At 39.6% G+C, this 72,089-nt stretch overlaps 5 protein-coding genes across 9 annotated transcripts in view; all 5 read right to left on the reverse strand.

The window, feature by feature from the left end:
- Positions 1-20,549: 20,549 nt before the first annotated feature.
- LOC113352823 (benzyl alcohol O-benzoyltransferase-like) lies at positions 20,550-21,897 on the reverse strand. Its single transcript, XM_026596591.1, has 2 exons — positions 21,439-21,897; positions 20,550-21,347 (listed from the first exon to the last, which is right to left on the reverse strand). Exons 1-2 carry the CDS (start codon positions 21,895-21,897, stop codon positions 20,550-20,552), a joined length of 1,257 nt encoding a protein of 418 aa, XP_026452376.1.
- A 449-nt stretch (positions 21,898-22,346) lies between these two features.
- Positions 22,347-29,420, reverse strand: LOC113350465 (serine/threonine-protein kinase tricorner-like). Its single transcript, XM_026594600.1, has 13 exons — positions 29,090-29,420; positions 27,989-28,163; positions 27,668-27,751; positions 26,770-27,011; positions 26,386-26,629; positions 25,342-25,421; positions 24,300-24,384; positions 24,027-24,158; positions 23,824-23,937; positions 23,483-23,527; positions 23,232-23,304; positions 23,026-23,079; positions 22,347-22,920 (listed from the first exon to the last, which is right to left on the reverse strand). The coding sequence occupies exons 1-13, from the start codon at positions 29,299-29,301 to the stop codon at positions 22,832-22,834; spliced, it is 1,629 nt and encodes a 542-aa protein (XP_026450385.1). The 5' UTR covers positions 29,302-29,420; the 3' UTR covers positions 22,347-22,831.
- Positions 29,421-41,809: 12,389 nt separating this feature from the next.
- On the reverse strand, positions 41,810-42,623 carry LOC113352824 (indole-3-acetic acid-amido synthetase GH3.6-like). The gene is made up of 2 exons (XM_026596592.1): positions 42,269-42,623; positions 41,810-42,186 (listed from the first exon to the last, which is right to left on the reverse strand). Exons 1-2 carry the CDS (start codon positions 42,621-42,623, stop codon positions 41,810-41,812), a joined length of 732 nt encoding a protein of 243 aa, XP_026452377.1.
- On the reverse strand, positions 42,623-43,567 carry LOC113352825 (indole-3-acetic acid-amido synthetase GH3.5-like). Its single transcript, XM_026596593.1, has one exon. It carries the CDS (start codon positions 43,565-43,567, stop codon positions 42,623-42,625), a length of 945 nt encoding a protein of 314 aa, XP_026452378.1.
- A 26,374-nt stretch (positions 43,568-69,941) lies between these two features.
- The window catches only part of LOC113350466 (receptor-like kinase TMK4), a 5,327-nt gene continuing 3,179 nt past the window's right edge, over positions 69,942-72,089 (reverse strand). For all 5 annotated transcript variants that reach the window (XM_026594604.1, XM_026594605.1, XM_026594601.1 and 2 more), the window contains one exon: positions 69,942-71,726. In XM_026594604.1, coding sequence (XP_026450389.1) covers positions 70,581-71,726 — 1,146 coding nt within the window. In that variant the 3' untranslated portion in view covers positions 69,942-70,580. The remainder of the gene's footprint in view (positions 71,727-72,089) is intronic.

Consider the following 72,089-nt stretch of genomic DNA (forward strand, 5'->3'; position numbering starts at 1 on the left):
GATGAGGCTATACATGTATTGGTAGATCGTGCGCGTGCAAGTTTCTTATCACTATGTGAATTGTGCTAGAATCAGGGTGCCTAAATATCTAGACTAAGACTCCTAATAATTACATATTTGCACAAGAGTCAACATTTCAAGGTAAATGAGCTCCATTTTTATGATTTTTTAATTTTTTAATTTTTTATTTTCAATTTTTCAATTTTTTCAAAAAGAATTCAAAAAGAAGGAGTTCTTGTTTTCAACTATGGCATATTATCAAAGTATCTACTTTTCACCCCCAAACCTAAACTAAACATTGTCCTCAATGTTTCAAAATATTAACAAAATTATAATACAACATATGAAGAGGATCATGCTGAGTAGAGAAAAAAATGAGAGAGAATACCCGATTTCGGCGAAAGCAAGATTAGAACTCCGTTATTCAAGGCAAGAATCCAACATATGTCAGCCGAGATCATATTGGATTAGCAAAATATATACAAAAGGAACAAAAGGGTTTTAAGAAATTTTATCTACTGGATTATATACAAAAAATTCACCATACACTAACAATCTAAAGAGTTGAGGATCAACCCAAAAGAAAAAGTGTAGATATTTCAACAGCTTCACACAATAATAATATGATAGGCATGCAAGTGAAGCTGTGAAACAAAATGAGCTACCCCCAAACCTTGATTTTTCAACAGATAAAATTTTGGATACAAAATCTCGCAGTTTTGGGGGTTCATCATGTACAAGGTCTAACTCAAAGTGAACTGTGCTAGGGACGGGCAAACATGCTAATTCCAACTGTGACTCCTCAAAGATATTATACTTAGATGCAAAATAGTCCAAAAGGACTTGGGAAGCACACAGTTCCAAACCTAGATTAGGTACTCTCAGAAAAGTCGGTTTGACAATATGGGTACAAACCAAATCTAGGTTGGGTGGAAGGCCATCAGATTGTGACTTATATAGGACGATAGGCACATCATTACTAATCACATCAACATCTCCTAAGTCTTCTACACGTGTCACAACATGCTCACAATCATCAAACAAATTGGCAAGATCACAATCAGAGTCATCAACATCATCAACAAATTTATTCTCATGCATCGGCAAATCAGGAGAAATATCACAATGTGACCTAGGAAGAGAATCAGACACATCAAATATATTTTCATGCATATTAGCATTAGTGTCTACAGAAGATTCAACTATTCCTATGTCATGCTCATCTTCGCAGAATAATTGTACGAATCCCATGTCAATATCAAAATCATATGAATTACAATGAGTATTAGAAAAAACAACATTCATGAAGGTCGAGGGCGAGAAGCCATATGTTATTGAACCAACAGGTTCCACAACTAACATATCATCATAATCATCATAATCATCATCATGGTAGCATGCATATCGGTCCTCATTAAAAGTGGTGGTGTCATTAGTCGATTCATGTTCCTCTAAATTAGGTTCATATTCAACATCATTTACATGAATGGGACTAGACACTTCATTAGGGACAACATACATTTCCTCATGAATTTCCTCCTTTTGTAGGTGAAGCAAAATCTGATCTAAATATGCCTGAATTCGTGATGTAGATCTATCGAAGTTTTGCTCACTGAGTCTGAAAGCTTCTGTGGTGGAGTCTAAATTCATGGGAGTACAAAATTCTTCATGTTCAAATTGTGGTGATTGGTACATGTGTGCATGGTCATTAGGGTTTATAAAAGATTGATCGCAACCCTCAAAGGATTGATTATGGTCCCAATGACTACCATTCTCACAATTTATGGGTATTTCATACCTTGGATTTTCTCTAGATTGCCTAAAATTAGATGTGACAGATTCCTCATGTGATTGCATTTCTAAAGCTGCGATTCGAGCTTCTAATTGATCCACAAGAGATGATTGTGTGAGTGAGTGATGTTTTTCAAATAGTGATTGTAGTAGTGGTGGTAAAAAGGGGTCTTTTCAGACTTGTGAAGAAAACAATTTTTTTTAGATTTAAATTAAACACACAAATAAATAAAATAGTTCAAACCTTTAGAGAAAAACACCAAGACTTGGATTCCACCATTGACCCATTATTTGGTAAATTCTAATAATTAATATTCATGCAATTTTTCTTTTAGAGTGATTCTAATATTATGCCTTTTGTAAATTTTTGAAGTAATAAATGTAAACACCGAGCATGAAACATCAAGAGTCTTAAACTAAGCATGCTCCATCAAAATGAATCACAATTATTCAATAAAAATCAATTTTTCAATTAAAATTCCATGCAAATAATCATGTAATAATATTGCAAATAAATAATAAAGTTAGAATTATACCATAAATAAGGACCAATGGCTTCCTCCGTCGCCTTGGCTAATGGGTTTAGCTCCTCATCCCAAAAACACACTCACAAGATAAATTCATGGGTAAAATAGGTGTTCTTATTGATGAATATAAGATGAAAAAGAAGTTTGCAACGCTGTATAAATGTTACAGCGTCACTGTTACAAAGTGGAAGGGTCTTAAAAACAACGATAGTAGCACTAACTGCTGTAAAACAACGACAGTTGGTTTTGAAATAAGACTGCTGAAGAACGACGGACTCTGCGAGTCTGTTCTTCGTGTTCTTCAGGTTCTTCAATGGCAGCAGCAGCAGCAGCACCAATTCTCTGTAACTTCCTCTACTCGTCTCTAAACTCCTCCTAACTCTCTCCTAATGGTTTCTAAACTTTTCTATGACTTGAAACCACTCTTATATAGCCCTCAAATCCCAAATAACTCGTATAAATTCCGACTTTTTCTTCTCTGCGCTGTTGAGAGAATAATCCCTTCTGTTGAGCTTTTTCACGTGTTGTTAGCTATAAAATAGCTACCAAACTCTTCCCTAGACTTGAATAAGACCGTGTACATGTTAATCCATCGTCAAATTCCTCCAGAAATCTCTCAAAAATCTTTGAAAGTGCACAACAGGACACGTCTCTCTGTTTTAACTTTGATTGCTTCTCCCGGATATTCTAGCCCAATTAAGCCCATGAAATCATCCATACTAGAATTTTATATCCATATCACGTCCAGCCCAATCAATTTCCGGTGTTTAATCTCCCTAAAACAGCTCCAACAATCGGATCAAAAATCAACAGCGAAATGCATGGCCTTTCCCGCCAAAACCAGTATTTGAAATTTGAAGAAGACCTCCCCCTATCCAGTTCTGGTGTCCCTTTAACAGATGCCTGGAAATGGGTCACCCCTTAGTAATTAGGTTGCCCCTTATCCAATGTGAGAGTCCGTATAGTAGTTTTCTCCCACGAGCGCAAAAACCATTTTTTAGCCAATTTCGCCGTAAAAGCTTATTTCTCCAAAAACACCTACAAATAAATAAAATAACCAAATAAGTATAGAATCGAGCACTAACACTATATACAATTGAGATATATTAGACACATAAATGCGTCTATCAAATACCCCCAAACTTATTATTTGCTAGTCCCGAGCAAATCAAAACTACAAAATAAAATCCTAACTCACTGTCGCAGGCATCGTCGATTGCATTTAGCATATGCAATAAGCCTTTAAACCCCTAGGTGGCCCTAGTGGCCGATTTATAGTCTCGGGAGGGCTTACCAGAGATATACCCACAAAACCTGTACTCCAGACCTTAGCTATCTACGCAGAACCTTGGAAGGCACTAAAGAATCTCCTTGGTTGGCATACTTACTGACTACAGGAAGAAGTACCCTGATGCGAAATTCCAATTGTTGTACACGAGTTTGCACTCAAGCATACTAAAATTCATATAAAGTGACAGAGCTCTACTCAGATAGTTGCACTATGGACATCATATTCGGAGTCAAAACTAATCACATGGATAGATCAAGAAGATGGATATAGAAAACATAGATGGTTTTGATGTTTACTAAGTGAACGACGTTTCCCATATATGTCTGAAGGCCTCCGCCAAAATGAATCTATCCTAATGGATTGAGATACTAGTCTGACTAATATCAACACATTGGCATATACAAGGGTACCAGTGGTCGATAACCTAACTCTAGGTCAACACAACTGGCATATACAAGGGTACCAGTGGTCGACTTTATTGAATTTATTCCTTTTGGTCAAATGGTCTGGTCTCAATTTCTTTTTTTTTTTTTTTTTTTTTTTTTTTTTTTTTTTTTTTTTTTTTTTTTTTTTTTTTTTTTTTTTTTTTTTTTTTTTTTTTTTTTTTTTTTTTTTTTTTTTTTTTTTTTTTTTTTTTTTTTTTTTTTTGAAGGTATCTCAATCACTCTAATTCACCCTAGCATTGGTAACAACTTGAATCGTGGGCCCCACCTATTACTTAGAGAAACATAGTTTAAAAACAAAATAAAATAAAAATAGAAGTGAAAAGGACTCAACGAGATATGGTGAAACTATCATGTTATTTCTAACACCTGAGCTCTGTGCTTTTATGAATAGACTCTTTAGATGTTTCCATCTAATCAGATTGGTTCCTCAAACTCCTACAATCAAAATGCTTCCATCCACTTAGATTAGTTAGTGCAATCCTAAATAGGCATAAATTTCTAGGCTCTGGAGTTTATTTATTGCAACTAAAAGCTAACAAAAAGTTTCTTCCCCACCCCCAAACTTAAATCTAACATTGTCCTCAATGTTTCTCATGAAAGAACAGTACCAAGAATATAAGTAACATGAGGAAATAGTAAAGAGAGAGTTCAGAAAGATATTACCTGAGTGAAGTGAAACCAAAAATTGAATGCAAAAATTATACAACATACAAATCGCCTCGATGGTCAATCAAGGGTAAACAGGGTCCTCCAGAGGGACCTCCTCAACATCACCTGTAGGAAAAGGCTCTAAAAAGGGCTTCAATCGCTGACCGTTAACCTTTGAAGAACTACTACCATCCAGTGTCTCGATCTCAACAGCTCCATGAGGAAAAACAGTACGGACCACAAAAGGACCGGTCCACCGAGAGCGCAGTTTCCCGGGGAATAGATGCAAACGTGTGTCATACAGAAGAACTTTTTGACCTGGAGAAAATGACTTCCGTAATATGTTTCTATCATGCACAAGTTTCATTTTGTTCTTATACTCCTTCGCACTATCGTAAGCATCTATACGAATCTCGTCCAACTCATTGAGCTGGAGTTTCATATGGGCTCCTGCCTTATCAAGTGAAAAATTTAGCTGCTTAACAGCCCAATAAGCTCTGTGTTCTAACTCAACAGGTAAGTGACATGCCTTGCCATAAACAAGCCGATAAGGCGACATTCCAATGGGGGTCTTAAATGCAGTACGGTAAGCCCATAAGGCATCAGTAAGCCTAGACGACCAGTCTTTCCGATTAGGATTAACTGTTTTCTCTAATATACGTTTTATCTCCCTATTGCAAACCTCTACCTGACCACTAGTCTGTGGATGATACGGGGTAGATACCTTATGTGTAATACCATATTTCTTCATCAGAAGTCTAAAAGTCCCATTACAAAAGTGCGACCCTCCATCACTAATTATAGCTCGCGGTGTACCAAAACGTGTAAGTATATTATTTTTCAAGAACTCAATCACAACCCTATGGTCATTGGTTTTACATGCAACCGCCTCAATCCACTTAGAGACATAGTCTACGGCGACAAGGATGTATAGGTTACCAAAAGAATTAGGAAACGGACCCATAAAGTCAATACCCCACACATCAAAGATCTCAACAATTAAAATAGGGTTCAAGGGCATCATGTTCCTACGGGAAATGGTTCCTAATTTCTGGCATCGTTCACAAGTAGCGCAGTAACTGTGGGAGTCTTTAAACAACGAAGGCCAATAAAATCCACACTGCAATATCTTAGCAGCAGTTTTCTTAGCACTAAAGTGACCCCCACAAGCATGATCATGACAAAAGGAAATAATACTGGACTGGTCACTCTCAGGTATACATCTCCTAATAATTTGGTCTGGGCAATACTTAAACAAATAAGGATCATCCCAAAAGAAGTGCTTAACCTCAGCTAAAAATCTAGAACGATCTTGTTTACCCCAATGTTGGGGCATTCGACCAGTAACAAGATAGTTCACTATATTCGCATACCAAGGTAAGTGGGTAACAAAGAACAATTGTTCATCAGGAAAGTTATCCCTTATAGGAAGGGAATCATCTGGGGAACTAACAACTAGCCTAGACAAGTGATCTGCTACAACATTTTCGGCACCCTTTTTGTCTCTAATGTCTGGAGAAAACTCTTGCAACAACAGAATCCACCTAATCAATCTAGGTTTAGTATCCTTCTTAGACAAAAGATATTTTAAAGCAGCATGATCAGTATATATGACGATCTTAGAACCTAAGAGATAGGGTCTAAACTTGTCTAAGGCAAACACAATGGCTAATAGTTCCTTCTCGGTAGTGGTATAGTTCAACTGGGCATCATTCAGAGTTTTGCTAGCATAGTAAATCACATGAAGTAACTTATTTTCTCGCTGTCCTAGCACAACACCAATAGCATAATCTGAAGCATCACACATGATCTCAAATGGTAGGTTCCAGTTGGGTGCCTGGACTATGGGGGCGGTAGTAAGTAATGACTTGAGCTTCTCAAAAGACTCTAAACAAGCATCATCAAAAACAAACTTAACATCTTTTGCAAGCAAATTGCAAAGAGGTCTAGACATCAAGCTAAAATCCTTAATGAAACGACGATAAAAACCAGCATGTCCTAAGAATGACCTAATATCTCTTACGGTTTTTGGGACCGGTAAAGTTTTAATAAGGTCAACTTTGGCTCTATCCACTTCTATACCCTTTGAAGATACAATATGCCCTAGAACAATTCCTGAACGAACCATAAAGTGACATTTCTCCCAATTAAGCACTAAATTCTTTTCCTTACACCTAGTCAAAACTAATGACAAATGATGCAAGCATTCATCGAAAGACGAACCAAACACTGAAAAATCATCCATAAAGACCTCCAAAAACCGTTCTACCATGTCAGAAAATATACTCATCATGCAACGTTGAAAAGTCGCAGGGGCATTACATAGCCCGAAAGGCATGCGTCTATACGCAAAGGTACCAAAGGGACAGGTAAAAGTGGTTTTCTCCTGGTCTTCTGGGGAAATAACGATCTGATTATATCCAGAGTAGCCATCTAAAAAGCAATAGTGACTATGTCCAGCTAATCTCTCTAGCATCTGGTCAATGAAGGGAAGGGGAAAGTGGTCCTTCATAGTGACCTTGTTCAATTTCCTATAGTCAATACAAACACGCCAACCCGTGGTCATTCGGGTCGGGATTAACTCATTGTTATTATTCTGGACTACAGTAATACCAGATTTCTTGGGAACAACCTGAACGGGGCTGACCCACTTACTGTCTGAAATAGGGTAGATAATTCCTGCATCTAATAGCTTAAGAACCTCAGTTCGAACTACTTCTTTCATATTGGGGTTTAGTCGACGTTGCATCTCCCTAGAAGGTTTGGTGTCTTCCTCTAAATAGATCTGATGCATACAAACAGTAGGACTTATACCCTTAATGTCTGCTATGGTCCACCCTAAAGCTTCTTTGTTGTTTTGAATGACGGTTACTAGCCTACTTTCCTGATCTATATCCAAGTCGGAAGAAACAATCACAGGTAAAGTCTCAGACGGGCCTAAAAACACATACTTCAGGGTATCTGGCAATGGTTTTAGGTCCAACTTAGGAGGCTCTTCTAAAGAAGGAACTAGGGTAGACTTAGAAACCGGTAGTGGTTCGAACTTAGGTTTCCATCCATTACTAGTATCTAACAAAGGGGTTGAATCTAACAAAGCATTCACCTCATTAATTACATTATCATCATCAAAATCAATCCCAAAGTGAGCTAGGCATTTTTCTAATGGATCTTCTAACAAAGTGTTTGGTAATGACTCCTCGACTAGTGTTCCTATCATGTTCACCTCTTCTACATTCGAGTCATCTAGTTCAGAGGGTAGCTTACTAATATTAAAAATATTCAGCTCAATAGTCATATTACCAAAAGACAAATTCATAATACCATTTCGACAGTTAATGATCGCATTGGATGTAGCTAAAAACGGGCGACCTAAAATCACTGGTATTTGGTTCTCTGGGTCAGGGACAGGTTGGGTATCTAGGATAACAAAATCCACTGGATAAATAAACTTGTCAACCTCTATGAGAACATCCTCGATCACACCACAAGGAACTTTAACGGACCTATCAGCTAACTGAAGTGTTATCTGGGTAGGTTTCATCTCACCAAGTCCTAGCTTAAGGTACACATGATATGGAAGTAAATTTACACTGGCTCCTAAGTCAAGCAAAGCTTTCTCAACACGGTACTTACCTATTGTACAAGCAATGGTAGGGGACCCTGGGTCTTTATACTTAGGAGTAGTGGTATTCTGAATAATAGAACTCACATGACTAGCTATGAAGGCTTTCTTCTGCACACTGAGCTTACGCTTTCGCGTACACAAGTCCTTAAGGAACTTGGCATAAGAGGGAATCTGCCTAATTGCATCTAATAATGGAAGGTTGATATTAACCTGCTTAAAAACCTCCAATATATCATTAAAGTTGGACTCCCTCTTAGTCGGAACTAGCAACTGTGGGAATGGGGCTCTGGGAACAAAGCCGGGCTCAACAGGACCCTCATTGGTCTCCTTGGATACTCTATCAGTCTCCTCATTTTCTGGCTCAGCAGGGTGAACTACAGCATGTTCACTATCAGGCATGGCAACCTTGTTGTCAACTTTCTTTCCACTCCTAAGGGTTGTGACAACATTCACATGATTGTACGATTTCTCTCCTTTTGGGTTGGGATCAGTACGACTATGGAACCTTCCATCTTCTCTCTCACTTATGAACTTAGCTATTTGTCCTACTTGAAGTTCTAATTTGGCAAGACTCTGGGAATTATTCTTCAATTCTTGCCTAGTTTCCTGTTGAAAGCTCATGTGGTTCTTTGTTAGCATTTCATGGTTATTTTCTAACATAGTGAGAGTATCCTCTAAGGTAGAGATCTTTTTCTCGGAAGTGTTCTGAAACTGGGTTTGACCTGAAGAGTTCTTAAAACCAAAACCTGGGGGAGGCTGAGAATTGCTAGACTGGCCTTGACTCTGGCCTTTAGACCAAGAGAAATTAGGATGGTTTCTCCAACCAGGGTTGTAGGTTTCTGAGTATGGGTCAAACTTCTGGCGGTTCTCAAACTTAGCATTGTTATAGACAACATGGGCTTGCTCTTCACTAACCTGACCTTCCCAAAATGAATTATCGGGCTCTATTCCACAACTAGAGACTTGAGAGGCTCTATTAGGTTCAACAAGGGACCTATTTTTAGTCTGACCCATTTCTAAAGCTTCTAACCTTCTGGATAAAGCAGCAAACTTAGCATCTGACGCAAAACTCGTATCTACCATATTGGTGCTACTTCTATTGACCAAGAGTCTTTTAGGGGGTTCAACACAAGATTCCCACTGTTGGGATTTTTCAGCGATAGCTCCTAAGAAGGCAAAAGCATCATCAGCATTTTTACTAGTGAACTCACCAGCGCACATAGACTCAACCATGGCTTTGGTCGAATAGTCTAAACCATCATAAATAATCTGTACAAGTTTCATATTATCAAATCCATGGTGAGGACACTGAGATAGGAGATCATTGAATCGCTCTAAAAACCTATAAAGAGACTCTCCCTCTTGTTGCACACTAGCACTAATTTTCTGCCTAACAGCTGCAGTTTTATGCTTAGGGTAGAATTTCATATAAAAGGCAGCGATAAGTTCCTGCCATGTTTCTATGGATTCAGACGGTAGGTTGTTAAGCCAGGTCTTGGCTTTGTCTCTCAAAGAAAAGGGAAACATCTTAAGTTTCAAGACTTCATCGGTAAGGTCCTTTATCCTAATTGTCCCACAGATTTCCTCAAAGTCCCTAATATGAAAATAAGGGTTCTCATCATCTTTTCCTAAGAATATAGGGATCATCTGAAGAATACTAGGTTTTATCTCGAAATTAGCCGTAGTGGCTGGCAATTTAATGCATGAAGCTCGGTTGGTCCTAGTTGGGAACATGTAATCTTTCAAAGTTGCCATCGTTGGCACAACTGGAGTACTAGGGGTACTTTTGTCACTCAGAGATAAATTCTCAAAACTGAAGTTTCCAAAAACAGGGCTCTCCAAAGAAGAGTCTTCGAGCTCCCTGCTTAAATCAGAAGAACTACTAGGTTTTTCGCTAATCAATCGACCTAGAGTATCTCTTTTCCAAGCCCTATTAACAAAATCGGGCATACACTAAAAAGAATTCAAAAAGAAATAAAAATCCTAAAAGGAAGGGTCTAGCAATCACACAACAGGCTGACTCGACTTTACCACAGCAAACCTAAAGATTTCTAGCAAACAACAAGCATGATGGCTCCACTTAGATTGTTTCTAGACCAGCTTCTAATCCTTCGAAAGGGAATTCGTTACAATTTGAGCAAACCCCTCTGGAATCAATCCGAGTTAAAACAAGTTGAATCGAGGCGAGGGAAGCTCAGTGGAGCTTTGATACCCAAAACCTCACCGATCCAATGCGGCGCAGTCACGCATTCAACTCGCAGTAACCGTCAAGAACTTCAAGGTGTGCTTAAAAGAGTAACCAATATTTTTCGAATGATTGTCCTGTTAAGCTCGATACCCTATAGGTCTCTTTCTAGTCCAAATTTTAGGCTTAGGTTCGCTTTAGGTTTCGTTTTCCTAAGGCGGGCAAGAAGGGAGCGGTGATGAAATCCGAACCCTTATCTTATATGGTCCAGTCCTTGCCCTTTACTAGGAATTTAAAAACAGTCCATATTCAAGTTCTCAGCATATATTCACCTTAAGGAGTCCAGTAACCCGCTTGCAGGAGATTCGCGGGTGTTTAGAATTTTACCTCCCGTACCAGACGGGCGAAGAACCGCTGAAGTCGACTCGGGCCACGACTCCTATGCCGTGTGCGAACCCGAGGGGCCGAGACGATATCGTAATCGTCGTCCTTCCCTGCAAACAGTTTATATTTAAGGGTACCCTTCCGTAGGGTTAAAAAATAAAAATAAAAATGTCCCAAAATTAATGTCCAAAGTCCATAAAAAAAAATACAAAAGAAAAGAAAGTCTAATAAAAAAAAATTACAAAAAAAATGTCTCTCTTTTTTTTTCTCTTTTTATCAAAATAAATAAATAAAATTCTTTTTCTTTCGCTCCTTTAGCTTTGCTTTTCGCTCCCAAACTTTAAGTAAATCACCACAAGCTTTGGAAAAATTGTCTTTCACTCCAATCTTCAAAAATCTGCAAGGAAACAAAAAAACCAAAAACGTAAAGAAGAACAAAGAATAATAAAAATCTAAAAAAAAATGCTAACTAAACACAGGTCCGCGTCGGCGGCGCCAAAAATTTGATATTTTTCAAATAGTGATTGTAGTAGTGGTGGTAAAAAGGGGTCTTTTCAGACTTGTGAAGAAAACAATTTTTTTTAGATTTAAATTAAACACACAAATAAATAAAATAGTTCAAACCTTTAGAGAAAAACACCAAGACTTGGATTCCACCATTGACCCATTATTTGGTAAATTCTAATAATTAATATTCATGCAATTTTTCTTTTAGAGTGATTCTAATATTATGCCTTTTGTAAATTTTTGAAGTAATAAATGTAAACACCGAGCATGAAACATCAAGAGTCTTAAACTAAGCATGCTCCATCAAAATGAATCACAATTATTCAATAAAAATCAATTTTTCAATTAAAATTCCATGCAAATAATCATGTAATAATATTGCAAATAAATAATAAAGTTAGAATTATACCATAAATAAGGACCAATGGCTTCCTCCGTCGCCTTGGCTAATGGGTTTAGCTCCTCATCCCAAAAACACACTCACAAGATAAATTCATGGCTAAAATAGGTGTTCTTATTGATGAATATAAGATGAAAAAGAAGTTTGCAACGCTGTATAAATGTTACAGCGTCACTGTTACAAAGTGGAAGGGTCTTAAAAACAACGATAGTAGCACTAACTGCTGTAAAACAACGACAGTTGGTTTTGAAATAAGACTGCTGAAGAACGACGGACTCGGCGAGTCTGTTCTTCGTGTTCTTCAGGTTCTTCAATGGCAGCAGCAGCAGCAGCACCAATTCTCTGTAACTTCCTCTACTCGTCTCTAAACTCCTCCTAACTCTCTCCTAATGGTTTCTAAACTTTTCTATGACTTGAAACCACTCTTATATAGCCCTCAAATCCCAAATAACTCGTATAAATTCCGACTTTTTCTTCTCTGCGCTGTTGAGAGAATAATCCCTTCTGTTGAGCTTTTTCACGTGTTGTTAGCTATAAAATAGCTACCAAACTCTTCCCTAGACTTGAATAAGACCGTGTACATGTTAATCCATCGTCAAATTCCTCCAGAAATCTCTCAAAAATCTTTGAAAGTGCACAACAGGACACGTCTCTCTGTTTTAACTTTGATTGCTTCTCCCGGATATTCTAGCCCAATTAAGCCCATGAAATCATCCATACTAGAATTTTATATCCATATCACGTCCAGCCCAATCAATTTCCGGTGTTTAATCTCCCTAAAACAGCTCCAACAATCGGATCAAAAATCAACAGCGAAATGCATGGCCTTTCCCGCCAAAACCAGTATTTGAAATTTGAAGAAGACCTCCCCCTATCCAGTTCTGGTGTCCCTTTAACAGATGCCTGGAAATGGGTCACCCCTTAGTAATTAGGTTGCCCCTTATCCAATGTGAGAGTCCGTATAGTAGTTTTCTCCCACGAGCGCAAAAACCATTTTTTAGCCAATTTCGCCGTAAAAGCTTATTTCTCCAAAAACACCTACAAATAAATAAAATAACCAAATAAGTATAGAATCGAGCACTGACACTATATACAATTGAGATATATTAGACACATAAATGCGTCTATCAGTGAGGTATTAGCAAAATGTTCATTTTCACGTTGTGGCGAATGATGCATGTGTGAATAGTCATTAGGGTTCATGTATTGAGGCTCGGGACTTTGAAAATGTCCATAATAATTCCTATGACTATTGACATCATGGTCTATGGGAGGTTCATAACGTGAAGTATGTCCACACGCAAGTTCTCTAAGGGATTTGTTGTATTCCCCAACTGTAGACCAAGATCTAGACATGATTGGGCTCAAAAGCTAAGTAACTATGTTACAAAGCCCAAAATTTGGTTTTTATGGGTAACATTTGGTTTTGTCGGGTTTGGAAAAGAAATTTGGTTTTTAATGGGTTTTAGAAAAATTTTGGTTTTTTAAAGGGAGCAAAGCCCACATTGATGGAGGATGCACGGCCCAGCTCAGAAGTTTGGACGAAGCCCAACTAACGAGTTGAAATCAGAGACGAGGTCCAGCTGCGAGTTTTTTTTTTTTTATTGTTGGGCTCTCAGTTAGCCAAAGATCGAGGCCCTAGCTGTTGGGTTTGGGAGTTGTTTTAAAACTTTGAATTTTGTAGGCCCATTGTTGGTGAAGCCCAAAATTTGTTTTTAAAACTAAGCACAGCCTTGTTTTTGAAATTTAGTTTTGGCCCATTTTTGTCTTGGCAGGTTCAGTTAAACTTGTTTAGGTTGTTTGTTGGGTTTTTGAAGCCCAAAATTTTGATAGAGACAATCTCACAGTTAAGCTCAAATACAAACCCAAAAGTTAACTTAAATTACAAGCCCAACAAAAAAAAATGGAAAAAATTATTACAATCCCACAAATTAAAAATGGAAGCCCACAGGTTGGGTTCTCTTAATGGGTTTAGGCTTACCTTTGAAGCACAGCCCAGCTGTTCAGTTTGGTTGCAAAAGCCCAGTTGGGCTTTGGATCATCCTAAGCTTTGGCTTCAACACTCAAGGCCCAGTTGGGCTTTGGTCTTTCTTCTTTGGCTTGTGTAGCCCAGTTGTGTTTTGGTCTAGCTACAGCAGCAGCAGACAACAACACCAGATCAACTCAGCAACAGCAACAGGCTTGGCCTGGCAGGAAACAACAGCAGCACCAGGCAGCACAGGTAGGCTTCAGGCAGCAGTTCTGGCACCAGCAGCAGCAATCAAGGCTCAGCAGCAGGAGCAGATCAGCAGCAATCAAGGGGCAGCCTCAGCAGCAAGAGGCCCTCAGGCACAGCAGCAGCTTCACCAGCACTTGCCTTGGCAGCAGCAGCAGCAGACAACAAGGAAGAAAAGCAAGGAAAAAAAAGATAAGCACAACCCAAGCTGGGAGCACTGAACAACAGAAAAAAAAAGAGTAAGATGAAAGGAATACACTAAATGCAAAATGCTTACACTAAGATGATTACACTAAATGCAAAAACTCCAACTACACGACACCAAGTCCCCGGCAGCGGCGCCAAAAACTTGGTAGGCTTCTAAAAGGTCCTACAAATTATAACCGCAAGTGCACGGTGTCGAAAGTGGCAAATGTGCAAGTACGGGTCGAACCACAGAGACTTGGGTGTGTATTTAAGTGAAGAAACAAGTGACAGTAAACCAAATAAGCAGTGAATGACAGTGGCAAAGGAACAAAGAAAAAGCAGTGTCAATGAATAAGAAAAACTTAACCAAAACAGAACATGGGAGAGAAATTGTGGATGGGAATGAAGTGTATGGAGATGGATGAGAATTCTCTTTCACCTAGCTAGTTTGCATAGGTCAGGTCTTTGTCATATGGCTAGTTAACCACCTAAAGTCCTAGGATTAACCCCTAGCATTGCCTATCTGATTAAAGCATAGGCAATCACAGGTCATTTAGGTTCCTAGGTTTCTAACTAATATGGTTTGTTCATCCCTTAGATTATTACTAACTCCTAGCATTAATGGTCTGTTTAAAGCACCATTAATCACAAGCCAGTGAACCCTTGGAATGTCACTAACCTAAGTGTTTTGAGCTCAACAGGGACTAACCCAAATGGCTAACCAACATGGTTCAATGGTCTTCTCACCCTAGTGGTGAATTAGAACATGTTGCAGTTAGGAGTCTTCATGGTTGTCAAGCATTAAGACTCAAAATAAGAGCATGTGAGTTAAACAGGGGAATTACAGGATCATGTGTAGAAACAATACAAACATGCTAATTAACACAAACATAACATGAACAATACATTCACATGATGAAACTGATATTTAATTGAAGAAACTAACATTTAAACAAAACCTAAGAACCAAACAGTGAAGCATAAATTGAAATTGGAAAACAAAGAAATCTAAAACTAAACCTAATTGACACACTGGCTAGTCCAGGTATGAGTTCTAATCCTCCCACACATCCCCTATTTATACATGCAACATCAAAATATCAAAATCCCCAAAAATTAGGGTTTCACCTAAATCGAAATTAAATCATACCTACTCTCTGAAATTTGATTTTGATTTCGACCCATCCCTCTTGTGCGTCTCCTACATCTCCTGTTGCTTTCAATTTGCGTCTTTAGCTTAACCTAGTTTACCATTTGTACACGCCTAGGGTTTCATAGAGCCGTGTAAAAATGGAAAAGTAGACAGCTAAGAGAAGGGGTATGTGATGATGGGTGTGGAGAGGTGTACGTGGTGATTATGGTGGTGGTTGAGGAGTTGGTGGCGGACATGGGTGTAGCAGGTGGAGGAGCAGGTGGTGGAGGTTGCTGTGAAGAAGAAAGGAGAATAGAGGAAATCGAGTGAGATAAAAGTGTGATCGGTTAGGGTAGATAGGGTTTGGTGTTCCAGTGTTGATCGGACGCATCAGATTTCGATATTCGGCGAGTGATAGGCGTTGGATCGATCCATCTGAAATGCATCCAACGATAAGATGGAACATAGCTTTCAGCAACCGTCGGATGAAGAGATACAACGAAACTAACGGCGTGAGATGGAGTTAGGTGCTGTAGTGTTGGTCAGGAATTTCAGACTTTGATGTACTGGCAATGCTGCGACCGTAGGATGCTGAGATGATCCAATCTAACGGCTAGAAAGGGAAAACGGGTATGGATTTTGGGTGAGGGTTTTGGGCCTTGGGTATGCCAAGCCCATATCTTCTTTAAGAACAATTCTTCCTCTTCAAGCCCACTTCTAGCCTTTTGGTCTTTTGCACAACATTCTTCGCGGCTTCCTTGTGTAATTCCTCCCGGCTTTTCACCGCTTTTCTGCTCTTTTCCGCTCCGCTATTCATCCAAACTTTATTTATTACCTAAAAAATGCAAAATTAATTAATAAAAATATTTATTCTTGAAAACAAAGAAAATACAGAATATGGGATAAAATGTAGAATTAATGCACAAAAGATGAGTTAAATGCCAAGAAAAATATATAGAAATATGCACTTTTTAGCACTCATCAGTTAGTAATCCAAGCTTCTCAGCTAACTGAGTGTAAGTGTTTCAGATTCGCGAGGTTTGCTAGCTTTATCTATTGTAACCATATTTCCAAGCCTTCATCTAAAGGCAGAGAACCAAATAGGCTTATCTTTGAAAGGTAGATTCATATCAAAAGTCAACACTTAGTTTAAAGGAACTCTTAGCTAGATTTCGTAAAGGATGTTAGCTAATTAAAGAATCAATTGCGTAGAGCCTTGCAAGGTTCAAGGATGTCGGGAGCACAAATGTGGTTGAATTTCTTAAAGCGTTAATTCGATTTCAACTACATTCCATTCTGAAGTATGATAGTAGATTAATGTCTGTAGCGGGTTAATACATTTTGGTGTTTAAGATGGACGAGGTCCCGAGGTTTTTCTGCAACTGCAGTTTTTTTCGTTAAAAAAACTTCTGGTGTCTTGTGTTTTTCCTTTTCCGCATTATATTGTTTTATCTTTATAATAGAAATATTACGAGTACTACGCATTCAATCTAGGTAGTTTAAGTCCTTATTAATTATGATCAATAACGAGACTTGTTCTTGTTGAATTCATATATTGAAAGATAGATAACATATTTTGTACTTGGAAAATTCGGATCCTAATGATTTGGATACGACTAGATTGATCTTGTATATTGGTTTTTGAGATTGTCCAAGAAATCTTCCACACAATCAGGTTCACGGACTTTGTTGTCTAGACATTTTGATTGTGGAAGAGATGAGAAAAAAACTCTACATACATATTTTTCAAAGATATTTAATTTAGATCTAGTTGCAATTGTATTAGGTTTTGTTCATACAGGTTGCTGAACGAAAAAGGTTGTGGTGTACTTGGCACCCTCTCATTTTCACCACCTGTCATATTTCCTTCTACCAACCCACTAAACCCTTTCCCATTTGAAAATATACTCCAAAGAAAAACTTGACGCTTATTTCGAAGAGATAAAGAAGCTAGGAAGCTTAGGAAACCAGAAAAAGACCCACCAATTCAACCAAAGTAATGAAGATCATCATGTGAATGGGCACCGCTAATTGGAACCAAAAATGGAAAACCACCATAACCCGATGAACCACAAATACTCAAAAGAAACAATAATGTTGTTGTTGGAGACATAATGATGCTCATAACTGAGAAAATGCTTTCGATAATAATTTCCCGGCTGGAAAGCTCGTCCACTACAACTAAGATACATCTATCCTAAATCTCTCTTCCCTTATAATTCTCACTCACATTTCCTATGTGATCACCAATATTTATAACCTCACATTAAATATACATCTCATCATGCTTTCTAGAAATTACTTGAAATACCATGAGACCTTTTCTAGAAGACCTATCTTCAAGTATCCCGTTGTCTCTTACTTTTGGTAATTTTTCACTTCTCTATCCTAGAATTTCCAAGGTCTAGGAACAAAAGGTACCAAGATTTATCACGATTATGGTAATTGGATCTCAAATGCTAAAAATGTTGCCAGCTGCTTCACATATTACAACCCAGACATCATAAACCTTACACCTACTACCATCTTCCAATACAACAATAACATCTTTAACAAAATTTCAGACATGTAGGAAATCAATAGTCTACTCTCTTTAGCATGGTTGGTGATAAAGCTCCTGGCTCTGATGGCTAACCGGGATACTGTTAGGGAGGACATTGTTAGATTGGTACAAAAAAAAAAAAATCTTCTGGACACATGTTCAAGTAAATGAACTCTATTTTTATATCCCTCATACTCAAAACTAACAAACCCTCATCCCCAAGCCACTTCAGGTCAATAATCCTCTGCAACACCACCTAAAAAATCATTTCCAAACTCATATCCCATAAAATGAAACCTTTCTTAAACAAAATCATATCTCCCTATCAATATGCCTTCACTCCTGGCAGATAAATTTCTGATAGTATTTTTATTGCTCATGTAAACAATACTGTCAGAAATGGTCCTCTTAACCTCCACATATTGCATCTACGACATGAACTGACTAAACTCTCAAAACAAACTTGCAAGGACCTCAACAAGATTCAGAGAGACTTTTTCTGGGGCAAAAACATTGACAACACAAGATTTACTACCCAAAATCATGGGCTTCATTTTTGCAAGCCAAAAGACCTGGGAGGCCTAGGTTTTATGAATATGGAACATTTCAACAATGTCATGATCACTAAAATTGGCTGGTGCCTGGAAAAAGACAAGGAATCTCTTTGGTACCAACTAATGGATGCAAAGTAGTTATTAGGAAGAAATGTCATCAACATGGATATTAACCCCAAGGTTTGAGACTCTTTGATCCGGAAAGGCATTTTGGAGGGAATAAGCAACATTTAGGAACATACAAGATGGAGAGTCAAAAATGGCAAAATAATTATCAAATAGGAAAACATTTGGATGACTGACAACAACAACCCTCTGACCAAGCCTGGATACTTCCCAGATAACCTCCTCTGGTAGATCACCTCTTTATGGAAAATGGAGAATGGGATATACCTAAAATATACTCTTGGTTCAACCCCGTTCGAGCCAACGTTGTCCCGGACACTGACTATCACCTGGGGAGGAAGATCAGATTCAATGGAAGCTAACAGATATTGAAAACTTCTCTGTAAAATCACTTTACATAGAAAATATTATCAAGATTTATCGTAATGATATTCAACACATGAATTGGGATGTCATCTGGAAAATGGACATTGCTCCTGTCATTCAAATCTTTCTATGGAAATGTGCTCATGGCATACTTCTCGCAAATGAAAAGACTGGTTATATCCTGCACTATATTGATCTTATTTGCAAGCTATGCAACAATGGGGAGGAAACCATGACCCATCTCTTTATAAGTTGTTTGGATGCCACCTCTGTCTGGCATATGCTGTCTGGACCAAACCTTGAAGAATTTGATTCAAACTCAAATTTCATGGATTGGTTCAACTCCATTTGTTTCTAGCAACACTAATTCTAATTACAGTGTATATACATGTTACTGCTTGCTGGTATATTTGAAAAGCTAGGTGTGACTAAATTTTCAATCACACACAGCTAAATTCCAAGCATACCTCTCTGAGCATTAAACAACACACATGCTCTCATAACAGAGTACAACATTTGCAGGATAATATTCTCAACAATACCCTCTACAATGTGGAGGAAAATATTGATCTCCAAATTCCAAGAGGAAACTTTGGACTATCATAAAAATCTATACCCTACAAGACCTTAGGTCACTTGCTTGCTATACTGTTCTAACAGTTACGGATTTTACAGGAAACATCATTGTGAATAGAGGACATCTTGTGCACAATGTAGAATTCAGTGGCGGAACTACTTAGTGACTTGGGCTGGCTTAAGCCAGCTCAAAGTCCAGAAAAACTCGTTTTTTTTTACCATGGTTTTAAGTTCGGCAAAAAAAATCATGCCTAAAGCATAGGCCTAAGCCACCCCACAAATCCAATTAATGTTCAAGTCACCCTCAGCTTTATTTTCCAGCTCCGCCACTGAGAGAATTGGGAACAACAAGTGGAGATGATCTAGTTTTCAATTGGACCAAAAAAATGCAACACATTAACGTTGAAAATCCATATTGAAACCATGAAGATTTTTATTCGTTCAACTATGTTATATGACAATGTTGTCTATGGGATATTTCATTTCAGTTACCATGAAAGAAGTAGAAGGGAAAATGACGAAAAAGAAAGAAATTATAACAACATCGTTTCTTTTGTTTTAGTTGATCTTATGACTACACACAGAACTCATAATTTAGACACTTTTAATTTGGTGTTGGCTTGTAAAATCTTTTGTCAAGGGAGTAGTGGCACTCTTGACGCCACTAGCTCTTGCATGTAGTCCACTTATACATATATATTACTTACATTGGTCGATTCACATGCATGAACTTTTTTTATTTTTTTTGGGCTAAACCTCTTTATAGGAAAATGCATGCTATTTCTCCCACCCTGGTGCTACTGTCGAGATCCGAACTCTGGCACTTTACCATTAGACTACAGTATAACCAAGCTATGAAATTTTGTAGTCATTATCCAAGGAGCCAGTTGTGTTCATTCCTTCTACAAGGAAGATTTTCTATGAAACGATGTCGACGAATTCTTGGGATTCTCTGGCTGAATAGCCTGAACAGATGTCGTCTTATTCCTAATGCTCTCCATCTCAGACAAAAACTTGTTCATGGCGGGACTTGGCAAAAAAACTGGTACTAAACAACCTTTGTCTCCCATGTTATCCGTATAGGATAAAAAGGGCTTGACATCCAATAATTCAAAGTCGGATGAACGCGTATTGCTGGCTCGGCGTACACTACTTCTCCGCACCCAAAATCAACCTCATCAGCATTCTGCATGCGTCTCATATTAGAAACAAAATAGGTCTGCACCATAGAAATGATAGGTCGCCCTTTTACTGATATTAGATCCGATGTTGCTCTAATGTACTCTTCATTTTTCGCTTTCAGCACCAACTCCAATGCAAAACTCAAAGGATTTTGAATCAACTTCTCAGTTGGCGACACCGCCACAGGATATGCAACTGTGTTCCTATAGAATCTTGTTGGTAATGTGGAGTGAAATTTCCCACGTGTACTAACGGCAATAACCACACGGACTTCTTCCTTGGGATCGTACCCAACTGCAATTGTTCGACATCTCCATAACCAAGCAGTGAGCAACTCAAAGGTGGTGCATACTTGGAGATGAGGAGGTACTTGTTTCCTTAGAGCTGTCAATTCTTTAGCGCTAAAAAAGAAGGAATGATGAACCATGTCATCAAGGGATGAAAGTTTTTCTTTATAATTTGATATAACATCATATTCTCGATGTGCAAACATGATGTGTGGTGGGACTTGAGCATTGAGTAAGATGGAGAGAATAGATGGAGAGACTTCGCCTCGAGCAATTTCAGCTAGAGCTTTCACGAACTGTTGTAAGCCTTGAGCGTCACAAATAGTATGGTTATGTTTAAGGCCAAAGATGAACCCTCCACACGTAAGACGAGTCACCTGCGACCATTCAGAATGTATGTTAGTTGTTAGGCGAGAAATTTACTTTACCATCGGACAGTTTTTATGTTAACTTGTCAAACCATATCACCTGTACAAACAACAAAGGGCAACTAAAAATATCTCCAGAATTAGATGGGGTGTAAAGAAGTTGTTCCAAACAAGGAAATGGAGGTTTTAGGAAATCACCACCCAATTGTTCGAGACTAACATCCGCATCAGCCTCAACAAACAATACACCTTGACCAGTGCATTCAACAATTAGCTTACCTCCGGGAACATCTCTAAGCCTACCAGCAAATGGGTAGTAAAAAACAAGTGTATCCCCTAATGCCTTCTTCATGACACCCACTATATCATATGGCTTGCAAGTACTAGCCTTACAAAAGTCTTTTTTGCGATAAAAAATAATTGTGGGGACATGAAAACGAAGACCTTTCCGATCATCAATGTCAGACAAGTATTTGAATTCATTAGGTGTGGGTTTAGCTGGAACGATTAGTTCAGGTTCTCGTCTTTGTACAGTGAACACAAGAGACGAGAAAGCCATGCTCTGATGACTAGAACCAGGGAATTAGTTGTTGAGTTGAAGAAGAGGAAATTGAAAAGGACAGAAATACGGTTTTGAGTTGGTTGCTCGATGCATTCTTATCAAGGTGGGCATACCTACCCAGTGAACATGAAAATCATCCAAGTGTAAGTTCACTTGTTTTCTGATGATCAGGTGTAACTTTACAAGCCAGATTAGGTTAGGCTGGATTATTCCCAGAACAAGAAGTTGGCCCAGAATGGCTTCGTGCATGGAAAGATCCTTTAATGCAGAACAAGATGCAGGATTTGTTTTTAGGTCTGGTTATTATGCCACAGCCTGGGTGTTCTGCAATGCATGAAGGGAATTTCACACATGCCAGCAACAGCAAGTGTGCCGTTGGTTGTTCAGAAAAGAAAAACCTCAGACTGTATAATCAATGTCGCAATAATGAAAAAATGAAGCAGATATCCAGAGAAAAACCAATTTACTTGCGCACTAACAGTATCAACTTTCTAACACAGCTAAGAAGTTTTCTAGTTTCATGAAATTATCAGCAAAGTTGAAAATGAGCCCAGAAACTGCCACAAGAGAAGGCTTTCTTTTACTTTTTTTATGCTCAGCCAACCTGGGCATCCAGGATATAAAATTTCTCATCTCTCTAAGCTATTTCAATACACAAATCTATCTACGAATTCTTGGTCCTAAAACTGCTATTACTACAATCCCTTCAGTATACTATTAATCACTTAACCCCCAACATTGGGTTTCTGTAAGACGTCCTTCCATAGATTACTGTACACCTTCATTGCTGGCTCTGCAAGTTCAGCCAACTTATCGAAAATGCTTATTTGGGGAAAAACCTGACTGAAAATAAGCAGGAAGTTCACCCGGATGAGACTAGAGCGCTTCATTTGGTACAACAGATGCTTCACATTGTCAACAACATTGCTTTTTATGGAGACATGGACTCGCCCGATGATTCAAGCATGTGCCTCTCGGTTTCTTCATTCGATTTTGTAGTGTAGTCCATTGCTGAATAACCTTTGGAGAAAAATTGAAATCAAACACTTGGGAATGGATAAACTATGATGATAACAAGAATGGCATTTATTAGAAATTTATTTGAACTTCAATGTACTCTATTACCAAAGATGGCTTCTATAGTTGGTAGTCTTGTTGGTGTATTACTCCTCTTAAGCTCTGGACAAACAAAACAAAGAAGAGACGGATGAGAAGGATAATTGTAATCTTATAAATGTAATGGAACTTCAAGCAAAACATAAAGCAGCTAATACTCATTTCCAGCTAAAAAAAGAAAAGAAATGAGCTCTTCACTAATAGAAGTCGCCTACCACGCAGCCCTTTGATAGCATCGAAATTCTTGAATGTATAGCCAACAAAACTCAAGTCTTTGGAAGTTAGCACCTGTGAGAGAATTTCGAATATTAAGATTTTTCTAGAGTCAATTGCAACACATAAGTACTGCAGAAGTTTGTTCCAATTTAGCTGATCGTAGACATAACCTTGGTAAAGCTAATTCAATAGAGCTGTTGACCCGTTCCGAAATTAAATATTAAGAGTGATAACTCAGTAAGTTACATACCTTCCTCGACTGTCCTGAACCAGTTCTTGCTGGAGGAGGATCCAACTGTGAAAAGAGCCAAATAGTTTATCTCGTTAATGAATTTACAGTTATTTCCATACTAAGAATATACTTGAACTTTAACAACTGAACATCCAGCAAAGATCCATCTATATGTGACAAAAAATTGATATGCACAAGAATATGTAAAAACAATTACTGGGCCATTGCCATAGTGGTGAAAGGTTTGGTAATGAGCACCCTTGCACAAAATCGATAAGATATCCATGAATAAACTGTTCTCAAACATGGCGCAAAGGTTTGTTGGAAAATAATAGAGAGAATGTGGTTGAGATTCATACTTCATCGAACTTCAAAAAGTTTTGAGTATCTAGCTCCCCATTAACCATTGGTTTAAATGCTGCCTCCATTTCATAAAGTCTGTCCCACACAACATCTTGAAACCAGGGATGAGCCTGACCATGTAGAATTGCAACAAACATAAGGAATTAGAAGATCACTTAAATTTCGCAGTGGAATGAACTTATCAAATTCAACACCATACTTTTATTTGATCTGCCCCTGCTGTACCTAACCTATGGTCAACATCACATAGTAACCTACAGATAAGATCCTTGGCTTCAAGTGTCAACCTGGGTTCCTCCGGAAATTTTAAGTGGGTCCTCCAGTGCACAATCTGACAATGGACAACCAGCATTAAGAATTAACCCTTACACAAAGGAGACGCAAGGTAAGAATACACAAGTGATTACCACAATATCAAAGTTCATCATAGAAATTTAGAACACAATATATTATCCTAAACCCATCTACTAACCTTTTTGCATGTAGTGATTGGATCGTCGGAATAAAATGGGGGATAACCAACAAGCATCTCATACATTATGGCACCTAAGGACCACCTGCAAAAGTTGACATGATAAGAATACAAAGTGAAACCATGTCAATGCAATACTTGGTATTAAATTTCACAATAAAATGATGGACGGTAAAAGACTGAAATTCCAAAGCTAATAATAGCATTAAGTTATAAATGTCTTAAGAAAACAACGGCCGAATTTCAGTCCAGCTCACAGAAGTAACTTTTAGATGGAATGGATGGACATCATTGTAAATCAACAATTTATCCTCTAGAGAACTTGTATGATATACCTAATCAACCTGATGATTTGGTTCATTCATTCTTCAGGTGCCCATATTCTAAGTTACATGGATGAAGCATCTTCCGATGCTTGGCCATAAATAGTTTTCCATGACTAGATGATTTTTATAAATAAAATGGCGCAGCTCCAGGATGCTCCAACTAAGTTCACTCTCACTGGCTTTCTCTGCCGCTAATGGTGGGTGGGAAATGAAACAGAGATGTCTTGCTACTAAATGATATCACCAAATCGCATCTCATTTCAAGGAGGTAAAAGTTGAGTTCTCTACCAAGACTCATAAAAGTTAGACGATTCTGACTCAAATATGTACTTCCTTTAAAAATAGAATACCACACTACTTTTAAGATAAAGACAGAGATCCGGAAGTAGATCTGTTACTCAAGTTACTGTAAGGGGTAATGTTTCACAAAGGAAATAGGTGTCGGTCTGCTAGAGTTGAGTATGTATTTAAGAATCGAACAGAACAGCAGTTTTTCTGACTGCTATTTGTACTAGAATGGGTGTGTTAGAGTTTCATCCTTCCTTTGCTATAGTCTTGAAATGTTGAATATATGATCAAACTGGGAACATCTCTACTCTCGAGTGTCTTTTGTACGTTTTCTTTGTTGGTTTGGTCTCCTTAACCCCTTGATCATTTAAAAATGCGAAGTATGCTTTAGAAGTAACATAACACTGGAAAGATTTAAATGAACAAACCAGTCACACTCCATGCCATAACCTTTCTTGAGAAGTACTTCTGGAGCAATATAGTCTGGTGTGCCAACAGTAGAAAATGCCTGTGGTAAGAGAAGCGCTAGTATATTAATGTGATGTGGTAATAATTTAAAATACTTGAGAAATGGCGGTCACCCCTAAAGCAAACAAACCGGTTTAATATTAAATTTTTCCCGCTTATACATTATGATTTATGAGGGAGTCTGGGAACCCATATGAAACCTCAAAGATGCCTGACAGTAATGATTCAGGTTGCTCAGCATGATATTTCGTGGGAAAATAAAAGAAAAAGTCGCCCCTGTTTGTTACCTCTTACTCAACTTCTCATTGGAACATTTCAATTACTTAAAGCAAGCCAAAAAATATTTGTAAATGTATAAAGTTATATACTAGTGAGAGCCTCAGATCAGGGTCAGATAATTAGAAAAATCTAAGAGGGCAACTATAATTCACAAAAGGTGCAAAGGAAGAAGTCTCATGCTTCAGCATAGATCCAGCAGTTATAAATGACCAAGATCATTGATGTTCTGAAATCAGGTTTTCTGCTGTCAGGTCCTGTGCACGTGTATTAATATAACAACAAAAAGAACCTAATTGTATATGGCAGTCAATTTTGGCTTCTGCCTTGACTTACGACGCTTCATCTGCCTGATGTCTATCATCTATAAAGGGTTTTGGTACCGAATCTGGCATACATTTATTGAACCCTTTCCATGGACAACTTGCATTGAGGAAATAGTTGTGAAAACAAGATACGCGATAAGATTGTGTTTGACGAGGACATGTTCTACATGATACTATTTTCATGGAATATTCACATTTGGGAAAAAAGCTCCCAAAAGGAAATAAGAAAAGGTAACACAACTTCCCTAGGCTCGAATATCTAGATATACTTGATCGTGACCGAGCATTTTCTAAGCATATGGACGCAAGAAGTAACTGGGATTTGGGATCATAGAACAGCATGCTATAAGATGTTGCCTTTCCAAGATGAGGGAAAATCTGACAACACAATGAACTGCTTACCAGCTTTCTCCTGTTCATCTGCCAATGTTGAAGTTGCTCAAGAGGACTTTTCCACATGCTTCCATTGGCTTTATCTGGCAAGCGTCCATCAATGTCCATTGATTCCCTCACATTTTCACCATCCATGGGTTCATCTTCTCTGAAAGCGGATAATGTTGAACAGTCGAGAGGTTTGCAGAGACCAAAATCAGACAGCTTCATGTGACCATTCTTGTCTAACAGAAGATTATCAGGTTTAATGTCTCTGAAAAGCAATGGTCATAAATAATAAGAGAAATACATCCTCAACGCAATTACAGATATTCAAACATAATCCAGGAATAATCTTTCAGCCGTTATTAATCCTAGTAAAGCAACTCAAGATTCAGACTCCAGATGACTAACCTATGAATGTAGTTATGTTTATGAATGGATTCTATTGCAAGAACACTTTGGGCGATGTAAAATTTAGCCACATCTTCAGTTAAGGTGTCTGCTCTGATGAGCAGGGTCATCACATCACCACCAGGCAAATATTCCATGACCAGATACAAGTACTCAGAATCTTGAAACGAATAGTAGAGCTTGACAATGCAGTGGCTGGCAACTTCTGCGAGCAAGTTCCTTTCAGCTCTAACATGTTCAACCTAGAAAACAAAACCTTATCAGGTAACGCAAGCATGCATACATAAACACATTTTAACGAAATGGTAAGGGACTGGAGATGCTAACCAGCAGCAGTATTTAATGTGATATTTATGTTGCACTAGTAGCCAATGATAAGATACAGCATATATCTGGGAGCAGCCTTTTCTATTTGTTAACAAATGTTTACACATAGACACATTCTTTCAAACTAGTAAGAACCTCATCCTCCAGAGGCATTTACCTTGCTCAACCGTCTTTGAATAAACGTGTCAAGGATCACATGAGCTTAATAAACAGAATGACAAAAACTCTATGATTGTACCTATATTCTATAACAGCGGTTACTTGGATCTATATTCTATAACAGCTTCAGATACATTAATGTCTTAAGGAATTCATAATTTGAAGAATAAATTGAGTATTGAGCAAAAACTCTATGATTGTATCATTATCCTATGTAATTGCATATGCTGTTTTGAGTGCATAAAACAAAAAGCTCTGCTATCAGAAAACAAACGGGAAACAACAGGATGATAATAATGATAAACATGAAAATCATGTCTAGTCTGCTTCTCAAGAGAATATCAGTCAGCCGCTACATATGATGAAATCTAGCTTCCACATTATAGTATCAAATCGAAGGATTGGTTATCACCTGACCCCTTCGAACCATTTCTGACTTCTTTAGTTTCTTCATAGCATAAATATTGCCACTTGACTTCTCTCGGCATAGCCTAACCTGTATTAAATAAGATACTATAAGCACCCAATTAATCTGACACAATGAAAACTTAAACTAAAGGTGGAAGTTTGGAAGCACATAAAGTTTTTAGTTAACAGGTCAACATTCAAAAACAAGATATGCCAGAGAAAATATTTGAAGTTTCCAAACTCTTCCTTCATACAAATAATGAAACATTGACAGTACAGTAGAACTTTCAACATATATAACAAATGAGTTGAGAATAACTCTGACCTCCCCAAAAGCTCCTCGCCCGATGATTGTCAAAAGCTCAAAGTCGTCTACGCATATCTTATGTCTCTTTAGACGCATAAACTCAGTCTCCGTCCGCTCTAAATCCTTGATCAGATTAATTTTTTCTTCTCGAGGGACATCTGAAGAAGCTAACTTCCTTTCTAACACCCATCGTCTGCAATGTGACCAAATAAAAAGAAAGGCAACGTAAAGACATAAATCAAGTAAGATGGTGGATGTATCTGCAGGAGTGGACATATTCTTGTACCTAGAACGCAGAAAATGTTTACCAAAATTCACTATCCATGATGCACGACATTAAAAGGCCTCACTAGGTTAACATTAGATACACTCTTTAAGTATTATTCACCATTCACATATGTTATTGAACAGATTCTTAACCCCAATTAAAACCTTCCATTACTACACATTCTCTGACAAAGCATTACACAAATGATAAAACCCTCGCCCCTTGCATGCAAGCTACTCCCAACTGCTGACATTGCACCAGCCACACCTTCACATCCTGCATGGTGTTAACCCCAAAAGGTTCACCACTCCAAGGATTTAGGGTGCACTATATCTCAATCTGAACTTCTAAAAAGGATAACCCAGTCTTCAAACCATTACCAACAACTCAATCATCACTTTCCAATCCTAAAATGACACTAACTAGTCCCTCGAATCTACTTTCCAGTATCCTAATCGATTTTGTTCACAAAAACATCCCTTTCCTCCAAACCCACTGGTGTTTCATAGTACTAGACCAAAATCAAGTTGTTAAACATAAAAGGGGTTCTTCCTTTAGCTTCTCTTGTTCACATTTGACAACATCATAACCTATTTTAGGTAACCACTTAAATGGAGTATCTACACTTTCCACTACCAACAAAGAATCATACTTTTTCACAAAAAGTAAACACCCTTTTCACCAAAATCAAAAAAAACCCATATCCCATATCACTCTAATTCCTTCTCTTATACTATCAAAAATCAATTCCACCCACCCAAAAAAAAAAAAAATTGACCCCAAAATTATCAAAAATCCAGAAAATCAAGTAAAATCAGATCTCAGGGGTGATAAGAAATGATGATAATTACCTTTCTTTTCGTTCCTGAATGTTTTTCATCTGGTTTTTGTAATGATTCTCAATATACTGCTTGGCTGCAGCTACTTTCTCCATAGTTGAGCTTGACCCTAATACTTCTTCTTCTTCTTCATCTTCTTCCATGGATTCTTCTTCTGATTCTGATTCTAGGTTTTGTTCATCATCAGTAGCAGCTCCGTTCTCCTCTTCCTTCAACCCCTCCATTATTTTTTTCTCAGTTGTGTACTGGAGAGAAATGGATGGAAAAAATATCTCTCTTCTCTGTGTGCGGTCTTGTCTGTCGTGTGTAATACAGACCTGGCATTGTAATTATTTTAGAACAGGACAAATTTGCTGGTGTTGGATATGGACCGTTGGTCTTTTTGATGGATCGTTTTAGATTTAAGATGTAGGGTTTAGATACGACTTTGAAACAGACTTTGATGGGTGTTCCAAATCGGAAGTTAGACGGGACCTGGTCGGATTTGGATTTCACCTACTCTGGAGCAGATTTAACGAGGTGCATCTGTCCAGGAAGCGAATCACATTAAATTTAGCCCCTAGAATCCACGTCAGCTAAAATACCCATTCAAGTCTTATGGTCATTCCAGATACGTTGAACAATTCCGCGAAAAGTAAAATTTTGTTGCGTTAAATGGAGCAGCGCAACCATCTCAACCGTCGGATCAAAAAATAAAACAATTTCTTTGAACCATTACGTGAAAAGTAGAATTTTGGTTGTGCTAAATGAATCAGCGCAACTATCTGGCTACTAGTTAGCATTATAGATATATCTGGAGAGAGAAGTAAAAGAGAAGAATAGGCAACGTTTTTTTGTCTAATCTAGAAGCAAAACTAACACCATAAGACTTATCCTTAGACTCGACCATAGTTAGTAAATTCGCGAATTATTCTCGTATAACTCACGAATCCGCCTGTACCTATCGAGTATGCACGTATCACCCATACGTCTGAATCCCTGCTTAGTTTTGCGAAGGAAGACTTCCTCGTTATATGGCATGAGATCTTTAATTGCTCTTAGTCAAGTTGTCACAAAAGGACGTGCCAACGAGCGACGTCTCCTACCTATAAAGCCGTTGCGAGTTAGCACTTTCATCCTAAAACGAAGCGTATTTGCGGATTACCGAATTATACGGTTCGTATAATACTTTTCCACGTTATCACCAAATTATCATTCTTTGTTATATTTTTGACATTTAAAATCTTAAATACGCCAATATAAGTCCAACACCACCAACGTACATTTATTGTCGATTATATTACACGTATCATAAGTATAGTTCATTCAAATCATTAAATCATAGTATATAAGGAGAGACTACGTTAAAATACTTTGATGATTAATACATATCGAATTTTGTTTGCCGAATTCATATTTCCAAAAACGAATTATACATGTAATTATGCCGTTTCGAATTATCTCTCATTCACAAATCGTTGGCCAAATAGTGAATCGAATTTACATTTCGTCAAAATGAATAATACTCGTACATTTACAGTCCCGAACTTTTCACGTACCCCGAACTGCTAACTAGGGGCTAGATCTTTTGAGTTTGGACTAAAACTATTTTTGAGCAAATTTAGTGGAGTGTTTCTATCCAAGACGCGAATTACATATTACCTCGATTTTAGAAAAAGTGATATTTTTACTTTTTCAGTGGACTTAGATTAGACCTATTCTTGTCTAGATTAGACCTCATCTGGAGAAGATTTAGTGGGGTGGGTCTGTTCAGGAGGCAAATCAAGTGCTACCTTCTTTCATGAAAAGCGATACTTTGCTTTTTCTTTAGTTTAAAATGAACTTGTTCGGGTTTGGATTGGACATGTTCTGGAGCAGATTTAGTGGAGTGGGATGTTAAGAAAGCAAATCTCATATTACTTCCGTTTCAGGAAAAGCTACATGCTTAATTTTTTTATTGGAGTTTAGACTAGACCTGTTCGGGTTTGGATTAAACTTGTTCTGGAACATATATAGTGGGATGGTTTTGTCAAGGAAACAAATCACATACTACCTTTGTTTTAGGAAAAGAGACAGTTTTACTTTCGTATAAGAGTTTAGACTCAGACCTTTTTTCGAGCGAATTTAGTGGGATAGGTCAATCCATGAAGCAAATCACATACTGCCTCTGTTTTAGGGAAAAACTATTTTTCTTTTTCATTTTTTCATTGGATTTTAAACCGGACCTATTCGCATTTGTATCGGACTTGCTTTGGAGAAGATTTGGAGGGTGCGTCTGTCTAGGAAGCAAATCATATACTACCCTTGTCTCAAGAAATGAGGTACTTTTACTTTTTCATTTGAGTTTGGACTAGATTTGTTCGGGTTTGGATTTGACCATTTCTTAAGAAGATACAGTGGGGTGGTTCCACCCAAGAAGCAAATCACATATTACTTTCATTTCTCGAAAAATGATAATTTTTTTTATAGGAGTTTAGAGTGGACCTGTTGAGGTTTGATTGGACCTATTATAGAACAGATTTAGTGAGGTTGGTTCTGTCCAGGAAGTGAATCAAATAGTACTTATATTTCAAGAAAAATGATACTTTGCATTTTCATTGGAGTTTAGACTGGATCTGTATGGGTTTGGATTGGAGCTGTTCTTGAGAAGATGTAGTGGGGTGTATTTGTCCAAGAAATGTATCACATACTACTTTTGTTTCAGGAAAAGCGATCATTTATATTTATCGAAGTTTAGACTGAACAGTTTCAGGCTCAGATGAGTATATCCAGGAAGCGAATCATGAATATATTACCTCATTTTAGAAAACCTTTTACTTTTCCATTGGATTTAGATTAAATTTATTCGGGTTTGGAATGGACTTCATATAGATCGAGGAGATTTAATGAGGTGGGCCTGTACTGGAGGAGAATCTCATATGGCCCTCTTTCATGAAAAGCCATACTTTTACTTCTTTATTGGACATGTTCGGGTTTGGATTGGAGATGTTCTGGAGCAGAGTTGGTGGGGCGGGTCTATCCATGAAGTGAATCACATACTACATCCGTTTTAGGGAAAGCAATATTGTAATTTTTTCATTCTTATACTAGGTTTGTTTGCGTTTTGATTTAACCAATTCTTAAGCTGATTGAGTAGGCTGGATCTCTCTATGAACCGAATCACTGACTACCTTTGTTTCAAGAAAAATGATACTTTTATTTATTTTTTATTGGAGTTTAAATTGGACCTGTTTTGGAACAAATTTAGGGGGCGGGTCTATCCATGATAATTGTTCGTGCAAATCCTACAATCTGGCATATGCTCTTAGGACATCCCAACAACAGTGTTTTTCAGCATCTTAAATAGAATCGATCTTTTGATTCTAGTTCTTTTTATCATTCTATTTGTCCTAGTTGTGTTGGTGCTAAACATCTTCGTCTCCCCTTTCAATCTAGAGCTACTTATTCTAATAAAATTGGTGTTGTTATTCATTCTGACTTATGAGGTCCTGCACCTTTTAATTCAAATTGTGGTTTTCGCTATTTTCTCTTAGTTGTCGATGAGTGCTCTCGTTTCACATGGATTTATTTTCTGTCTAATAAAACACAAGTATTTCGTTGCTTTCTTAACTTCAAATCTTTGATTGAGACACAATTCTCTACAACCATTCAGATTCTCCAAACTGATGGTGGTACTGAATATGCTGAGCCATTAAAATCTTACTTATTTGAGAATGGTATTATTAGTCAATCTTCTTGTCCGAGCACGCCTCAACAAAATGGCATTGTTGAACGTAAGATACGACATATCACTGAGACTGGTCGTGCCTTAATGATTCAAAGTGGCTTTCCTGAAACTTTTTGGGCTGAATTTTACGCTACAGCTGTTTATTTGATCAATCGATTACCTACTGCTGTTTTATCGAATCAATCTCCGTATTCTATTATGCACAATCGCCTTTCGGACTATGATTTTTTGAAAACCTTTGGTTGTCGTTGTTTTTCTCTCTTGACTCATTTTGGAAAGAACAAAATTCAACCTAAAACTCTACCGTGTGTATTTATTGGTTATAGTGATCGTCATAAAGGTTATAAGTGTATTGAAGTTAAGAGTAATCGCATTTACATATCTCGTCATGTCATATTTGATGAGTCTATTTTTACGTATGCTACTGATGCTGGTGTTATATCTCCTGTTCTCTCTTCAAATCCTTCCACTGCTACCATCTTAAGTTGGCCCAACACCATCTACGTACTCATCTAACTCCACCATCGACTTCTCCTCCTACTGTTTCTATAACTCCACTTCCCAGTCAACATCCATATTCTAACTTATCTTCTCCTTCACCCGATTCCACAGCTACACCAACTTTTCACACTTCGTCCTCTTTCCATGCTTCGTCTATAAATCCCAGACGACTTTCTTTCTCTACTGATGATGATTCCTCATCTCCATCATTGTCTCCTGTTTCAACTTTATCTTCTCCTAGAATTTCCAGTCCTTCATCCACTTCATTATCCTCATCTAAAGATCCTTCCTCTACTCAGTCCACATCTTCAGCAGACTTGCCAATTGTACAGGAGGATCCTCAGTCGATTCCTAATGCACATCCCATGGTTACAAGGCTCAAGGACCATACTATTCAGCGTAAAAGTTTTAAGGGATGCTTTTCTAGTACATATCCACTTTTACCTTGTTTTGCAGCTCACTATGATTCTCTCCCACCTGAACCGTCTTGCTTTACTGCTGCCTCAAAATTTTCGGAGTGGTGGGCAGCTATGTTTGAAGAATTCAATGCGTTACTTCGCAATCGTACTTGGTCTCTCGTTCTTCGACGTCCTGGAATGAACGTTATTGGTTGTAAGTGGGTTTATCGAGTCAAGCAGAAGTCTGATGGCTCCCTTGACAGACGCAAAGCTCGCCTCGTTGCTAAAGGATATTCTCAACAACATGGGATTGACTATGATGAGACATTCAGTCCCGTTGTTAAACCAGTTACAGTAAGGTTAGTTCTCAGTCTTGCAATTTCTTATGGCTGGCCACTTAAGCAGTTGGATGTTAAGAACGCATTTTTACATGGTTCTCTTGATCAAGAAGTATATATGAAACAACCTCAGGGGTTTAAGGATCCACGTTTTCCAAATCACTTTTTCTTGTTGCATAAGGCTCTTTATGGATTGAAACAGGCTCCTCTTGCCTGGTTTCATCGATTTGCTACTTTTCTTTTGCAGCTTGGTTTCAAATCGTCTCAATCGGATGACTCCATGTTTATCAAGAAATCTGCTACTAGTATAGTAATTCTATTACTGTATGTTGATGATATCATCTTGACTGGTAGTGATATTGCTGGTATTCAGTCTCTGCTTCCACAACTTCAAACTGAGTTTTCTATGACTGATTTTGTATTCCGCGATTAAAAATTATGTGGCCACTGATACCGTCACGGAGAACTTCTTTTTGGAGCGTTTTTTTGGTGAAACTGATACCATGCATTTTTCTTTTGGCGAGATGACCATTATCACTGAAGATGTCCAAAGGATAATAGGTCTAGAGGTTCTTGGGAAAGCCGTTAAGGTAGGAGATGACTCTAAGGACCTTGGATGGGACAAGATCTATGAGCTGACTTCTAAGTTGTTTGGATGGGACAAGGAAACCACTTTGGCAAATATGTACAAGACAAAGCGTTCCCAAGCAAAGACCATCACATTCGTCAAACTCGTTGAATTTTTTGGGAACACGAAGAACAAGGAATTGAATCCCGAACAAGTTCAACAAACTGTCGCTGCTTATATGTTGTTCATCTTGGGCTCCGCTATATTCCCTGACGCTAATGGTAACAGGGTGCATATGAACAACCTACAATACTTGGATCCGTTGGAAAAGGTTCATGAGTATTCATGGGGAAATGCTTTCTCGGCACATTTTTTGGCAGAAATGCGTCGAGCTTCAAAGGCTTACGTCCGTTAATTTAATGGGAATTTCATTGTAATTCAGGTATACTAAACTACTTTTTTTTTGATTGTTTTCATTAAATCTGTTAGTTTCCAATTATTTATTTTCTTATACATTTCATTGGAACGATCTTTCATTGGCGTAGGTATGGGCTTATGAACACTTCACAAAATTGTTCATACGGTATAAAGGATTGGAGGTTGTCCCTGATTATCCACAGAATAGACCTCTAGCTCAGAAATACTTCTTCAAGAATACCCCAAGGCCCAATAACAAGAAACAGTTATTAGCAATGAGATTGGCTTTGGATTCGATGGCTGCTCAAGATGTTGTGTTTGACCCATATAAGAATGCCAGAGGAGTTCACTTCGAAAGGCGTGACGATGTTTCATTTTACAACGGACCGTTATTTCATCCAAAATGATTTGTTATGCACAACCCTCGACGTGTAATGCGTCAACTTGGGTACAAGCAGAAATATCTCACGGATACATCTTATCAGAAATTCTCTCATGACTTTCCTAAATGCCAATAAAATGAGAACAATAATCTCATAGTTTACGACCCCTTCGCCTTGGAATCTCTACACTTGCACTGTCTTTGATATGTGATGGGAGTCCGTACTTCCTTGGCCTACCCCTTCGCCTTGGAACTAAAACTACATCAACTTTGATATCACTTGGGTTTGTTACCAACTTTGCCTCGTCACCTTGTTGTTCTATGTCACTTGATGATGATACCTTTGGAGGCCTACCCCTTTTGTTTGGAAGCTCCGCTAGATCGACTATGGGTATGGCTTCAGAATACGCACCTTGTTGTTCTTTGTCATTTGATGTTGATACCTTTGGTGGCCTACCCCTTTTCCTTGGAACCTCCGTTAGATCGACTATGGGTATGGCTTCGGAATGCTCACCTTGTTGTTCCTTGTCACTTGATGTTGATACCTTTGGTGGCCTACTCCTTTTCCTTGGAACCTCTGCTAGATCGACTATGGGTATGGCTTCGGAATGCTCACCTTATTATTCTTTGTAACCTGATGTTGATACCTTTGGCGGCCTACCCCTCTTCATTGGAACCTCCGATGAGTTGTCTTTTGGTGTGGATAGGGAATCCTTCGTTTGTTGTTGACTTGATATCGGTTCCTTCCTCGACCTACCTCTTTTGTTTGGAGCCTGCGCTTCCACGAACCTTTGTTCCAAAATCTCACTTGCGGTTAGATCTCGTTTCTTACTTGCTGCGCGTTCTTCTTTACGTTGAGTCATTCCTTTCAATTCTACCATTTGTTTTCTCCTTGACGTTTTAGTTTGGGGTCTACCTATTGGATCTCCCTTTCCTGGCTCTTCGCTTTGTGTGATCCACGGACGAGTAATTATCCTTAGTTGGCTCAACAAGACTTGTCGGCTTACCGAGGTGCCACGTGTGTAATCTTCGTAGAATTCCTTTGCTTCGTTCGTATCCCATGAAGATTTCCCGGGATCTCCCGAATGAGTAGGGTTGAAAGATAGGTTCTTCCAAAACGGATCAATAACCTCAATAGGTATCACTTTTTCATACTTCACAAGCATATGACGACACGGAAGCCCCAATGAGGACATGTCGGGACAAATACACACATCACCCGGTTTTCCGTAATTTTTCTTATATTCAATTTGTCTCATCATATGTTTTATTGCCCAATGAGAGACGTTGAATTCTATTCCTTGGAGCAACTTACGGTAACGAAGAAACATCATATGTTTTATGTGTCTGATTTGATATCAATTATCAATTTTATTGGTACCCTTTTTTGTATTTATTTTTGTATTTTATGTTTTTGTAGGTGTTTTGGGAGAAATAAAATTTTGCAGAGAAATTGGCTCGAAAAGCGATTTTACACTCCATGAGAAAATTACTATAGGCACCCAAAAATGTCTTAAAGGAACCCCAGAGCCTAGTTAGAAATTCGGGACACGGAAAAAAGTTCACGACGACAAACGTACGAGTATTATATGATTTCCAGTCATTCGGATTTGGTCATAAAGTCAGTCTATGGTGCAGAATACGACAGTAGTTCGGAACGACATATGTACGTGTATAATTCCTTTTAGACATATGAGTCCCAAACGGAAAATTCTAATAAATAGAAAGTTTATTTTCATGGTTACATTGAATCAGAAATATGATTTAAACTAAGTTTTATGTGTTATATAGATAATACATTAAAAATATATAATAACAAGCAAAATAGCTCAATAACTCAATGGTTACAATCTTATTTGGCAAATTAAGGGTCATGAGATCAATTCCCTTTCCTAAGGTTCAGTGATAGTTCGAAAATATTATTCGAACTCGATCAGTTCGAAAATGTTCGCGAATAATTTGTCGAATTATTAACTTGGCCGCGGAGGAGTGATAAAAGCACCCCGAAAATTGTATATCTTCCCTCTATTTGGGTCAATCCCTACAACATTTGTATCTATTTTGAAAGATTCACAATAATCTTGGAAAATCCATACCTATCTTCCAAAATTTGTGTCTATCTCGGAATATCTTTTCATATCTTTCAAGATTCGTGTCTATCTCCAAGTGACTTCCAAAATAAGTCTTTGAGCTTCAATAATAAGCCAAATAGGGTTTGTTTAATAAACCAACACCGACTGGGCTTCCAAAATAATCCAATTGGGTTTCAATAATAAGTCGTGGGTTTCTTTAATAAACCGAATGGGCTTCAATAATAAGCCACGTGTTTCTTTAATAAACAACTGGTCTTGTTTATTAAACCGACTGGACTTCAATAATAAAGCAAGAGTTTCTTTAATAAATCAACCGGGTTTCTTAAATGAACAGACTGGGCTTCAAAAATAAACCATGTGTTTCCTTAATAAACCAACTAGGTTTCTTTAAGAACGATTTTTTGGGGACCATGGTTTTTTTGGGGGACCATGGTTTTATTTTGGGTAAAGACATTAGAAGTAAATCTAGGTCACCCCTTATCTGGATATTTATATTAATACCTAAATTACTCTCCTGATTAATTTTGGGTGATGATTAGTTAGTGTTGATAATAGTTAGTGTAATGATTAGTAAGATGATTAAGTTAAAGATAATTAGTGAGATTAAAAAATCAGATGGTTTTTTTTAAAGAAGTAGAATTATTGAGAGAGTAAAGTTAGAGAAGATGAAGAAGGAAAACATGAAAAACGATGGATTTTACCAACCACAACCGGAGGAAGGTATTTGGGTACCCAGGTGTGCTCCAAACTTAGATAATGTTGGTTGAATTGCTCCAAACTTTCAAAAAAAAATGAAAACTTTTATGTAGATTTAGGTCAGTTCGGTTACCATATGTCAAGAACATGTAACTGAACACACTTAAAAGTGTAGTTCGGTTACGTTTTCCAAACATGCAGGTTACCGAACTCGCTCGTTAATGGAGGTTTTGGTCGTACAGTATAATGTTCGGTTACGTAGGATAAAATGGTAGGTAACTGAACTTTGAACTTAACAATTTATTTGGGTACATCTTGTGTGTTCGGTTAGTTCGCAAACTTCAACGCAACCAAGTTCCCAACCGAACTTCAGGTTAAAAGTAACCTAGTGTTAGAAGTTAGGTTGGTTCGCAAACTTCAACATATTTTGCGAATCAACCGAACTGGGCTTATATATGCATATATGCAATTAGGTAAACGTTCAGTTACTACGAAATTTATTTCTTGGCGAATTAGGTAGAGTTCGGTTACGAAGTTTCAAAGGTAGAGTTCGTTTACAAAGAAAACTTAACATTTTTGCGAACGAACCGAACTTGTGGACTTCTCATTATTTTCGTAAATTAAAGTTCGGTGATATCCTTATTTTGCGAAGGAACCGAACTTATGGACTTCTGTTGTTCTAATAACAGAAGTTCGGTTAAAAGTATTTTTTGCGAATCAACCGAACTCTATTAGCTAAGTTCGGCTACTTTGTAGTTTTAAAATTTTTTGCGAAAAAACCTAACTCTATTGGCTAAGTTCGGTTATTTTGGAACTTAAGATAGTGGTCACAATAACACAGTTCGATTAGACTGTTTTGTTTTTTTTCGGTTCTAAGGGTGGAGTTCGGTTACTTTGTAGTTTTAAATTTTTTTGCGAAACAACCGAACAGAGAGTTCGGTGACTTAGTTTTAAATCCAATAGAACCGAACTATTCTTCGTGTTCTTCATTTTCAAGAAGTTCGGTTAGTAAACTAGGGTTTTTTGGAAATCGGTCTAACCGAACATGGCTCTGTAACTCCTACTAAAACCCTATTTTGATGATTTCTATTCGATTGAAGCAATCAAAATCAAATTAAAGTGAAGGGTTTGTTGGAAAATACCTCCGGAGTGGTCCCATGGCAGAATCAGGCTGCGACTGGCGTCTTTTATACTCGATAAAATTATCATATAACAGAACTTAATTGTGATTGCATTGATGTTGTTACATTTCTTAAATAGGCGGTGGTGGTGGTGGTGGGAGGAGGTGGTGGTGGTAATCGGTGGTTGGTGGTGGTGATAATCAGAAGTGGTGGTGGTGGTAATCGGCGGTGGTGGTGGTAATCGGTGGTTGGTGGTGGTGATAATCGGAGGGGGTGGTGGTGGTAATCGGCGGTGGTGGGCGGTGGTGGTGGGAGGAGGTGGTGGTTATATATGTATAGGTGGTTATTAGGTTGGTTTTAAACTAAATTAGGTTAAGGGTAGGTTAGTCATTTCAACGTTTTAGGACACCCTTTATCACTATAGGGAAGGTGACCTAGTAAAATCATGGTCCCCTCAAAAAACCATGGTCCCTAAAAAATCATTCTTCTTTAATAAACCGGCTGGGTTTCAAAAATAAATAAATCAGACTTTTATAATAAGCCATGAGTTTCTTTAATAAACCAACCTGGTTTCTATAATAAATCATGGGACTCCATCATAAACCAAATAGGCTCCCACAGCTAGGCGAATGGATAACTTGTGTGGCATGCACGTGCACCATTTTAAATGGTACAAACACACACAATAACGATAATCACCAATATCCAATGGTCGTGGAAATCAATGATCTCTAATAATACTCCTATTTTTATACATCATCGCATTCGGGTTATTATTTAGATTGATAGAATCATTGGTGCTGCCGAGTTTCAGACTCAGCTCAGGTCATTAATACTATTTTCTGGAAACTTCATCACTATATTGCAACGACAGTAAGCTCACGTTGCTGGAATATTTCCACACCGACCTCTTCAAAAATTGTTTTAGAATTTTTGCATGTCATACAGTAGGAAATGGCATATGCAGCCCATTTTTTCAAGGACCTATGCGGTTGGAGATATTGTATGATCAAGTGGTCTATACGGTTTCACGCCCAATGGTAGAAAGCCTAAATTGGGAGCCATGCCCATGCATATTCTTGTAAAATAGGCAAGTCAAAAATTGTTTACAACATTAATAATTAGGCTTCAAATAATCAGAGATGGATTTTAGCGGAAAAGTCTTTTTTAAAGTTATTTTGCCGTCATTTGTGTCATGGCTAAGGTTCAAAGTTGTTGGGACTCGGGAGGGTGAGAAATACCAATTATTGGGACACTTTTATGAATAAGTACTCATTTTCAAACTTTTAAAGCATCTCTGAATCTGAAATAATGAAACTCCTCTTGGACAAGTTATAACGCCCAAAGTTGTACTTCTCATTCTTATTCAGTTTACTCCGATATCTCATAGTTCCATAAATTTTGATCTAATCATACAAACTAGATAGTGATTTCGGTATAAGTTTATAATTAATAACTAAAATTGATGAAGAAAAACTGGTGTGCGACACACCTTTTATAAGCGCATATATAGATAAGGAAATTAAAAGATCTGAATCTCATCACAATCGCTGGCCACTCATGTCTTGTGACTTTGTGATCCTATATGAAACTCATGCACTTCATGGATGCAATTTAAAAGGCTAATCTTGTATTAATACTCGGTTCATACCCCTTTCTAAAGATTTCGAGTTTTGGGAATAGAACCAAATAGAAAAAACGATCAACCTTACATACGGAACTCCGGAATGAACAACCACATTCTATTCATCTGTGCTATAATTTTCCATTTTGCATTTCCAGAAAGAATTAGTATGTCAGCCTTATAAGCCAACGTACTATGACTAGATTGTCCACCTTTCAATTCTCAAAAGGGAAAGCGAAGTTTCACATTCAAGTTATTTATCAAGTTGGTTACATAATAGAGGCATGTTTCATGGTGTATTTTCTTAAATCAATTTGCTATCAGTTGGAAAGAAGTTTTATTCCAACCACCTTGAGGAAGCTAGATGAAGGTGTTGGAAGTGTTTCGGGGTTGCTGCTTTCTGCTTCCCTTTTTGTTTTTAGTCAATCTTTGTTAGAGTTCATATATCATGTACGTACTTTGAGTCTTTAACCCTCTTTCTATAAAAGTTTAATTTATTGATAAAAAAGAAACCCTAAAAGTTTACACTTGACTGAACGCTAATTTACAACAAAGGTTGATGCTTCAAACTTAGAAACACTGATCGAAATGGAAGAAATGACATTTTCATACAGGACGACAACTACAACAAAAGATACGACTAAATTTAACATGTTCTAAAGCAGAAATATAAGCATTTATTTTTTCTTACAAAACATCATGGATTCATAGTTGTGGGCACCTTGGACTGAAAAAGCTTGAAAGAACCATAGAGTTTAGGATTTCGATCATGGAACCAGGTTTCATGCATCGAGGAGTCTTGTACTGTGCAACTGATGAACCTTGGTTGATTGCATGATCCATCAGCTTACAAAACGTTCCTATCTCTACAATCTTTATCTCTAGGGGTCAAATTAATTTCTTGTTAGTGCGCATATAACGATACTCATAACCGAGGAATTCTTCCATTACCAGACAACATTCCTCAAGCACTTTCTGAGGAATTACGGCATTGTTATTGTTTCCCTGAAGTTCCCAATAGAGCACATAGTAGCCTGGAAAAGTTGATGTATCAGGAAAACTAGTGTATTCAACAAGAGAGACATTAGACATAATCATAAGATGGTCAACTCCTTTTTTCACTGCATTTTGAAGCTCAGTTTCGTTTGTCTTGTCCATATCAATGCTTAGAACTACATTTCTTCTCCGCATGAAATTGAACTGAGGAGCATTTTTCTTGAACCCAGCAACTCGTAGCACGTCTCCAACTCTATACCGATAAAGTCCTTGCATAATACATAAGCGTAAGATCAGCACGTACTTGACGAAATAGTGTGTAATCAAAATTCTTGAATATCATCAAGTTACCTGCATAATTGGTGACAACAAGCTCATATTCTCGTCCAAGCTCAACCTTGACGAGATCAACCAGTTCTGGATGATGTTGTTTTTTCTCCTGGTTGAAGTTGTCCTTTTGATTATCATCTTCCCCGAGTATCGAAAAGAACTCAAAATATGCCAATGTAGGGATAAGGGTGTAAGAAACTTCAGGTGGCTTAGTTAGAGGGTCAAGGTTTATACCTAAGAAGCATTCTGAACATGCGTACATATGGCTAACAATGGGAAGACCATTACTATAAAAATCAATGTTATCGATGTGATGAGACATTGTCCCAGTAATGATGGTGACGATGCACTTAGCATTAGGCCATAACCTAGACATTATGCCTTCCCATGATGAATCTCTCTTACACTCATTCTCGATGAAATCAGCAAGTTTGGGGTTGTCTTGACTAGTATTTTCATGACCGCTTTTCTCACCGATGGGTCAGTGATTTTAGGGTGGTCTTCTGCTATAGTTCCATGTCGGATATCATCACATAGAAGGGTCCAATGTTGCTGTAAACACTTAACGGCTACCATAAAACCCGAAGCGAAAGCGAATCCTAGGCGAAGAACTTGTTTGTTTTGATAGAGGCCACAAAGTAATTGAGAATATAGACTTTGATGAGTATCCTCATATAAAATGGTTTCTATTGGGCTGGTGTAATTAATATTACTAGACAAATTTCTGGAGGTTTTGGCTACGCTTGTAGATACTAAAGATGATATTATTCCTCCTGGTTTTTCAGTACATGGACATACAAAAATAATCTGCATCGCCTTTCCATTGTTTAAACCAGGAATATGCTGATTTAAGACCGGAATTAAGAGGGAGCAGAATTGTCGTGATTTCTCAGCTTGTTCTTCTGTTGATGGTATTAATTTACTCATTCCAGATGAAGTTCCCGTGCTACGGAAAAACTGAGAAATAGGCGATTTGCAGAGAGTAGATGAAATACTATTACCTTTAGCGATGAGCAGATCAATGTCAGGTTTTATATCTTCATATGTAACCACGGGCATGATTATCTTAAATGTCTTACAATATGTTTGTCCGTTTAAACCATGTCTTTGTAAGCAGTCGACTTGAGCATTACAAGATAAGATTTCTGCGAGAGCTTGATTTTGAACTTCATCGGCATTAATTGTAATTTCTTCAATGAATTGAAGTGCTTCCTTGTTCTTCTTATCATGGTAATGTTCATCAATAGTATCACTGCAGTTGGCAATATTACTGTTTTCTGCAACAGCTATGGAATCATCTATTGCATCCGGTATATCCATATTTGTTTCTGATGAACAGATTGAGAAAAAATAGATGATACTAAGATCGGTGAATGAGTTGATTAATAAAAATAGAGCAGTTAGATCTAATTTGATGCTCTAATATCATATCTAATAGCAGTATCAAGCTCATCTGTCTCGTCAGACGAATGTAATATTCCTGTTGCAACCACTTTTGGAAGGTGTACATCTGACATGGGAAACATGCAGTTAGGCGGGACTCAAGGGAGAATCATTGACAAGTTTCATATAATATGCAGGATCTACCTAACACGTACTTTCAATACACATCCCCAGATGCTATACACATGTAATAATGAGAAATTGACTATATATATATATAATATGACAAGGAATTAAGTGTCATTTTACTACCCATTTTGTTTGATCAATGGTACTTCAAACCATTGTATGTGATGTTCAACATACAACTTAGATGCCTCTATAAAGAGAAAGTGATATGCTCGAATAATTCCGATAGACTCCGATGTTTGTTAATTTTGTCTCCTGAAGAACTGATCAGGATGGTGTTGGAACAGATTGTGTATTATAAAATGTTCGATGGCAGCACACATTTAACGCTATGGTAAACAACCAAAACGGTATATATTAGAAATATGAATAGCAATAGTATGCTTACACTTAATTAGCATAAGGCCATAACATAGATACTGTGCTTTTCCTTGATGAACCTCTCTTATACTCATTCTCGATGAAATCAGCAAGTTCGGGGGTTGAATTAGTAATTTCATGGCCTTTTTTTGATTGATGATTTCGTGTGTGATCTTCTGCTACAGTTCTATATTGGATGTCATCACAGAGAAGGGTCCAGTGTCGCTGTAAACACTTAACAGCTTATATAAACCTGAAGCCAAAGTGAATCCTAGTCGAAGAACTTGTTTGTTTCGATAGAGGCCGTAAAGTAATTTATAATATAGACTTTGATGAGTACCCTCGCATAAAAGGGTTTCTATTGGATAGCTTTTCACTAAGCTTGTAGATACTGCAGACAATAAGAGTCCTAGTACATGGACTTACAAAGATAAGTGTAGAATATAGTCCATTATGTATCTGTTATATCCATGTATAGTCCATTGTATTCGGGTCTTTTTGTAATAATCCATTATACAAAATGTATCTAGTAAGCTATCTATAAATATATTCCTCTCCATCCTATTAGGGTTGTGCGAGAGTTTATGCAATTGTTCATGGTATCCCAGCCAGGACGATCTCTCTAAAAACTCTAGCCTCAACTTCATCCTCTCCTCAAGAAATCTTTAGCCTGCTCTTCTTCTTTTCATCGCCATGTCAACTGCCTCAACCCAAGATTTTTCTTCATCCTCTTCTTCTTCTTCCTCAAGCACCATGGCTTATCATTCAATCACATGAACCCAAACTATCCCTGCATCTTCAACTATGAGCGTAGGCTCTCTTATGTCTTCTTCTTCTTCTCTCGTTGAACGATCACCTTTCCTCCCTTCCTCTACCAAAATAGTTCTTTTAGACAGAACTAACTATCTTCTTTGGGAATCTCAGATTCTTCCTATTCTCAAATCTCAAAGACTTTATAAATATCTTGATGATTCTTATGAGATACCTGATAAAGAACTTGTTACTGAAGGAACTGAAGAAAAAACTTCCAACCCAGCTTATGAAGAATGGGAAGTTATTGATCAAACCATCATGTCTTGGATCAACTTTTCTCTCACTGATCCTATGAAGTCTGAATGTGCTCGTCGTGGAAACTCTCGTGAAGTATGGAAATATATTCGTTCCACTTATGCTACTATTAATCCATCTCGGATTCTTCAACTCAAAGCAAATCTCTCAACTATTTAGAAGGGAAATTCTTCAATATCTGAATATATTTTGAAGATAAAGGAATTTCTGACTCTCTTGCAGCAGTTCTCCAACCAGTTTCTGATCTTGAACTTGTCTCCACAACTCTGCGTGGTTTAGGTGCTGATTGGTCTAACATCTACACCGTTGTCATTGCTCACACTACACTTCCAACCTTTACTGAGCTTCATGCCCTGCTACTCCATCATGAGTCCCAATCTTCAATATCTACAGAATCCAGTCTCTTTCTTTGTTGGTGCTTCTGGTTGTGGTCAAGGCTTCAACAACTATTCTGGTCGTGGCCGTGGCTCAAACAATGCTCCCGGTCGTGGTCGTGGAGGTGGTAATGGTCGTGGAAACTATTTCAACAACTATAGAGGAGGTAATAATCAAATCAATAATAGCAACAATGCGAACAATTGGTGGAACACAAACAGAAACTCTTCTGGATGGAATAATGGTGGTGGTCGTGGAAATAATGGTGGTTCTCAGTTCAACGGTGGTTACAATCCTGGAAACTATGTATCTGGCTATCTTGGTTGAGGTCGTGGCTATAACGGAAATGCTGCATCAGTCCTTGGTCCCCCTCCCCCTCAGAACTCAGTTGTTACATGCCAATGGTGTAGCACCAATGGTCACACTGCTCAGACTTGTCATCTCCTTACTCAATCTCAGAATCTTGATCTTCCTCATTTCTTTTCGGCAATGCAAATTCAGTCTATGCCGTATGAAAATCAATGGTTTGCTGATACTGTTGCTTCTTCTCATATGACATCAGACTCTTCTCAGATGACAAATCGTATGGAGTATAATGGTAATGACAAAATTCTTGTTGGTAATGGTAAGATGTTACCAATTTCAGGGGTTGGTGATATCACTCCTCACACACCTTCCTCTAGCTTGGTTTTGAAAAATACACTCCATGTTCCATCTATTGCCAAGAAATTGGTTTCGGTTGGCCAACTCACCAAAGATTCTGACTGTGTTTTCACTTTTGATCGTCATGGTTTTTGTGTGCAGGATCCACTAACGGGAACTCTTCTGTACAAGGGCATAAATGAAGCTGGAATGTATCCTATTCTTCACAGATCTCATCCATCCTCTAAGCCCTTATCAGTCTCAGCTCTCTCTGCTACCTTAGTTGTTGTTCGTGCAAATCCTACAATCTGGCATATGCGCTTAGGACATCCCAACAACAGTGTTTTTCAGCATCTTAAATCGAATCGGTCTTTTGATTTTATTTCTTTTTATCATTCTATTTTTCCTAGTTGTGTTGGTGCTAAACATCATCGTCTCCCCTTTCAATCTAGAGCTACTTATTCTAATAAAATTGGTGTTGTTATTCATTCTGACTTATGAGGTCTTGCACCTTTTAATTCAAATTGTGGTTTTCGCTATTTTCTCTTATTTGTCGATGAGTGCTCTCGTTTCACATGGATTTATTTTCTGTCTGTTAAAACACAAGTATTTCGTTGCTTTCTTAACTTCAAATCTTTGATTGAGACACAATTCTCTACAACCATTCAGATTCTCCAAACTGATGGTGGTACTGAATATGCTGAGCCATTAAAATCTTACTTATTTGAGCATGGTATTATTAGTCAATCTTCTTGTCCGAGCACGCCTCAACAAAATGGCATTGTTGAACGTAAGATACGACATATCACTGAGACTAGTCGTGCCTTAATGATTCAAAGTGGCTTTCCTGAAACTTTTTGGGATGAATTTTACGCTACAGCTGTTTATTTGGTTAATCGATTACCTACTGTTGTTTTATCGAATCAATCTCCGTATTCTGTTATGCACAATCGCCTTTCGGACGATGATTTTTTGAAAACCTTTGGTTGTCGTTGTTTTTCTCTCTTGACTCATTTTGGAAAGAACAAAATTCAACCTAAAACTCTACCGTGTGTATTTATTGGTTATAGTGATCGTCATAAAGGTTATAAGTGTATTGAAGTTAAGAGTAATCGCATTTACATATCTCGTCATGTCATATTTGATGAGTCTATTTTTACGTATGCTACTGATGCTGGTGTTATATGTCCTGTTCTCTCTTCAAATCCTTCCACTGCTACCATCTTAAGTTGGCCCAACACCATCTACGCTACTCATCTAACTCCACCATCGACTTCTCCTCCTACTGTTTCTATAACTCCACTTCCCAGTCAACATCCATATTCTAACTTATCTTCTCCTTCACCCGATTCCACAGCTACACCAACTTCTCACACTTCGTCCTCTTTCCCTGCTTCGTCTATAAATCCCAGACGACTTTCTTTCTCTACTGATGATGACTCCTCGTCTCCATCCTTGTCTCCTGTTCCAGCTCCATCTTCTCCTAGAATTTCCAGTACTTCATCCACTTCGTTATCCTCATCTAAAGATCCTTCCTCTACTCAGTCCACATCTTCAGGAGACTTGCCAATTGTACAGGAGGATCCTCAGTCGATTCTTAATGCACATCCCATGGTTACAAGGCCCAAGGACCATACTATTCAGCATAAAAGTTTTAAGGGATGATTTTATAGTAGATATCCACTTTTACCTTGCTTTGCAGATCACTATGCTTCTCTCCCACCTGAACTGTCTTGCTTTACTGCCTCAAAATTTCCGGAGTGGTGGGCAGCTATGCTTGAAGAATTCAATGCGTTACTTCGCAATCGTACTTGGTCTCTGGTTCTTCGACGTCCTGGAATGAACGTTATTGGTTGTAAGTGGGTTTATCGAGTCAAGCAGAAGTCTGATGGCTCCCTTGACAGACGCAAAGCTCGACTCGTTACTAAAGGATATTCTCAACAACATGGGATTGACTATGATGAGACATTCAGTCCCGTTGTTAAACCAGTTACAATAAGGTTAGTTCTCAGTCTTGCAATTTCTTATGGCTGGCCACTTAAGCAGTTGGATGTTAAGAACGCATTTTTACATGGTTCTCTTGATCAAGAAGTATATATGGAACAACCTCAGGGGTTTAAGGATCCACGTTTTCCAAATCACGTTTTCTTGTTGCATAAGGCTCTTTATGGATTGAAACAGGCTCCTCTTGCCTGGTTTCATCGATTTGCTACTTTTCTTTTGCAGCTTGGTTTCAAATCGTCTCAATCAGATGACTCCATGTTTATCAAGAACTCTGCTACTAGTATAGTAATTCTCTTACTGTATGTTGATGATATCATCTTGACTGGTAGTGATATTTCTGGTATTCAGTCTCTGCTTCCACAACTTCAAACTGAGTTCTCTATGACTGATTTTGTATTCCGCAATTAAAAATTATGTGGCCACTGATACCGTCACGGAGAACTTCTTTTTGGAGCGTTTTTTTGGTGAAACTGATACCATGCATTTTTCTTTTGGCGAGATGACCATTATCCCTGAAGATGTCCAAAGGATAATAGGTCTAGAGGTTCTTGGGAAAGCCGTTAAGGTAGGAGATGACTCTAAGGACCTTGGATGGGACAAGATCTATGAGCTGACTTCTAAGTTGTTTGGATGGGACAAGAAAACCACTTTGGAAAATATGTACAAGACAAAGCGTTCCCAAGCAAAGACCATCACATTATTCAAACTCGTTGAATTGTTTGGGAACACGAAGAACAAGGAATTGAATCCCGAACAAGTTCAACAAACTGTCGCTGCTTATATGTTGTTCATCTTGGGCTCCACTATATTCCCTGACGCTAATGGTAACAGGGTGCATATGAACAACCTACAATACTTGGATCCGTTGGAAAAGGTTCATGAGTATTCATGGGGAAATGCTTTCTTGGCACATTTTTTGGCAGAAATGCGTCGAGCTTCAAAGGCTTACGCCCGTCAATTTAATGGGAATTTCACTGTAATTCAGGTATACTAAACTACTTATTTTTTGATTGTTGTCATTAAATCTGTTAGTTTCCAATTATTTATTTTCTTATACATTTCATTGGAACGATCTTTCATTGGCGTAGGTATGGGCTTATGAACACTTCACAAAATTGTTCATACGGTATAAAGGATTGGAGGTTGTCCCTGATTATCCACAGAATATACCTCTAGCTCAGAAATACTTCTTCAAGAATACCCTAAGGCCCAATAACAAGAAACAGTTATTAGCAATTAGATTGGCTTTGAATTCGATGGCTGCCCAATATGTTGTGTTTGACCCATATAGGAATGCCAGAGGAGTTCACTTCGAAAGGCGTGACGATGTTTCATTTTACAACGGACCGTTATGTCATCCAAAATGATTTGTTATGCACAACCCTCGACGTGTAATGCGCCAACTTGGGTACAAGCAGAAAGATCTCACGGATACATCTTATCAGAAATTCTCTCATGACTTTCCTAAATGCCAATCAAATGAGAACAATACTCTCATAGTTTCCGACCCCTTCGCCTTGGAATCTCTACACTTTCACTGTCTTCGATATGTGATGGGAGCCCGTACTTCCTTGGCCTACCCCTTCGCCTTGGAACTAAAACTACATCAACTTTGATATCACTTGGGTTTGTTACCAACTTTGCCTCGTCACCTTGTTGTTCTATGTCACTTAATGATGATACCTTTGGAGGCCTACCCCTTTTCCTTGGAACCTCCGCTAGATCGACTATGGGTATGGCTTCGGAATGCGCACCTTGTTGTTATTTGTCATTTGATGTTGATACCTTTGGTGGCCTATCCCTTTTCCTTGGAACCTCCGCTAGATCGACTATGGGTATGGCTTCGGAATGATCACCTTGTTGTTCTTTGTCACTTGATGTTGATACCTTTGGTGGCCTACCCCTTTTCCTTGGAACCTCCGCTAGATCGACTATGGGTATGACTTCGGAATGCTCACCTTATTGTTATTTGTAACCTGATGTTGATACCTTTGGCGGCCTACCCCTCTTCATTGGAACCTCCGATGAGTTGTCTTTTGGTGTGGATACGGAATCCTTCGTTTGTTGTTGACTTGATAGTGGTTCCTTCCTCGACCTACCTCTTTTGTTTGGATCCTGCGCTTGCACGAACCTTTGTTCCAAAATCTCACTTGCGGTTAGATCTCGTTTCTTACTTGTTGCGCGTTCTTCTTCACGTTGAGTCATTCCTTTCAATTCTACCATTTGTTTTCTCTTTGACGTTTTAGTTTGGGGTCTACCTATTGGATCTCCCTTTCCTGGCTCTTCGCTTTGTGTGATCCATGGACGAGTAATTATCCTTAGTAGGCTCAACAAGACTTGCCGGCTTACCGAGGTGCCACGTGTGTAAGCTTCGTAGAATTCCTTTGCTTCGTTCGTATCCCATGGAGATTTTCCAGGATCTCCCGAAGGAGGAGGGTTGAAAGATAGTTGCTTCCAAAACGGATCAATAACCTCACTTACTCATACTTCACAAGCATATGACGACATGGAAGCCCCAATGAGGACATGTCGGGACAAATACACAATCACCCGGTTTCCGTAATTTTTCTCATATTCCATTTGTCTCATCATATGTTTTATTTCCCAATGAGAGACGTTGAATTCTATTCCTTGGAGCAACTTACGATAACGAAGAAATTGAGTCAACCTTTCCATTAAGATTTTCTCAAAATCCACCTTGATCCTATTGATATCAGCCTTCAAGTATTGCTCCATTGCCTCGGTAACCGTAACCACATTGCCTTGACCGGACTGGATGAGATCTTTAAATATCCCATGAGCGGACTCCGCTGCACTAGTTGCTCCAGTCTTGAAGTGTCTATATCGGTTTGTCCATGCACGCACAAATTTTTCCTTGAACTTATCCAACCATTGAGTCCGACAATACCAGACGGCAGTCGGATAAACTTCGTTCCAATCGGAAATAAACTTCTATAATCTCTTTTCGTACATAACCTCGGTAAGAGACCAATAAAATTTCTCCCAATTCAATTGTCGTAATGCCGAATGATAATTATAGTCCCTCTCGTTTTCTATTAAACACCAAGCAAATGTGAATGTTACCTTGTCCGAGGTTTGCCCCACGATGTTGAACAACTGAATATTGTATTTGTTTGTCTTGTAGGTACAATCCATCATAAGAACACCACAACATGTATTTGCCAGTTTTGAAAGCAAAGGATGCGAAATGAATATTTGAAGGGGCTTCTCGCCCGGCCCTCTTTTAATGATACGCGTGTAGTTGTAATCCCAAGCCATCTTCTCAAATTCTTGCATAACGGACCTCCCTTCCCATTCCACCCTTCTAATAGTTGCTTGTGCGCTATAAATTGTACGTAGAGAAGACACGTTGGACTCATCGTTTTCCTTGAAGCCTCTGATAATTTGTCTCGGCTTGATAAGTGCTTTGGTCAATCTCTTTACATCCTCGAACTCATGAGGTTTCAGCTTCGTAACTAGGGAGTGACCAACAAAATCTTTCGGATCCCGGTGGTTATGACAGCCACACAAAACCTCACAATCCCAATTGTTCATGTCATTTAAATGCAAAACAAGCTTAAACGGGCAATCATTCTTCCTCGTACGAGTCTTGTATACCCTATTAGTCTTCTTTGGATATAAATAATCCTTTCTCTTGTGGCTATTCTTCTCCTTGTATTTCCCACTTCTCTCGCAAGCCATCTCAAAACGCCTCTTTGAACGTTCGATATTCCTCACCAACACACACATGTTCTTAAGAGCCGTCTCTTTGGCCCAAGCGATTGCTTCATTTCGATCTATTATTCCCTACATAAGATCAATTTCACATTCATTAGAAGGTTCATTACTAGCAATCCATTAGTAAAGTATTCTTTGGTCACATACCGGAGGTATTTTATAGTATTCCGACGTATCCCGATAAAGCGGCTTTGCATTTGTTGGATCAATATATGTCACCACCTAAAGATTGAACGAAAATTAGTTCCAAACGAAATTAAAACACTATGCCGGAAACAAGTACCGGCATGCTCGACCAATGTTCCGTCATTGTCGAACTTAGCCAAAAATGAAGACCAAATTTGAAACATATTCCGGCATACATTTTTCATTAGACAACAACGCCGGAAAACAAGGTGTCGGCACTGTCGTAATTTATTGTCCCAAGCCGGTACACGCTACCGGCATTCCAATTAATTGATATATAATGTCGGTATTTAGCTCTGGAAAACATTTATTCCTGTATGTTTTTTTGTAGGTGCCGACATTGTAAATTTGAAATTCAACAACGTCAGTTCCACTGCCGACATTCTCGAAATTGATGGTACCACGCTGGTAACTGGTTCCGGCGTTGATGGTTATTAATTTTCCATTCCGGTTTTTGGGTTTACATGGAAATGTTTCCTGTATGTTTTTCATGCAGTTCCGGCATGGTAACCTATCAATGAACCCATGCCAGTTTAATATTCCGTAGTATATTCCTTGGTAGGTAAAAAAGTTAACCGGGTATCGGCATAGTTTTTTGGTAGAATACTATGCCGGATCAATATTCAAATTGGGGGATATTGCTTTACCGACATGGTTGTAGTATGAATACCATACCGGTAACGCGTCTTCCGGCATGGTATTTATACTACGACCATGCCGGCACCGAGGTTTTACAGTTGAAAAAATGGCGGGTTTAAAGAAAAAAATCGATTTTTCAACCTCCTAGCAGCTTTACCTGTGTGATGGGGATGCTTACATGTTGTTCAAGTTTACTTTCTTGTGTAGCTTCTTCGAAAAACTCTCCGTACTCGTCAAAATCATCATTCAAGGGTGTTGGCTTAACAAAGAGTTGCAATTGAGAGTTGTTGTCGTTAGCTCCTTGTTGTAGTAGAGCTAAAGATTCAGCAGCTGCAATTCTCTCCTCACAATCATCTTCCATTTTCACAAAAAAAATTCCACTCAAAAATATTTTTCCCTCCTTCTACTCTCACCTCACTCACCCAAATTCAAATAAAACATACACTAATCATTTATCAAAAATCTTAAGATTTTACTAATTATTATTAATCACTAATCCTGATTAGTGAGGGGTAGATTAGGTAATACGTAAAATACTTAGATAAGGGGTGACCCCGAATTGATATCTGGAACTAGTTTTTGTCCTTTTATTATATCCCCCAATTCCTTTTTTTTTATCCCCAATTAATGGTTCATGTTTAAGACGCCATGGACGAACAAAATTCCTCCATATTTACAGATTAATACGTACTTAGAAGCTAAATACCCACCACCATTCTTTCCACCTGTGCTAAGTAGAATTATTACTTGAACCGTTTGAGCCAGAGAGAAATCCACGCTTGTCGTATTGGCCCACCGCAAGGAAATCCATCATCGGAACCATAAAAATTACACCCTCCGTTACTTTTAATAGGCTGGTTTGGTTTTTAAAGAAAATTAAGGAAATTAAGATAACCAATCATTGAAAGTGGTCCTCATGACACTTGTCAATAAAAGAAGTGAAGTGAAATGGTCCCCATGACACTTATCAGCAAAAGAAATATAGTGAAATGGTCCACATGACACTTGTCATAAAAAGAAGTTAAGAGAAAAGTGGTCCCACAAAACCAAAGTAACATTAGACTTTCCCGATTAGGAAACCATCCTATATTTTTGAAACGTTTATTTACAGAAACCAGCCTATTAAAAAGTAATGGAAGGAGCATGAATAAATATGAAATTTGTTTCTAAGTCCTGAGCTTACCTGGCCAACCATGTTAAACCTGCAGGGATGAAGAAAATAGAGTTAAACATCATCCGTTAATAAGGAGCACAAGAACGATAATTAAGGAAGTTAATTCATGAATTTGCAGACTAGAGAGTTATGAAAACGTAAATCACGAAGGCATCTATATGTTCACAAACAATGTTCGCATTCTATACACATGCTCGCACTGATGAGACGATTGTATTGATTCCTTGGCTCAAAACCTTCGGGTTTATCATTGCCTCGTCTAATATCATCACCAGAGGCGTTCAAATAGAGGAAGATAAAGAAAACGAAATGTAAAAGTAATATAAAGTACTGAAATGTAAATAAGACTGGGATTTACGTGGTTCAACACTAAGGCCTACATCCACGGGGTTGTCGCTTTCACTATGCATTTGATGATTACAGAGGTAGTCGAATGACTTTGGAGTTTACACAGGTCTGCGAATTTTAAAAGCTAAACTTACACTAACAATTCTTCTCTCTTGACTTCTCTCTAAACCTCTCTCTCCTTTTCGATCCCCTCTCTCTTGGTGGAGAGGGGGTATTTATAGGGTTAGAATGTGGGACCCGTTTCTGAGAGCCGTTGGAACCTTATCTTCTTGTGTTTTGTGTCCATCACGCAGAGGTCTTCGTTCATTGCTTGGTCACGCAGAGTCATCCTCGTTCGTTCCACGGGTTGATCGACACGTACATTGCTCAGAGTGTTTAATGCGGGTAGTTGAGACGCATGCTCGTGTCAGACAAGTGTCTTCTGCCCCTGTCACGTCCATGTCAATCAACCTTCTCTTCACCGTTGATCTTGGCTTCTTTTGGGGATGAGATAAAGCAACTCTTCGGGAGTTATTTGGTGCTCCGCAGTACACCGTGCTTTTGGTACATCCTTTAACTTCTGCCCTTGGATTTGTTCGGGTGAAGATCCGACGTCGACGGGATGGGCTTCTTGGCTGTGGGCGTGTGTCATCATGTTTTGATGACTTAGTTCGCATGCTCTCCACGTGTATTCTCACATACACGTGTTTGATGATGAAATATGTACACACAATTTTCCCCTTTTCTTTGGGCTTGAGTGTTTAGTGGGAGCATTGAAGAAAACAGACGTTACATATTCCTCCTCTCTCCTAATAACTTCTCCTAGATACTTGGGTATGTTTCTTACTCGTGCATTAACTGCTCATTTAATGGGCACATTTCCCATTCCTCCATTAACTTCCTTCTCTTTCTTTCGAGTATATAAAGGAGAGGAGAAAAAATTAATTTCATTCTCCTTGAAAATTAATTTCATTCTCCCTGTCAGACTTCATCCTTTGTTCTTCAACCATTAAATTCTCTCTGCCCTAGCATTAATCACGCTCGTTTCTTCTTTGTTTCTGGTTTGTTCTCTCATTTGTCTTCTTTTGGGATTTTGTTTGTGGTGGTAAGGTTTCTTTTCTTCGTTTCTATTGTTTTAAATTTTGTGTTGATTGTAAATTTCCTGCTGCTGTTGTACCTTGTTTGTGATGAAGAACATTTTTCGATGCATGTATGCTAGTTTGCCCCTGTTCTTCTTCTCAAGTCGAGGAGGCCAGTGTTTCAACTGTATTGATTGATTTTATTTTTTTTTAGTTTTAGGGTTTTTGGGCTATGCTGAGATGAACTGTTAATTTTGTGGTTTTTTGATCTTTGGTGATGCCCTCGTGTTTGCTTATAACTTGTTTTTTGTACCTCCTCGCAGCCATGTCTGACCGTCCGCGGCTTCCTTATCAAACTCCGCCTTCCAGTCTGCCGAGATCCCCTTCGCGTAGAGAGTCTGATACATCTCCACATGGGGGAGATCTCTTTAAATTGTCGCAGATGGGGATCCCCGCGGTAATAGAGTTTCGTCTTCTTCTGGGACGAAGGCTTGACCCCCTAGGAAGGGGGATCCATCGAAGGTCCCTTCCGGGTCTCGATACGCTGCCAGCCGTGCTCCTTCTCGTCCTCGTGATGACTCCAGGTGTACGCAGACACCTCCTCGCGGTGACACCTTCGATATTCCCCCTCTTCGTTCTATAGTGCCCGTGCAGAACCCTCTACCTCCGCCTCCAGTACTTTATTTCAAAGGGAATAACTCCAAAGGTGCTGTGCCGAGAGCTGAATCATCTAAAAATCCTCCTTTCAAAAGAAAAGCTTCCGAAGCTTTTGTTGGTTCGTCCGATCCCGCGGAAGAAGAGGAGGTTGTCCCGGTGATACGCAGTGTTTCGGTTAGCAAGAAGAAAGTCACGTTTAAGCACATTGACCTTGAAGTTTTCAAGGAAAAGCATGAGCTACAAGCCTTCGAGGTTCGTTTCTATGCCCCTGAGGATGATATTACTTACGAGCTCATCTCGAAGTATCAGTTTGATGAGTTTCATCTGTTGACTATGATTGGAGCCTTCGAGGCGGGTCTTATGCTGCCGTTGTATAAGTCTGGTGATTCCTTTTATTATGATATGTTGGCTGGTCGCGAAGGCTCTTCCACCAATACTCATAGTCGTTCCGTGTCGCAATTATCGGGGAACTATCTCCGTGCACTGAGGGAATGTTATCTGCGGAGTAAGGGGGAGATGACGATGACATGTTACGTTCCAAATCCCGCTGAGAAGGAGTGGTATAATCCTGAAAACTTCAACAGCTATTTTGGGGATTATGTCAATAGTAGGAACCGTAAATCGTGGAGTGTTAGTCTTCGTAACCTCGCTGCTCCTCGGGGCGAAATTCGTCTCTTAAGTGAGGTGAGCGATGCCAAACTGAAATACGTTCCAGGCACCGAGGGGTCGGCTCAGTGGAAACTTTTTCCTGCTCGTGAAAGGATCAAGCGTGACCATGATTATGAGTGGCATGCCACTGTTATTGAAATTGTTGGTCCTTGGGCCTATGGCTGGATTCCCGGTCCACGTGGTTGGCGTCCTTCTGAGAGTAGCAGGCCTCGTGAATCTCCTTCTGCTCGTTATGGAGATTTCTGTCCCTGGCGTTTAAATTTCGAGGGCATGAAATTTCCTTATGCTCTCGATGTTGTTGATGGAGACGAGGAAGAGGGTTCTGGTGCTATACTTCCACCGAAGAGTGCCGCTACTACCAAGGTATGGTTATTGCAGATTCTGGCCGCGCCCCTCCTTTTTTGAAAATCAAGCTGTGTATGAGGAAATAACTCTTTTTTGTGGAACGTGTATTGGTTTGCAGGTGTCGAAAAAGAAAAAGATTGGGCCCAAGCAGTCTTCTACCATTGTGACGGGTGAGGCTGAGGTTCATGAAGAAGTTACCAGTCCAGTGAACGAAGAGTTTGCCGAGGATGAGGAAATATCTGATGGGGAAGAACGCACTGATACTTCCCCTCCTGATGTTGAGGAAGAGGTTGGTGCGGGTTGTGATGGTGTTGATGGGGGAAATAATACCGCAGTGGCCGAGGGAAGTGTTACCGCGAAAATTTATGCTCCTGCTGGTGATAACCCTGGTGGTCCGGAATTTATCGGAGGGGGTAAGGCTGCGGAAACTCTCCCCACCATTTCTCAAGAGTTCTCCTTTGACAGGCTAGATTCCGCAAGGGAACTCTTTGATGATGCCCTCGGTTTTACCGAAGACTTTTCTTTGCTTCCCCCAATAATGATTGGGATGTGCTCGGGGATTTTGGTAAGGAAAATGTTGTTGTTCAGAATGAGGGCGCGAACGATCACATTGCGGGTAGTGATGCCGAGACTTGTGCTGATGGGGAAATGACAGCAAAAGGGAAGTATGTAGTTGACTCACCTTCCGAGGATTTCCCTCACTCGCCGATGTTTGAGGGTGAGGATGCCATAATGGATTGGCTCAAGAAAAAGAGTCTGCTTTTTGTTCCCCATCCTGTCCCGGTGGTTGCTGGTGAGAAAGATTCTGATGCTTATACTCGTCGGATGATGGAGCTATCTTCCGAGGCGCGTGTTGCCGAGATGTGGGGGAAAAGTTTGGGTGTTCCAGAGGCTACCCTCGTAGCGGACCCTCCATATTTTGTTGCTGAAATGATGGCCATAGCCGATGGGTACCAATATGGTTTTCCCCAGCAGCGTGTCTTGGAGGTAAGTCCTCGTACATATCTCTTCGTGACACTCGAATCCTTCGGTGTAATAATGTTTGTCGTTTGATGTGTAGATGATGAGGAGTGAGCATTGTAACCATGTGTTGTATCAATTCTTTAAAGCAAAATCTTTGAAGCTGGAGGCTAAGCTTCGTCACAGGAAAAAGGCATTATCTGCGGCTAAGGTGAAGATAGAATAACTGACGAATAGCCTTAAAGATGAAGAAAGGTTGGGTGAAGCGGAGGCTGGTCTTCGTTCAGAGCTTGCCACCGTTCGCGCTGAGTTAGAGCAAACTCGCGGCAAAGTTTCCGCTTTCACAGGTTTAGTTCTTCTCCATCTTTTATCCCTCGTAATTCCTTTCTACTATGTTTTTCTGTCTGAGTCTCCCCACCCTATCTTCAGTGGGTGGAGTCCCCGAGATGATATGGCTTCGGAATGAAAGGGCACGACAAAAATCTCGTATCAAAGAGTTGGTCGAAAAAATTAAGAGTGAAGCCAAAGAGTGGGACGCTCGGGCTGAGGGATGGCGCGCACGGCATGTTCAGATGGTTGATATGCAGAATCTGTATAACCATGACCGTATTTTTTTCAATGGTACGCTGCTGTGGACACGTGAGAATCTGCGGGAATCCCGTGAGCGTACTTCGTTATTAGAGGCTAGAATACATCTTCTGGAAGAGGAATTACAAAAGGCTCGCTCCCTTTCGTTTTCGGGAATTAGGGAGAGTATGTTGTGTCTTACCAGAGAAAGGGACGATACCAGAGCCGAGGTTGGGGCTCTCAGCAAAGCCCTTGACGCGTCTCACGCTGAAATAGCCCGCCAGGCTGAGTCTGAGAGAAATCTCGAAGTATGCATGTACATACTTAACAAAAGGGTAACAAAGATAAACAACGAAGTCAACCATCTTCGTCACATGGATTCGATGAAGCAGGTAGAATTAGATGCAAGTCAATTTGCTCTCACCAACCTTCAACTAGATTATAAGAAACTATCCGAGGAATATAACTATCTTGACGAAGCGCGAGACGCGGTTGTTAATGAGTATGAAGAGGCTTCGGCTTGTGTCGAAGGTATAACCTCATTTCATCGAGTGTGATTATGTCTTTTCTGTGCTAACTCCCTTATGTTGTCTTTTTCAGAGCTCGAGGGACAACTCCGCGCTGCAAATGAAAAATTGTAAAAGGCTCAATCTTTCTTAGTGCAGCAGGAAGGACAGACTAATTATTTTAAGAGTCTGGTGGCATCCCGCGAGGAGGCCGTTGGTGCTGCTTCTAAAGAAGTGAATCGTCTGTCCTCGTTGTTATCTCAAGCCCACCATCGAACGACAGTTATTATGCATAAGGCTCGGTGTCAATTGGCGGAGGAAACAAACAAGATGCTGGAGAAGATTGAGCTTGGCCTTAAGACCGATCATGGCCTTGTCAAGAGCTATCCGCGTCGTCCTGTACCTGCCTCCTTGCCTGGCTCCTCAGGACCCTCTTCTGGAGGGAGCGTCCCTTCAACTCTTCGGAACAACCCTGCTGATAGGGCGGCATCTTCCAAGTAGAAACCACGACATTAGCCTTCAGTTAGATTTTGCTAGTATTTTGTAAAGAGAATGTTTTTGATGTGTTTTTTTCTTTGAATTGGCCTTGCCGCTCTTTGTAACCAACCCTTATGAAATGGATCATTCTTTTGGTATACCTGCAGTATCAGTTTGTTTTTTTATTTTAAGCATTGTTAGGAATGACATTAAAAACAAAAGAAGAATGTTTTAAGTGTTTGGGTGCGATACCGAAGGGAGGTACCTTCGTGATCGTCTTGAGACCTGTCACCCCGCTGGCGAACCCTGGGCCAGAGGATTCCCAGATGGTGGGGGCCGAGGAAACGTTCTAGGATATGGGGTTAAAATATTTACATACACCCATTCGGTCGACCCGTTGCCTTAAGATTGGTTGGGTATCTCTTTCTGCTGGGTGCCTTCCCCCTGGTCTTACACTCATAGACACTTATGGGGGAGCCCTGAGAGATTGTAGATTAACTACTTTCCCCAATATTGTTAATAAATTTTGTTTGCTTGAAGGTTTCAAAAAGCTTGTTTGATTGATAGGTTGAGGCCTGCTCCTCCTCGTCCAGAGATAGAAACATGTAAAGCGGCTACGCTGCCTTCTTCTTCTGGTATTCTTCACACAGATGCAAAGATGCGTTGCTCCTATGGGTAGTACAGTTTGAGCCACTTAGCATTACAAGGATGCCGGAGGACCTCTCCTTTCAGATTGCGAAGATAGTAGGAACCGTTTCCCGCAATGTCGTGTATCATAAAAGGTCCTCCCAATGTAGGTGCTAACTTTCCCCATTTCTTCTCTCGTTGATACTGTGGGATTGTTCTTAGCACATACTTCCCCTCTACAAAATTTCGAAGCTTTACCTTTTTGTTGTACTCCCTCACTAGTCTTCGTTGATAATTTTTCATCTTCTGCAATGCTGCCAGGTCGTCCAATCTCTCTAATATCATGTATTTTGTGAGATTTTTCTCCCATGCTTCGGTCTTAGTGGTTGGCATGAGGATCTTTGTTGGGATGACTGCTTCATCTCCATAAGTGAGGAGAAACGGTGATTCCCTAGTGACAGATCTTCGTGTTGTCCTGTATGCCCATAACACATTGTGCAGCTGTTCACACCATCGCCCCTTATGTTCGTCTAATTGCTTTTTGAGGATAAGGGCGAGGGTCTTTTTAGTGGCTTCCGCTTGTCCGTTTCTTTGAGGGTATATGGGGGTAGATTTGTTCTTACTTATTTTGAAAGTATCGAAGAGCATGTCTATATTTTTCCCCTGTAATTGCTTACCATTATCGGACACGATTTCCGCTGGTATGCCGAACCTGCAAATGATGTTTTGGAATATGAAAGTAAACACATCCACGTCTCTGATCCTGGCTAAGGCTTTAGCTTCCACCCATTTACTGAAGTAGTCCGTGGCTACTATCAAAAATCATCTTTTCCCTGATCCTTCGATGAAAGGCCCGACGATATCTATGACCCATTTTGCAAACGGCCACGGGCTCTCTACAGAATTTAACGTTGTTGCTGGCGCGTGTATCTTTTTGGCGAAACGCTGACATTCTTCACATCGTCGGGACATTCTTGTGGCATCTTGTATCATTGTGGGCCAGTAATATCCATGCATTTTTGCTTTGTCGGCTAGTGATCTCATGCCGCTATGATTCCCCGCGTCACCATAATGAATGTCGTTTAGAATTCCATGCCCCTCTTTTCTGGACAAGCAACGTAGTAACGGTCCGAGGAAGGATTTATTGTACAGGACCCCATCCCGAAGATCATATCTTCCTACTTTTGGAGAGTATTTTCCTGGATTGTTTATGATCCGCGGGTAAGGTTCCATCTTCGAGAAACGCATGGATCACCATTCTCCAATCATCTTCGTTGCTGAAATCTTCGTCTTGATTTGCTCTTGACAGGATATCTTCTTCGTCAAAATCGTTATGGATGTCTTCTCCTACCTGATCTTCGATATTTTCTTCCAATGTATCTTGATTGGTAGCAAAGGAGAATTGCGATGCAATTGAAGGTTCGTATACCCTTGTTATTTTAATAGCTTCGATGCTTTTGTCCTTCAGCATGGATGATATATATGCTAGGGAATCCGCGTGCTTGAGATCCCTTCTGCATAAGTGCCGGAACTTGATGTTCGGAATTTGTGATGCCAATGTTTGGACCAAGGGCATGTAAGCTGAGAGGGTGTCATCGTACACATTGTACTCGAGCCCTATTTGTCGTACGACAAGATGCGAATCACTTGTCAGTCTTACATCGGTTACCCCCATCTCTATTATTAAGCGGAGGACATATAAGACTGCCTCGTATTCGACGATGTTGTTAGTATGCTCTTTGAATTCTAACCTGAGTGCCTGTACGATCCTTTCTCCAGTTGGGGTGGTGATGACAATGCCTATTCCTTCCCCTTACTTATTTTTGGAACCATCGACGAATACTTCCCATTGTCTTTGACTCGCGGGTTCGAGGACATCAATTGGATCCTTGCTTTCTTCATCGGCTTCTAATATTCCCTTAATCTCTTCGTCGTTGTCCAGGGGGAGGTCTGCTAAGAAATCCGCCAAAACTTGGGATTTTTGGGAATGTTGAATTTCATGAATGATGTTGAATTGGTCCAGGTGGGTGTTCCACTTGGCTATTCTGCCTACTTTTCCCGCGCTTTTGAGGACTGCTTCCAGTGGTGCTTTGCATGGGACGCGGATGAAGTGAGTTAGGAAATAGGTTCTTAGCTTTTGAGTAGCCCATACCAATGCCAGGATAAGTTGTTCGATCATCGTGTAGTTCCTTTCCGCAGAATTGAGGGTCTTACTGACATAATAGATAGGTTGTTCTATCTTCGTATTGGTTCTGACCAACATTGCTCTAACTGCGTCTTCTGTCGCTGCTATGTACAATGCCAAAACCTCATCAGGATCAGGCTTCTACAGGATTAGAATTGAAGCCAGGTGTTCTTTGATTTTTTTGGAAGGCTTCTTCGCATTCTGCGGTCCATTCAAACTTACTCCCTTTTTTGAGAATATTGAAAAAATGTTTGCATTTGTCCGAGGATCGGGAAATAAATCTTCCCAAGGCTGCTATGGACCCATTGAGCTTCTGCAGTTCTTTTAAATTCTTCGGGGATGGCATTTCTACTATGGACTGAATCTTCGCTGGGTCTATTGTGGCATTTTTCTGGATTTACTTTCATGTGATGTTTCCTCATTGCTTCGAAGATATCTCTCAGATCCTGGTGGTGATCTTTGCGCAGCTTAATTTTGACGAGCATGTCATCAACGTAGACTTCTAAGGTACTACCAATCCATGGCCTGAAGATAGCATCGACCATTCTTTGGTACGTTTCCCCTGCGTTTCGAAGTCCAAAGGGCATTCTAGTGTAGCAATAAAGGCCATGTGGGGTGTAGAATGTTGTATGTAGTTGATCTTCTTCTGTCAGGGCTACTTGGTTGTAGCCAGAATATCCATCCATGAATGACAGCTCTTCGTATCCTTCTACTGCTTCAACCAGCTGATCTATGCTTGGCAGGGGATAGCTGTCCTTTGGACATGCCTTGTTGAGGTTAGTAAAATCGATGCATATCCTAACCCCTCCATTTTTCTTAGGAACGAAGACCATGTTGGTGATCCATGTAGGGTACTTGACTTCCTTGATGAACCCTGCTTCTAGTAGTTTCCGAAGTTCTTTTTCCACTGCCTTATGATACTCCGGTGCAACTTTTCTTATTTTCTGCCTGAAAGGTGGCGTGCCTGGTTTGATGCGCAACTCGTGTTGGATTATTTTCGGGTCAATCCCCGGCATATCTCCTAGCTTTCAGGCGAATACATCCGCGTATTCTTTAAGTAATTTGGTCAAGGAATCTTCTCTTCTTTCGTCCATTATGGTCCCTACTTTGATCATCTTCGGGTTTTCTTCTGTTCCTATGTTGATTTCTTTTACGGGCTCTACTGGTGTGAACACCGGCTTCGGATCCCCGAGGAATGGGACGTTCTTTGATTGCTATTTGGTATGTTTCTGTCCTTCGTTGGCTGCTGAAGTACCTGTTTCTGTATTTAGGACATTATCATCTTTTGTCAAACCCCTCCCTGTGGTTTCCTTGAGGAACAGGTCTATGGCCTTTTCTTTCGCGGCTTATTTATTTTTAATTCTTCGGGTTTTTCGCTGCTCTTCTTGTTCGTTGTTGATACGATCCTGAGTGGCTTGGCACTCTTTTGCAGAGACCCGATCTCCCTTGATTTCCATCACTCCCTCATGTGTAGGGAATCTGAGATATTGGTAGTAAGTTTCCGCCACTCCTTTGAGTTTATGTAACCACTTTCGTCCAATAATGGCGTTATAGGGGGATGGGGCGTCAACCACGCTGAATCGTGTTTCTACTTTCATGGGTCCGGCGTTAACCTGCAACACGATGTCTCCCAATGGCTTTGTGGGTGCTCCATTGAATCCGTAGATGGTGTGATAAGAGGTCATTAGTTGTTCATCATGGAGCTTCATTCGTTTGAATGCGTCGTAGAATAGAACGTTTACTGAGCTTCCCCCGTCTATGAGGATCTTTTTGAGGTTACATCCAGCCACTGGTAGTGTTAGGACCAAGGGATCATTGTGATCTTCCATATCTTCTTTGATATCTCAGCATCGAAGATAATAGGTGCGTCCATCCACTCTTCGTGCTCGTCCACCTCTACTCCATCAATCTTATATAATTCGCAGTGGTCCTCGAACTGCTTCCGTAGTCTCTTTCCTATCTGCGCTGTAAGGGAGGGCCCCGCGGCTTCGGAACACGAGATGGTGTTGATTGTGCGGTTTCCCTCTGGAAGTTGTACTGGCTTGGTCCGTTTGGATCTATCCTCGACGACCTCCTTTCGTATGTAATGTTGGAGTTTGCCAGCATCAATCAGTTTTTGGATCAATATTTTGAGGTTTTTGCATTTCTCGGTCTGGTGTCCATTGAAGCAGTGATATTCACAGTAATCTTTAGACTTCTCAGTTCTTGGAAGCTGTTTTCCCTTAGACCACGGCCACTCCAAATTTTCCCTTCCTTTGATCTCTCGCAAGATCCGAGCATAGCTAGCTTTGACCTTCGTGTAAACTTGATCTTCGAATTTTCGATCGTCTTTTCGTCGTTCATCTCTTCGTTCCTTCCTATCTTCGTGAGGCCGTTCCACCGAGCTATTTCTTTTGGCCCCACTGGTTTGTTCTGCGGAATTGGTACGGTGAGACCTCTGCGGGTATGCCCTCGGGTTCTCACGCTGGATTTCTTCAAGACGAGCGTACTTTTCAATAATTATTCGAAGATCTCCCTCTGTCTTAGGCACGCTTCCATGAATATCAACAAATAGTGGACTCATTCGATCTAATCCCCACTTGTAGCAGTTGATACTTACTACTGGGTCCACAATCCCTATGGCTTGGCAGATCTTGTGCCATCTGTTAGTGTATTCCCTCGTGTTTTCCTTGTAGCCAATTTCCAGCGAAAAGAGATTATCCATTCCGGTGTTAACGGCCTTGTTATACATGTAAGTTCTTAAGAACTTTTCTGCGAGTTGATCGTAGGAGTGGATGGAGTCAGGCGGCAAATTATCAAACCAAGACAAAGCCGATACCTTCAGGATTGATGGGAAGTATCTACAGAGTACGACGTCGTTCTGACTCCATCTGGCTAAGACACGGTTATAATACCGAATATGTGCAGCGGGATCACTGGATCCGTCATAGCATTCGAAGGTCGGGACAGGGCACTTCAGCGGAATAGGGGTGTTGGCCAGGCGATGAGTTAGGGGCGTGGAGTTAGCCTCTCTCATGACCTCTTCTAACCTTCCCCCGCCTTGTCTAGTTTTTAACTGCCTGATCTCAGCCATCATTTCATCACGCAGCTCTTCCATCGCGCGGTGGTGCCCTACGCTCTCCTGCCCGTGATAGTCTGACTCTTCGTCATTATAATCCGGGTCGGATGCGCTACTTCTCCTAGCCGCGTCTTCTACGATAAATCTTCGGTCTCGATTAGGTTCTGGTGCCTTTGAATTTGCTTCATCAAGTTGTTGGATGGTCTTCGTGCTTAGGGCAATCCGGTCTTTTAAATCTTGATTTTCTCTGGCCAGCAAAGCTACGGCATCTGCGTAAACCTGCTGACTCTTTTTCAATTCTTCAAGCTCAGCCATCAGTCGATATGATTGGTTTGACCCCTGATTAGGAGTCCAATATCGTGCTACTACAGCCATGGTGCCGCCTTCTTCTACGGTTTGCACTAAAGGTGGTAGAGGATCAGCTTCGATTGTTGGCATTTCCAAATTTGGTCTTTCAGGCTGAGTGCCCATCTGCGGTGTTAGAACCGCCGGCACAGTTTGATTCTGATCTTTTGTTGATGGCATTCTGAATGTTGGCGGATGCGCGGGTTGATGTGTTCTGGATTCAGACACCCTTTCTTTTGGTTGATGGAATTGATTCGTAGCAAAAGTTTTGTTGGTTTCTGCAGCCTTCGGGGCTGCCGCAGCCGTACTGTACTTTGTCGCCGCTGCTCTGAGAGACGCGGCTGCAACGGAGTTAGCGTTCATAGGCGAAGTGATTTCCGCAGTATCATGCCTCTGACTAGTCATTTTGGCTTTGTCTCCTTTCTGCTTGCTTCGGGTGATGACCGAGGTTGTCCTTGGTGCTTCCTTTGACGAGGCTTTGGATTTTCCTGCCTCCTGCGTCTTTTCCATCTTGGGTCCTTTTTTTGCTTTCTTTCTGCACAAGGGAATTTCAAACAGCGAGAAACAGAAATGTCCGTGCGGATCGGGTTAGTTTGTGAAATACCCTATTCCAAGATGAGGAGAAACTGCCCGAGGGCCGCTGAGTTAAAACATATGAGTTAAAATACATGGGTTAAGGTCTATTAAAAGTGCGGACTCATTGAAAATACATGAAAACGCGTGAAGATCCCTTGGAAAATGCACGTAGATCCTTTGAAAATGTACGAAAACCCGCCGAAGAAACTGGTCCGTACGAGATCTAAAAAATGTAAATCCGTGGATCTAAGCAATAAATCTTTTAACCAGTTTAAACTGCATCGATAGATACTGCTAGTGCTAATGAAGATAATGGGTGTGTTTTTGAAGATAATAAAGTTAACAAAAGATAAATACTGCTAGAGCTAATGAAGCAGGGCAATCATATGCTAGTTTAAGGTGAAATCACAGGATAAGATAAATATTTTACCGGGACGAAGTCCCTGTTTCTAGCGCCAGATTGTGAACACGTAAATCACGAAGGCATCTATATGTTCACAAACAATGTTCGCATTCTATACACATGCTCGCACTGATGAGACGATTGTATTGATTCCTTGGCTCAAAACCTTCGGGTATATCATTGCCTCGTCTAATATCATCACCAGAGGCGTTCACATAGAGGAAGATAAAGAAAACGAAATGTAAAAGTAATATAAAGTGTTGAAATGTAAATAAGACTGGGATTTATGTGGTTCAGCACTAAGGCCTACATCCACGGGGTTGTCGCTTTCACTATGCATTTGATGATTACATAGGTAGTCGAATGACTTTGGAGTTTACACAGGTCTGCGAATTTTAAAAGGTAAACTTACACTAACAATTCTTCTCTCTTGACTTCTCTCTAAACCTCTCTCTCCTTTTCGATCCCCTCTCTCTTGGTGGAGAGGGGGTATTTATAGGGTTAGAATGTGGGACCCGTTTCTGAGAGCCGTTGGAACCTTATCTTCTTGTGTTTTGTGTCCATCACGCAGAGGTCTTCGCTCATTGCTTGGTCACGCAGAGTCATCCTCGTTCGTTCCACGGGTTGATCGACACGTACACTAAGAGTGTTTAATGCGGGTAGTTGAGACGCATGCTCATGTCAGACAAGTGTCTTCTGCCCCTGTCACGTCCATGTCAGTCAACCTTCTCTTCACCGTTGATCTTAGCTTCTTTTGGGGATGAGATAAAGCAACTCTTCGGGAGTTATTTGGTGCTCCGCAGTACACCGTGCTTTTGGTACATCCTTTAACTTCTGCCCTTGGATTTGTTCGGGCGAAGATCCGACGTCGACGGGATGTGCTTCTTGGCTGTGGGCGTGTGTCATCATGTTTTGATGACTTGGTCCGCATGCTCTCCACGTGTCTTCTCACATACACGTGTTTGATGATGAAATATGTACACACAAGAGTACCAGCAAGTCAACCAAGAAGCAAAAGGCGCCAAGCTAGGGCCGGCGAGCTTGGCACTCCAGTAGTAAAAACCACCAGAGGTAAGGTAAGATGAGCAAGTCCAGCCATGCTTAAACCAACGAACACTGTGAAGAAACCATATCATGCTGATTGGACCACCATATTGTAAACCCTGACTGTAAAGGGTAGTAATTCCTTGAAGGACTGATACTGTCATGAAACATAACTCAAAGTTGGATATCACCCTGCGCATAATTGTCCAGACCAACTCATATTACTCCCTCCGTTAATTTTTAATAGGCTGGTTTCTATAAATAAATGTTTCAAAAATATATGATGGTTTTCTAATTGGGAAAGTCAAATGTTACTTTGTTTTGTGGGACCACTTTTCTCTTAACTTCTTTTTATGACAAGTGTCATGTGGACCATTTCACTATATTTCTTTTGCTGACAAGTGTCATGGGGACCATTTCACTTCACTTCTTTTATTGACAAGTGTCATGAGTACCACTTTCAATGATTGGTTATCTTAATTTTCTCTAAAAACCAAATCAGCCTATTAAAAAGTAACGGAGGGAGTAACAAGTATCATTTAAAATGGATAAAAAAAGAATATACGATGAAGGGGACTACTTACGAATGACTGCGGTCAAGTTCCTGGTAGTATCCAAGCTGGGCCAAGCGTGATTCCCATGTATCTATTCTAACATCATTCCCATCCTGAGAAAGATCAGCTTCAGATGGAAATACCCGATCCAAATGTTCCAAAACCATAGTTCCAGTATCTTCAGCGACGGAACCAGGATTTCATGTTGGGGTGGGCTAAAAAATGCGTTCAACGATTCGTGTTTAGTAGTAGTTCGAAATGTTATACGTATGTGTATAATTCGATTTACTAATATGAGTTCGTCCCAGAAAATCCGAAGAGCATTAAGTTGACAAATTAAACTAACACTTTTAGCATTATTATGACATAACACAAACTCTAGATATATATACAAGAGGCTAGAATAGGGACTAGTCATTACTTGATAGCTATGCGTCATCCAACCCGTTCACCATTAGTTGGTTGACACCTCAGCTAACATTAAGCTAATATAATCTCTATATTTATCTCTAATCAATTCTTAATCTGGCATAGACTTAATTCAATCCAGCTTAGATTGGAACTAAACACAAATTAGCTTAACCTTAACCTAATTTGTTACTAAACCAACATAAAGTCTAACAAACAACACCAACACTTTTAGCATTATGATCGGAAGGGTATGAATACATCATGAATCTTTGGTCCTAGGTAAGAATGAAGTTTTCATTTGTCAAGCATACAGAGCGATATATGTACATGGATTATTTGGATTCATAAAAGTTCAATTCAGCCAAAAATGTGGTCAATGTTTCGTGATTCAGTAGTAGTTGGGAACATTATACGTATGTGTATAATTCGATTTATTGATATGAGTTTGGACCAGAAAATTTGAAGTACACTAAGTCAACAAAAGTAACACTTTTAGCATTATTGAAATGCCATGCTTTGACGCTTTATATCAATATTCGAAGGATATGTGTGGTACCCTCAGTAAATAAGAGTTTTGCGAGGCATCCACATTTATTTATTTATTTTGTAAAAAAAGATCGGGGAATATAGTTGGGATCGGATGGCCCAAGTCGGGAAAAATGATGATGGACGTGTACCCATATGCTCATCGTCGGATGACAGGGGATCCTGAATTGAATTCTGAGAAGAAATGGATAAACTCAGAATTGGAACATCCATTTCCATTATCAGTGGCTGCGTGACGAAAAAAAAGATGGTTCATCCAAGTCAGATGAGCTGAGTCAGACAGCTGACTAGGATGAACCAAGTCAGCTAGTTCCAAACTCACTGCAACAGCATCACAAGCAGCAACACAATCACCCTCTAGTAACCATTATCTCATTCCAATTGTTTTTACTAGCGTCTATCTCACCCACAACACTACAGATTATCCTTTCAACAGCATACTCACACAATCTGATTCAATTTCATTACCCCGTAATATGATCCGGACTGACTGAGTTTACAGGTGACGACTCACTTACACACCACTATTCTCAGATCTAATTTCTTCGTCTCTTAACCAGAATCACTCAAAATTAACATGTCAAATTTATAACCCCAAACTACAAAACAAAATCAATGATTTTCATCTAAAATCAAATCACTACGGATTAGAAAACCCCACCAGAAATTAGGTATGTCAATAAAACCTCTAAAATAATGAAATGAACTAATTACATGCACCTGGTTCATTCCTAAGGGGATCACAACAAAAAATAGGTAAGAAGAAAAAGCCCAAATGCATCTATATGCAGTGATTCACTTTGTCCACAAATGCAGCTGAATCCTAGGGATTTAGATGCCAACCTCTCATCAAATGATATACATATAAAAAATTTAGACTCCATTACCTTCAACCACTTCATTTTCATCAAAACCATTCCCTATTGTACGTTTTCTACTCTTCTTATTTGAATGCCAAGTCTATGTACGCACATAACTCCCCAAGTTGAGTCAAACTAAGCTCTCCACGTAAATTGCTGATTGATCTCTGTTTCTTCTTACTGACCCTGCTCCAAGTCCCAGACGCTGTAATAAGCCGTGGTGCCTTCTCCATCATTACCCAAATCCCGAAGAAAACGTTCCCTGTCAAAAGCAGCTTCTTCTTCTTCTTCCTCCTCCTCCTCTGCACGCTGGGGCCATCTCTCAGCTACAAGCCCCAGCCTGGCAGTAATCTCTGCAAAACCAGGCCGATCCCTTGGATCAGTGCGCGTGCACTCCATTGCAAGCCTCACAGCCTCCATTAAGGCCCTGCGCATCCGGGTCGAGTGACCGGTCGACCAAAGCTCTCACATTCTCCATGCCCCTCTTGTAGACGGGACGAAAGCGCATCGCCAAATTCTTCTCTTCCTGACCATCGTCCACTGTCGTCTGACCTGTAATAAGTTCTAAGAGAACTATGCCAAAAGCATACACATCAGCTTTGATCGACAAATGACCAGTCATTGCGTACTCAGGCGCAAGGTATCCACGAGTTCCAGCTAACTTGGTCACCACCGACTTCTCATCATCTGTCATTGCCTTCACCAGGCCATAATCCGAGATTTTGGCCCTCATATCCCTGTCAAGTAGGATATTTTTACATTTTACATCCCTGTGTACAAAGGCCTCCCTGGACAGACTGTGGAGGTAGTGCAAGCCCTTAGCCACATCTAGCGCCACTACAATCCTCTCATCCCAGCTCATGGGGTTGCCACCAGTGTCAATCCACTCAAAGAGCTTTTGGTGTAGTGTTCCGCTCTCCATGAATTCGTAAACAATCAGATGCTCAACGCCTTGGTTACAGAACCCAATCACAGATACGAGGTGTCTGTGTGTCATCTTCAAAATGGAGAGCTCAGCCTGGAACGCCATCAACCCAGCTACGCCTAATATGAGATTCAGCCTCTCAACAGCAACCTCGGTCCCGTCCGGAAACTTCCCTCTATAGACCTTCCCAAATGCCCCCTCGCCTAACAAATTTTGTTCACTGAAGTTTTGCGTTACCTCTTGTAGGAAACCAAAGGAGAACTCGCCTTCCACCCTTGAAGAGCAATTACCAGCTTCGGTGTTGTGCAGCTGAATAGTGGGCTGGCGCACAGCATTACCAGCTTCTGTAGGCTGCATCCGATTAGCCAGCTGGCGCGAAGCTTCCAAAGTTTGCATTCCTTTGCCTGTACGTACTAGCATCTCCAACCGCTTCTTCTTCCTTCTCTGGAAGTAGCAGAACACAGCAACAACAACACAAATTACAAGTACAACTGCTACCACTATCCCAGCTATCGCAGGTGCCGATAACCCATGATGTCCTGCATGATCTAGAGTACTATTGGGAGAAGAGGAAAATAAGGTTGGTGAATCAGCAGCCATCTGTAGAAGTACAATAATAGATACAATTCAGATGCCGTACATATCAAGAGTAAAAAAAACAGTATGTTCTCTAAACAGTATTTCAGATGCCGTACATATCAAGAGTCAAAAAAACTTTGTTTCAGATTATGGTACATGATGCTAAGTCAGAAAATCCGTAATCAGTTAACAAAGGTACACATTTAAACATCTACAGTGGCCAATTCTGACATCAAAAGCTTCCAGGACATGAATGCGGCATTACTCTCAATGTGGTTCCCTAAACAAGCAAGCAACTAGCAAAAATAATAGATAAAATTCTAATTAGGCGTTGTAACTATCACTTATGTCTGTTAATAACAATATCATTAGTTTAAGTCGCAT

The sequence above is a fragment of the Papaver somniferum genome, chromosome 2 (assembly GCF_003573695.1).
Source record: "Papaver somniferum cultivar HN1 chromosome 2, ASM357369v1, whole genome shotgun sequence".
NCBI lineage: Eukaryota > Viridiplantae > Streptophyta > Magnoliopsida > Ranunculales > Papaveraceae > Papaver > Papaver somniferum.

Coding starts and splice junctions, on each gene's coding strand:
- LOC113352823 (XM_026596591.1), bottom strand. CDS start 21,897: ATGGCTTTCTCGTCTCTTGTGTTCACTGTACAAAGACGAGAACCTGAA. Junction 21,348..21,438: donor GCCCTTTGTTGTTTGTACAG/GTGATATGGTTT, acceptor GAATGGTCGCAG/GTGACTCGTCTTACGTGTGG.
- LOC113350465 (XM_026594600.1), bottom strand. CDS start 29,301: ATGGAGGGGTTGAAGGAAGAGGAGAACGGAGCTGCTACTGATGATGAA. Junction 25,422..26,385: donor AGATGAACAGGAGAAAGCTG/GTAAGCAGTTCA, acceptor CTCTTACCACAG/GCATTTTCTACTGTTGGCAC. Junction 23,938..24,026: donor CAGGGGCAGATCAAATAAAA/GTATGGTGTTGA, acceptor CTACATGGTCAG/GCTCATCCCTGGTTTCAAGA.
- LOC113352824 (XM_026596592.1), bottom strand. CDS start 42,623: ATGTCTAGGTTATGGCCTAATGCTAAGTGCATCGTCACCATCATTACT. Junction 42,187..42,268: donor TGTTGTCACCAATTATGCAG/GTAACTTGATGA, acceptor GTATTATGCAAG/GACTTTATCGGTATAGAGTT.
- LOC113352825 (XM_026596593.1), bottom strand. CDS start 43,567: ATGGATATACCGGATGCAATAGATGATTCCATAGCTGTTGCAGAAAAC.